At 36.3% G+C, this 72,089-nt stretch overlaps 1 protein-coding gene and 1 pseudogene across 1 annotated transcript; one reads left to right on the forward strand and one right to left on the reverse strand.

Moving 5' to 3' along the window:
* Positions 1-807: 807 nt before the first annotated feature.
* LOC149787633 (arylsulfatase I-like) lies at positions 808-57,994 on the reverse strand. The gene is made up of 14 exons (XM_089973810.1): positions 57,857-57,994; positions 45,490-45,601; positions 44,993-45,044; positions 44,171-44,274; positions 43,939-44,045; positions 43,394-43,458; positions 32,537-32,641; positions 31,472-31,535; positions 30,080-30,177; positions 19,821-19,960; positions 16,710-16,768; positions 15,956-16,067; positions 9,689-10,008; positions 808-3,116 (listed from the first exon to the last, which is right to left on the reverse strand). The coding sequence occupies exons 1-14, from the start codon at positions 57,864-57,866 to the stop codon at positions 2,944-2,946; spliced, it is 1,521 nt and encodes a 506-aa protein (XP_089829936.1). The 5' UTR covers positions 57,867-57,994; the 3' UTR covers positions 808-2,943.
* On the forward strand, positions 47,962-57,655 carry LOC149787634 (uncharacterized; annotated as a pseudogene).
* Positions 57,995-72,089: the final 14,095 nt, after the last annotated feature.

Here is a 72,089-nt window from a genome sequence, read left to right on the forward strand (position 1 = left end):
ACTTCTGGGTAGTAAATATGGCATTTATGATTAATGATATGTCTGGTTGTACAACTGGAGTACATTTATGGTTAATGATATGTCTGGGTCGTACAACTGGAGTACATGTATGGTTAATCATATATCTGGGTCTTACAACTGGAATACATGGGTGATTAATTATACATGTCGGTAGACTATTAAGACATGGATGATTAAATGATACGTCTGGGTCATAAATACGGCATGTATGATTAAATGATACGTCTGGGTAGTACATGTGGCATATATGATTAAATGATACGTCTGGGTCGTAAATATGGCATGTATGATTAAATGATACGTCTGGTCGTAAATATGGCATGTATGATTAAATGATACGTCTGGGTAGTACATGTGGCATGTATGATTAAATGATACGTCTGGGTCGTAAATATGGCATGTATGATTAAATGATACGTCTGGGTCGTAAATATGGCATGTATGATTAAATGATACGTCTGGGTTGTAAATATGGCATGTATGATTAATAATAGGCCTGGGTCGTAAATATGGCATGTATGATTAATGATATGTATAGGTCGTAAATATGGCATGTATGATTAAATGATAGGTCTGGGTCGTAAATATGGCATGTGTGATTAAATGATATGTCTTGGTCGTAAATACGGCATGCATGATTAAATGATACGTCTGGGTCGTAAATATGGCATGCATGATTAATGATAGGTCTGGGTCGTACAATAAGACAAATACAGAGATGTATTGCGATTTTAATCTAAAATGAAATGAACAAGTGATGCTATAAATCTTTCCCATTTTCACGTTTCGTTCGACAGTTTAAACATTCGATAACGCTTGTAAAGTTTCATGTTTCATTTTATGTTCAAGATGGACACCGAGACAACTAAATTCCAGGTTCAATCAGACTCAGTTTCACTGAGACAAGCTGTATATACTGGGAAGTCTTTTAGCGCAAATTATATACCGATGCTTCTATCTTTCAGGAGAAGTAGCAATAATAATATTTGTTGAGAAGGCAGCTATGTCAGCCACATTTGGAGGTATCAGTGGCATCATTTAAGTACAACAAGATATCAAAATAAGTTATATTGTGAAAATCCCATGTTGATATAACCATCTATTCAGGTAAAGTTGCGATCATAAGATGGTCGAGATAGCTACTTAGCGACCATGCTTGAGACCTTATTTTCAGCATTTTCAAGAATAAAAAACATGACAGTAAACGTCTTTAGGGGAACCCCATGTCGATAATACCACCAGTTCAAGAGAAGTAGCTATAGCACGATTTACGAAATGGCCACCAAGGCAACCATATTGGAGGTCACTTCGGCATTATTTTCATTCAGGACCAACTAGACACCGTACAAAGAGTACTTTATTGAAAACCCGTGTTGATACGACCATCCGTTCAAGAGAAATGGCAGTAACAAGTTTTTAAAATGGCAGCCACGAACAATATGTTGGAGATCGGATTTCACCATTTTCATTAAGACCAACTCGACATCAAAATAAGAGTTATTTCAGTGAATACCTCACTTCGATACAACCATCCATTCAGAGACAGTATTAACAGCAAAGAGCCACATTCATTTACAGCCAACTAGATCTTTGAATGAATGTGTATGTCAATAGCGATTCTCTTAGCAGCTTAGAAGGAGCAGCGTTTACAAACATCTGTGCTAACGGACAGTCATGAACGGCCGTAGGAACGTTAGTCAAAAAATCGCTTGAGCTCTTCTAGTTTTGGATCATTACAACTAAAAAGCGGTAGAGTTTCAGTAAAAGTCATGTATAAAATACAAACGAACTCAAAGCAAATCAGTGACTAGCAGTCTTCTACATCCTAAGAGGCATCGAATCAAAGTCAAAATTTGGTCGAAACCATGTATGAATTGTTGTTAATAAATGCTGTAATATGTTGGAAGCTCCCAGAAACGATGGTAAAGTATGCATACTTTCAGCCTCGAAATTATAGATAAATTGTCATTCCTTTTGTCTAAATTCATCCGGTCTTCCGAAGGCATCGCCCTTATAACCATTTCTATATACGCCATACGGTATAGCGGTACCAATTGTACAACCCCAGGAGGGCGGAGCTTAAGGTGTAGGTAAACATTGTATTCAGAATTAAACAACAATAGCTATATTTGGTGCGTTATGTAAGAGTTGTACTTTCTGTTATTTGAAGCCACTTGGGAACATATGGGATTATGTTAATTCATATCTAGATCATATTTTTAATGATTTTTTTAAAAAATGTGGCACACATGGCTGAAAATGCGTCTGTTGTGACTAGATAACTCTTACCATTGTCTAGTTCCAGCAGAGTTATCTCTCTTACATGCAAAGGTGTACCTGGTTTTGTCCTTGTCAAATTGACAATCAAACATTGTTCTCTATGAGAGTGTGACAAGCCTGCTGAGGTAGGATAGAAAGTATATTTATTTCACAAAACATTAGCATTGAGGTATATGGAAAAACAATTGGTACCGTGATATCATACAGTTGTCCCTGCGTGCATTTCCAATATTTTTATTGCTTACTGGGACAACTTAATTTCTTCTTCAAGACGTTCGAGTGAGTATATTGGCTGACTGTAATGACTATTTCGTCGTTAAAATAGCTATATGTATCCTTTGCATAATCATTTTTGCATAGAAAAACACGTAAGAATACAATGACCATTGCAAGCCATTGTGAACTGGCTGGAAGAAGTTATTTAATCCGTGTCATTTAAAGTCACTGACATAAGACAAAATGTGATTTGCAAATGCTCCCATGTGCAAGGATAAAATCTGCATGATGCATAACTTAGACTTCAGGATGCTTTGTAACAAATAAAATGCTCTATTTACATGCATTAAGATATACTCGACCACTTATTCTGCTTTTATTCCAACATTCCTTTCAAAATGAAGACAGCAAATAAACCTCCGCAGGTTAACACCATCCTGGGCTCCAAACGCCGTTATGATACACAGGCATTCCTTTGGGATTTGCAGGCGGTTCAAATGCCTTAACCAGCGTTTTCTCGTACTTATCCAGCCGTCGCTTCAGCTTCTGCACAATGTGGTAATTACTCTTGGCGATGTTGCACTGCTCTAACGGGTCCTCTGGAATTATTAGTAAAAAGGTATACAATTCGTGCTTATCAAATGAAAAGATCAATATTAAATCACCCATTCCCTTTTCCTGACTAGATCAGTCCCATCGTCTACTCTGAGGTTATCTAGTCCTGAGTCGTTCACTCCCAGCTCGTCTGAGCTTGTGTATCTGGGCAATTTGTATGCTCTCAACTCGTCAACTATATCAGCTTTCTCTGTTCCCAATTTGTCCACTGGTCTATAATTACTTTACAAAGAAAATGCATTTTATTCTCCTTTCTTTATAAATTTCTCATTTTTGCTATGAAACAGGATTTTGTTGCACATACATGTGACTGTCTTTTTCAACATGGTTATTATAAACATGTGTGGAATATCAACATCTTTTAAAGTTAGATAACGTATTAAATTAGCAAAATTGGCATGCCTTGGTGTCCAAATATGCATACGCCGTAGACTACGTAACATTATCGATTTTGCAGATGTCTGTATTGCTCAGGTGTCATTGTGGCACATAGCAATATTAAGCTAATTCATGTCATTTGGTACGGAATTAAATCCATGGTATTTGTATGAATACGGTACACTAATAGGTCTGGTGCGGGCATAATTGGTTTTTAATTAGGTTCCGATTGATTATTGTTAGCTAAATGGTCAAGAGGTTTTGAACTGAGTCCATGTATATAGAAATTCCAAGGGTTGAAATGTTGCAGAAACATCTTTTGTACTTGATGAAATATTTTTCATAATGTGAAACTTTGCAAGGATCGGTTATTAGGGAAAGCGAGAAGAATGAAATTTTCCAGAGTCTGAAGGGGCGGGTGCTTACAATGGCGGTTAGATAAACTTATATTCTGACTAGATAAGTAACCGTTTCGGGGATTGTTTCCAGGCGAAGTTTCGTGTTTTATAAAAGTCTTAAATTTGTCAGCCAAGCTTGAAGTATTCTCTCGTACAATCTTCCAACTGGACGTGTCTAGAACTCTTCGAGCGACATGGAACCAAAAGGTAAAGAGACGACTTTGTCAATTTTGAAGCGAGAGAATGTCGAATTCACAAAGCACGATGTCTTAATTTGATGCAATATTTCTTCCTTACGAGTCTAACGATAATTATTTTAATTAATGTCTCTTAATTTCCTATATTTGTTTCTTTGACATTACGCTTCAGATAATTGTTTGAATGTATTTGTTTTAATGTCATATGAATTGTGTATATTAGGAATTGATTACTGTTTGGTTAGTATGATGTTCATGCAACTGAATTGTTATTTGCACATAATGTAGCTAAGACAATATGTGAATTTTGTTTAAATGAATTTGTTTCATTATGATGTGAATTCTCGATTTATGAATCGGTATTTTAAATGGAAACACGTTCACATTAGAACGTCAGAACGTTGGATAGAAGGGTTCCATATCGATTAGTACTAATTCCTTACGGATTACAAATTCATCGCCTGAAAGAAGAGCGAAAGCCAGAGTGCACATAGTGTTGCTGTACCAGTCGACTTCAATCTACAAGCCACATTATTCTGGAAAGTGCCCAGCAACCAAATCGTTTTATGTAGACATGCTGAACAATTACGTTCGAAGCCATCATTCGATTCGTGATGAAAATGTGCCTTATCTAAGGTGGCGCTGTACAGTCTCGTATTTTGCATAGGTTTAGATTTTTAAAGAGAAATAAGTTCCCCCGTTTTCCTCACTGGCTATTTGTAAAAGACCTTGTATATTTTGACACTGTTAAAAGAACTTTTACTTTTCTTTCTTAGTAAATGATTGATTGGCGTAGTATTGGCTATAGAGTATACAGCTTGGCATCACTGCAGATCTGCACCTACCAAGCAACTACCAGCTCCGCTTGGTCATTTTCACTTCCCAGCTTTTACAGATAAATTGTATAATAAAAAAGAAGAGCTAATTACTTATATATATATATATTGTTATTCGTTCATTGCACTTTCAGAAGCTGTTATTGTTCAGTCTGGCAAAGTTCATTTTCTTAATTTTCGTAACTTCTGAAGATAGTGTACTTTAATCTAATTGAGGCTGATTTTCGAGCACATGGGGGCAGTCGTTTTGGTTTGGAATATCTTAGATCATGTACAATTTCCAAAGCACAATTTCAACTCTTAGCCACAATACATGAAAGTAACAGAAATGTATTCTAACATTCTCTCTTTTATGCATGTTGCAAATACAAACAACTTCACCTTAGACTTGTCACTCTCACAGAAGATCATTATACATGTAGAGAGCGCCATAAAGACTACATAGGTATTATTGTTTTATGATTTAATTTTCGTTGCATAGTTGAAACTATTAAGTCACAAGTATCAAAATAATCATTCTGAATAATTCGCATGCTTTTTACCCACATAACAGTAATCATTAGTAGAAAGTCCCACACAGCTCCTCACCATTATGATGAAAAGTGATTTCTTTTACAAATGCACATTATATTTGCTCAGCATAGCAACCAATGTTATTCTGAAAGACAAAAACACGAAACTTGCCACAATTATTTCCAAGATATAAATAATAAATGTATTGTCGTAAAAGGACAGAACGGAGGATGTTCATGTAGGTCAAAGGTCAAAGGTTAGATATTTGCTTATTCTTCTACCACTAGAATATTGGAGAAAGCAAATTTGTTCGACATCATTTCTATCTTAATTTCATTACAAATGAATGAAAAGAACAAGTTTCACTTAATGCAACAGTTTGAAATTTACATCGACTTCATTTCTGTGTTCTAAGACTTCCAATTTTCCCATAATTAAGGTCATTGCACACACAATACTGCCACGAGGTATATTGTGGAAGCAAGAGTACAATAAGCATAATTAGCTTACTTCATACATAACATCAATGTTAGTGGAGAGTTTTGTTGAGAACATCATTCATGATGAGATCTAAATAAGAAAAATAATCGCATAAATATTCATATTTGCTTTAAGGTAATGCTCTACAGTTTCGTATTTTGCATAGGGTTAGATTTTAAAGAAAAAATCATTTCCCCGGTTTTCCTCACAGGTTATATTGGCTATTTATAAAGGTTTGGTGTAGCGTAGGTATTGCAATAAGAACATTTAGCTACCTTCATTTTCTTGTAGGATTGATTGGTGTAGGATTGATTGGTGTAGTATTGATTGGTGTAGTATTGATTGGTGTAGGATTGATTGGTGTAGTATTGATTGGTGTAGTATTGATTGGTGTAGTATTGATTGGTGTAGGATTGATTGGTGTAGGATTGATTGGTGTAGTATTGATTGGTGTAGTATTGATTGGTGTAGGATTGATTGGTGTAGTATTGATTGGTGTAGGATTGATTGGTGTAGTATTGATTGGTGTAGGATTGATTGGTGTAGTATTGATTGGTGTAGGATTGATTGGTGTAGTATTGATTGGTGTAGTATTGATTGGTGTAGGATTGATTGGTGTAGGATTGATTGGTGTAGTATTGATTGGTGTAGGATTGATTGGTGTAGTATTGATTGGTGTAGGATTGATTGGTGTAGGATTGATTGGTGTAGGATTGATTGGTGTAGTATTGATTGGTGTAGTATTGATTGGTGTAGGATTGATTGGTGTAGGATTGATTGGTGTAGTATTGATTGGTGTAGTATTGATTGGTGTAGGATTGATTGGTGTAGTATTGATTGGTGTAGGATTGATTGGTGTAGTATTGATTGGTGTAGTATTGATTGGTGTAGGATTGATTGGTGTAGTATTGATTGGTGTAGTATTGATTGGTGTAGGATTGATTGGTGTAGTATTGATTGGTGTAGGATTGATTGGTGTAGGATTGATTGGTGTAGTATTGATTGGTGTAGTATTGATTGGTGTAGGATTGATTGGTGTAGGATTGATTGGTGTAGTATTGATTGGTGTAGGATTGATTGGTGTAGGATTGATTGGTGTAGGATTGATTGGTGTAGTATTGATTGGTGTAGTATTGATTGGTGTAGGATTGATTGGTGTAGTATTGATTGGTGTAGTATTGATTATGGAGTATGCATTTTGGTCTTATGTCAGATGTACACCAATCAAACACCTACCTGCTCCCCTTGGTCTTTTTCACATCCTGAACTTCAGAGGTACATTGTACGAATAGAACCGATAACTTTTTTAAATCATATATATTTGGTAATTAATTGATTGCACTTTCAAAATCTGGATTGTTTAGTCTGGCAAAATTTATTTTTCCTATTTTAATAACTGCTAAAGAGAGTTTTCTTTACACTAACTCAGGCTAATTTTTCGAGTACATGGGAGCAGTCATTTTGGTTAGATGTGCGCTTAGATCATGAAAAATCTCCACCATTACGATAACCAAAGAAGCTGAAGCCAATTTAATGAAAGTAACATAGAGGTATGCCAACATTCTCTCCACATGGCATGAAGCAAATACAAACAACTTTACGTTACTCGTGAAGTTAAAATCTGTAGAGCCCCCCCCCCCCAGTAAACGAAGCTCGAAGCTGCTGATTGCATTTAAAAACATGGAATTAATTTTGTTTCTAGTAAAGGTGTATTGTACAAAATTGGTCTTGTAAAATTTATTTTATTTTATATTTTTATTTGTTTATTGATTGAATTGTTTTATTCTATTAACGGGGGCTCGTGTTTTTCCATTCTGTATCTCTGCTCAGATCTATAATCATTCCATCCAAAAGTTACATATTTTTATTATTCAGTCGATCCTGTCTACAACAATGAGGTCGTTCATCCTCTATAGATCGATAACCACCACCATCACCCTCATAACAGCTTACACCATGACATGTTTTCTAAGTTCATTTTTCCAGCACAGAAAATGCTCTTCAGGTTCTCGAGTTTTGTCTTTATTTTGTTGATCGTGTTCTACTGAGTGGTGTTTTACTGACTGGTGTTCTTCAGCTCGTAATTTGAACCGTTAAATAACTTTCTTTTGAATTGCCATTTTTCACTTTACATTTTACTGTATACCTAACACTACGAAAGACACAAGCATACTCTCCCTCTCAATTCACATACTACGTATATTTTGGAATGTAAATGTCAACAACGTAAAAATTTCTTTTCGAAAACTAACAATGTAAAACGAAATACAGTTGTTTTAAAGAAATGATAACAAAGTAGACGAGTTGGGAGTAAATCATCTGAAACAGAAGAAGCGTTGGGAGCAAACGCAGTGGCACAGTATACAGGTTGATGCTAGTTAAATTGGGAGTAGACATGATGGGAGGAGCCCTGTTGGGAATATAAAAAGTGGGACGCATCCCACGCAGTCGATTATTGTTATTTTTGAAAGTGGGAAATATGGCTTGCTCTATAATATCTCGCCGGTACGTAGTCACAATTTAAATGTTAAACTTATAAAATATCCTTTTGGAATGAACTCCACCGTTTTCAGCCGATGAATAATGTACCGCTGTCATACACTATTGGTTAGTTGGCATTAAATACTAAGGCAGGCAATTCATGAAATCCAATATATGTCGCTAGTACCAAGTATTGAAATATTGGATCCATCCGCCAAAGAATAGATACGCAAACATATTGAGACCTTAGCTATCGACGATAAATAAAGGTTGTAGTTTTCGACTTGTTTGCAATAAATTTACGACGGATCTTTCTTGATGTTGAATATCATAATAATAGTTTCTTTGCATTTGTTTCTATTTTGTTGTTGTTTCTGAATAGAGATATACTGTATTGTCAACATAATGGTTTCATATCTTTTGAATTCTGTAGTTCAAGATCATATTATCTTTATATATATATATATATATATATATATATATATATATATATATATATATATATATATATATATATATATATATATATATATATATATATATATATATATACCTCGATTAATTATAAAACCCAACAATTATAAATATACACCAGACAGAAAGGAAAGTGTTATCCCTGGATTCCTATAGAAGAATGATTGATAATAGTAGGCAGAATTAATATTTTAATACAAAATAACACTAGCATACAGATTAAAGAATATTTAATTCGTACTCTACGGAGATTGGAACCCAGATCCGCTGGTAAACGGCACCCGTCGCCTTGCCAGCACATATTCCCTCACGACTAAGCACACATCACCAAAAATGATGTTACTCAATCGGTGTTATATGCATTCGTGTGTAGTAGTCACACTCGCATGACGACCCTGTAATTAATTCTCATCTAATTATCCTCTGCAAAGCTGGTATATATATATATATATATATATATATATATATATATATATATATATATATATATATATATATATATATATATATATATATATATATATATATATCCTAATTAATTATGAAAGACAACACGCTTGAACAGTCTTTTGATGCCTGATAACAAGGCTTGCCCTGAATTTATGATTTATCAATATGAGTCCAGGACTCGTTGAAATATGCCATCATTGCATGCCCCTCCCTTCTTGTATCATAAATGTAAGTTTTTACAAATTTCACTTAACCTGAAGTGACATATATCTTAATAATAGTAACTATAACTTTAGTAGCTGTGGCATACATTTGATTGTGCAACGATTCTTATTTTGACGTCACATACCTTTAATATTATACAGCTGTATGTTAGGTTGTCTAAGCTTCCGTTCCTCTCTCCGTTGTTCTTCTTTCATCCTGGCACACTGCACTTTCTCGTTCCACGAGGCTGAGTTCCAGACAGACTCCAATCCCAGCTCCTCTGCAGAGCTGGTCGCGTACTCGTTGAGACTTTTCACTGTGTAGGACTTCTGGTACTTGAAAGCACCATCCTCCGTTTCCATTCTACTACCATAGTAAAGGAGGTCGCAGTCTTTCTGCATACGGGGTCGGTACCAGTTGTTGTATCTACCAGATCCACCTCGAATCAACTTGTAGTCCCCCAGTCTGTAAAATACAATGCCTATCCTTGAAGGTGAGTCGAATAACGAGAATTCGGAACATCTCTTGTTTGGTGCACTTGAGCTCGGATTAACGCAGGTTTCAAAAGTAAAAGTCATACAGGTCATGTATGTGCATTTACTCATATTAAATTAAATATAAATGTTTTAAAATTTAATAATAATTTTGTTTAACAAAGTCTATTCAATCCTGATTACTGAATGATCTGCACCTTAACTGTCATGAAGAAACTTCCAGACGAAAATTATTGATCACCATGGAGTTTTACAATGGTGGCCAGGTAATAAACTGGTCAGAAAAATTAACACGTGGAGTCTAATCGTCACAATATTAGGGAGTACGAATTTGTTTATCAACATGCGTAGTTTTCATTGTGACATCACATCGCGCGATATTCATTCCGGATAGTACTGGATCACACCGATCACGTCCACGAAGTTTAGCATCTATTTTCCTTTATGTACTTTGGGCGTGTAAATATTGTGGCTGAAAGAACATCCGAATCAAGTGAATAACTGCCATTTAAAGGTATGTAGAATCAAATTCTAAAAATAAACACCTATTACTAAAATAGTCGGTCGCCTGCATGGCCTGTATGACATTTACTATAGCACCTGTCAGCACGAAATTAAACTAGATCAGTTCGTCGAGAAATATGTTTGAACACAAATCAGTGTCCTATATATAGTGTCCACCCTACATTCAAAGCATGAAATGAAAGTACGTATGATATATATTATAATATTTATATTTTCAAGAGACATTAAAGTATTTTGATATATTTTTTAAAACTGAATATAAAGAGAAGATGATGTCTTTAATGGGTTTTGTGTAATTTAAATCACTCAGTATTTGTCTCAAAAGAAAAATTTTAGACCTTGATGGTAGAAACCAGCATAAAGCTATAATTCTATATGAACTGATGAACGAATAGGGGGACGACAAAAATAGCGATAACTCCAACTGACATATATGATTTAGTATGTTGGGATACGGATGTGATGGTATAAGAGTATACGATTTTTCAATCGATTTCTGGTTCGATTCCAGGCGTTTTGGCACAAACATCGTATGCGGAAATCCTTTATCAATACTATATTATTCCCAGAGTTGTAACAGATGGCAGCTAAAATGGCAGGCTACAACTATACGGTACATGCGCAATCACATGAAAAACATGTACTCGTATCTCATGCATCCGCATGAGCGTGCGGTATGCACATCATATATATATGAATACATGCATTCATAGCTTTTGATCCTTATCTGGGATTTTGTTTTGCGTCTTAGTTTGTCATATAACTGACGTTTGTTTTTGTTTTTAAAACTCTGTCATTCATGCTTTCAGGACACACGGTACTAATTCAACTCCAATAGTAAACATATGGAAGAAACACAATCATATTCAAAATTCAATAACTTAAAATTTCTGGGTGCTGTTGATGAGACCTATAATTCTCCATGCACATCTAACCTTGGTGCAAGCTTCTGTGTGGAGAACACCATATGACCCGCGGCATTTTGTTTACATACATGTGCATGAAACACATGTTGTTGCTTCTGCACCAAATGAATCAGGTGCTACTCTCATTATTGAGTACTCCTGAGTCAAGCATGTAAGAATGGTAAAATTGTATCAGTAGAAATTTGTCTATATTTTTTTTAAATTACATATAGGATAAGCTCTCAAAAGATATTTTTACTAAAATTTTAATTTTCATAATTAACCAATTATGGACCACCAAACCCGTAAATACTCTATTATTTCTTCACCCATTTCTAGACTGGTCCACAGTTCTTCCGTATAATTAGTAATGTGTGTCCTTCAGATCTAGCAGAAGGAAACTGTATAATTTTGTGTTCAATAGTTCATATTTACTGAAATTTATTTCTTCAAATTCTTTAATTCAAGTGATTATTTGCTGGAAATACAGTGTGCCCATAAACAGATCTTGGACAAAGACATTTAATGGGATTTATAGTGAATTCAAACCTGGAATTATATTATTGTTATCCAACAAAAGACTGTTGGCAAATCAACACTTTAAAAGCCATCACAGGCATATGAACACTTTCAGCGTTGGACATATTTTGGATATTTACTAAAGTTTATACAGAACTTTTATTATTTGTACTTGTATCTGTAATTCTAGTATCATTTTCGGACTTAATTCGCAATACCGTAAGTTCTTTGTGTTTTCATGTGTACTTTGTATTCTATGGAATTATTTGTTGAATTTTACAAAGCTTGTAGTTATTCACTCTTTTCTGTTATTTTAAGAGCATAGACTCGTAACATTACACACACAGACACACAGACAGACAGACACACACACACACACACACACACACACACACACACACACACATATATATATATATATATATATATATATATATATATATATATATATATATATATATATATATATATATATATATATATATATATATAATAATGAGGACTTTGTATAGCGCCTAATCTTTAGAAGCTCTAAGCGCTTTACAACATTAAACAACACCTATAAGATAATTAAAAAAAACATATAATAATATTATTACAAAAACAAACACCATGAAATTAGAAAAAAAAAATTAAAAAAATAAAAAAAATGCTGAGAATATTTCAGGTAGAAAACTTTATTAGATCTTTAAGTTTGTTCTTGCAGTCGAAATAAGTGAGTTTTGAGAGCTTTCTTGAATGTGATCACTGTGTCTTTGTGTCTAAGTTCAGTGGGCAATTCATTCCACGTTGCTGGGCCTGGTATGCAAAAGAACGCTGTCCATGTGACTGTTTTCGTAGTGGGAATAATGAGTATACGATTATCAGAAGAGGAGCGTAAGTATCTTGCTGGTGTGTACACATGGGTGAGGTCGGATAGGTATGTTGGACTGGAGTCCGACAGTGAAATATGGCACAGAGAACAAATTTTGTGTTTGATTCTGGATCGAATGGATAGCCAGTGTTTTAGTGGCATCAACTGAAAGATATTTGCGAATTGAGCTGATGCGTCTCAGTCAAGATATGCAGCCCTGCATATGTTCATGACATGCTGGTGCAAGGTGAGAGTACTGTCCAGAATAACACCTAGGTTTCGTACTGACTGTGTGAATTTAATGTTGGTGTTGCTGATATTTATTGTTTGAGGTAAAGGATGTGAATGAGAAAGTCTTTGTGTTGTGATCAGAATGGCCTCAGTTTTATCATCATTCATCTGCAGCTTGTTACAAGTCATCCATGATTTCACATCAGAAATGCACCTCTCTACACCTTGGATGGTAGCATCAACTTCAGTTGGGTGGCTAGATTTGTATATTTGGGTGTCATCAGCGTACAACTGGTGAGACACTGGATGATGATCTATGACACTTGAGAGCGGCTGAGTGTACAGAATGAAGAGAACAGGTCCAAGAACAGACCCCTGTGGAACACCACAACATAGATCAACTGGGCTGGAGTGTATTCCATTTGCAGATACAATATGTGTCCTGTTGACCAAGTAGGACTTGAACCACACTAAGGATGTATCATGAATGCCAAATACATGCTGAAGACGGTGAAGTAATATATCATGGTATATTGTGTCAAATGCTGCAGACAAATCAAGGAGGGTGAGGATTGTAATCTTTCCGCTATCCAACGCAGAGAGAATGTCATTAACTACTTTTAGAAGAGTAGTTTCAGTACTGTGGTAGGGGCGATATGCAGATTGTACATTGCTAAAAAGACTGTTTGAATTTAGATGAGATACAAGCTGGGATAAAACAACCTTTTCTAAGATTTTTTATATGAATGGGAGATTAGAAACTGGGCGGTAGTTCTTCAAATCGTTATGGTCTAGTGTTGGTTTCTTCAGCAGAGGCTTTACAATGGCAGTTTTGAAAAAGGATGGGAATTCCCCGGATGAGAGAGAGGTATTAATACCATCAGTTAGTGAAGGCAATACTGGATCTAAGCACTCAAGCAGCAGTGATGTTGGAACTGGATCAAGTTCACATGACTTTGGTGCACTCTTCATCATGATTGTACGTACAAAATCCATAGAGACAGGTTCAAATGCTGCTAATGGTTGCCGCTCATATTCTGTATCCCAACTGTATGGTGACGACGAGTCAATTGAAATTGTCGTGTCAAGCTTATCTCTAATGGTTTGTACTTTGTCACGGAAGAAATTTGCAAACATGTCCGGAAGGTCGACTGGAGAGAAGGTAGTTGGAAGTGGTGTTGATTTGTTCCTTGACATTAGCTTGTTAGTAATCTCGAACAGCTCTTTGCAGCTGGAACTTTCCATGATCTTAGTAGTGTAGTGGGCTGATTTCGCTGCGTGGACTATATTTGTGACATTCTTCTTAGCGACTTCATAGATTTGCTTATGAATAGTGAGTCTGGTGGAAAGCCAGAGCCTCTCAGCTTTACGGCGGTCTCTTTTAGCAGTGCGAAGCTGGTCCCTAACACTGCTATACCATGGATAACACTTTTGAATTGATACTCTGCACTTGGTAGCTGGGGCATGTTTATCAAGCAATGAACACAGACAGTTATCGAGTTGTTCTGCGGTAGGAGGTAAGCAAGTTGTTAGGTTAGCTTGGATGTCGTGCATTAGCTGGTCCCTAACACTGCTATACCATGGATAACACTTTTGAATTGATACTCTGCACTTGGTAGCTGGGGCATGTTTATCAAGCAATGAACACAGACAGTTATCGAGTTGTTCTGCGGTAGGAGGTAAGCAAGTTGTTAGGTTAGCTTGGATGTCGTGCATTAGTTTGGTTCTATTTATCATACCGAGGTTTGTCTTAGTAGCAGATAAAAGTGGAGGGTTAGGGACTGATACGTCAAGATGGCATATAATGCAGAGGTGATCTGATGCAAGGTCATGGGATACCAGGGAGGACCGTAGAATGTTATCATCAGGTCTATGAAGAATCCAGTCTAAAATGTGACCATGTTTATGGGTGGGTTGGTTAACTGACTGTTTGAGGTTGAAAACATTAATGGAATCTATGAGTTTTGATGTATTTGAGTTTCCGGGACAGTCAAAGTGAAAGTTGAAATCTCCAAGAGTAGTATATAGCTTCATATGGTCATCCACTGACATTGTCGGTTATCTTCACACGGATGTCATTCTTAACGAATGTATGTAATTCTCTTTTGTAATTGACCTTAATCCAATATCAAGTTCATGATGTACTTAACTAGGGACATTAATTTTGTAGACAACATAATACAGAGTTAATATTTCCCTATAAATTAGATTAAATCTTACTATCATTATCAACTGAGGTAAACATGTTTGTCTTAATCTGAGTCTAGGACATTGGTAATCCCACATGGAAAAACCTGGCTAATCTGATCTTTGCCATGTTCTTTATTATAATTTAGTAATAGACCTTATCTTGTAGACTACTTAGAATGTGACAGAAATGAACTTTAGACCCTCATCCAAATTCTATTATTGTGTCTTAGTTTTCTACAAAATGTTGTTTACTTGATACAATTACTCATTATTACCCTAACATCTTGAAGAAGAACCAGTCGTATTATTGTGTTCTGAATTTGATTTGGGCGGAACTATTATTTTTAATTCACATTATTATTCATTAGAAATACAAATAGCTCGTCGATAATATTCTTGAACAGAAACATTTATTTGGAATTATAGTGAATTCAGACTAGAACATTTTTTAATTATATTGTTGTGATACATCAACATAATTTTTGCACATCGCCAGGCCATTGGCACGTTGTTCGTGACTACAGGCGCATCTACACATCCAATATTGGAACCTATATGGGATTACCACCGGAATTAAATTGAAACTGTATACATTTGGACGTGCGATAACCCTTTTTTGAATATTGAGATTTAATTCACAATAATGTAAATTCTTTTTAACCTGTGGGTTAGCTCCAAACATACGTCATACATACCGAATAGCCGCGTTTCCTTTTACATCGTCAATGTTGTAGATAAATTCGTTCCTGGCCGACTTCTGGCCACTTCGTAAAACCCTCCATTGATTGATTCCATCAATACCTTGAGCTTAAAATAGAAAAAAAATTTATTAAAAAAGGATTTAAATAAAATGTAATTATTTAGAACTCAAAGTGATAAAACTCTATTCAATACAAAGTACTAATATTGTATCACTTTTCTACAGTAAGAGCTGCGCATAAGCGGTCATTATTATTTTCTAACAAGTTTATCTTCCCAAAGAAGTGATATGTTGTAGTTTTCTTAGTTACTTAAAACCTCCAACGGTCGTTCAGAAGAATTCGCAAACTCTTTGGAAAACTTCCCGACGAACCTTTACAGCTAAAACTAGACGAAAAAACGTATTAAAATTTACTCAATAAGTACCAAATTTCGAGGCAGGTCATTGAATAAAAGCTTGAATTGGTCATTTGAAATCCAGGTTCTTCTATCTGTTTTTTCTTTACAAACAAATACATATCAGCCAGACCCTCTTACATTTTTAATTCGCATCGAGTGTCTAACAATAAAGAAAGAGATTGCTTTTCTGCGTAATCACTATCGTCGCTACGTTTGACTGCACACATATTAATTATTACTGTTACTGTACGTGTCTGGATAATTTTAAAAGATGAAAACAAGGCATTAAATATGAATCACACTTGCTGAGTACTTATACAGTACAAAATATGAAGAAAAATAAAGTATTACGTTGGTTTCCACCTGCTGCAGCTAAAAGTGTTGGAAACCAGTCCACTGCATGCACCAGACTGAAATTGTGTAAACAGGAGTCAAATATGTAAATCAGTCCACATAAACAAATGTTAGCAATGAAGTGAGTATTGTTTATACAAGAAAATACAACAAATAAACTCCTACTGCAAATACAGTAACACATAAATCGGTAAATTCATTGTCTACACCTAATGTCGCAGATCAGATGTGTTGCTCTTTTTAAATTATCTGATACACCCTTCTCACTAAGGTCTCTTGGCGACTATACTCACACAGATTTACCTGAATTAGGACAAGCTAATAGATCGTTCCGTACATGTTTGAATGATTGAGTCATTTTTAAGTAAAGAAACTCAGCACACAAATAAGTAAGTTAAAAACAGAATGAATACATATGTATTGGACCTCTCTCTCTCTCTCTCTCTCTCTCTCTCTCTCTGTAGCTACTTTTTGTGCAGAGACAGCTTTCTGCTGATGAAAGTTGTATAATCTTTATATTTGTATTTCACCTGCCATACACCACATATGGTCCAGCTACCCATACACCACATATGGTCCAACTACCCATACATCCACCACACATGATCCAACCACCCATACATCACATATGGTCCAACTAACCATACACCCACCACACACGATCCAACCAGCCATACATCACATATAATCCAAATACCGATACACCACACATGGCCCAACTACCCATACACCCACTTCACACGATCCAACTACCCACACACCACATATGATCGAACTACCCATACATCCACCATACATGATCCAACTACCGATACACCACATATGATCCAACTACCGATACACCACATATGATCCAAATACCCATATACTCACCAAACATGATCCAACAAACCATTCACCACACATAATCCAACTACCGTTACATCACAAATGATCCAATGACCCATACACCACACATGATCCAGCTACCCAAACACCCACCACACACGATCCAACTACCCATACACCCACCACACATGATCCGACGACCCATACATCATACACAATCCAACTATCCATACTCCATACATGAACCAACTATCCATACGCCACACATGATTAAACTACCCATACACCCACCACACATGAGCCAGCTACCATACACTGACCAAACATGATCTAACTACCATACACCACATATTATCTAACTACTCATACGCCGCACCTGGTCCAACTACCGATACCCCCACTTCACATGATCCAACCACCGATACACCACATATTATCCAAATACCCATATACTCACCAAACATGATCCAATAAACCATTCACCACACACGATCCAACTACCATACACCACTTATTATCCAACTACCCATACACTACACACGATCAAACTACCCACTCCCCAAACATGATACAATAAACCATTCACCAAACTCAATCCAACTACCAATACACCACATATGATCCAACTAAACATTCACTGCACATGATCTAGCTACCCACAAACCGCTCACGATCCAACTACCTGTACATCACACATAATCCAACTCCCCACACACCACACGTGATCTAACTACCCATACGCCACATATGATGAAACTACCCATACGCCACATATGATGAAACTACCCATACAACACATATGATCCAACTACTCATACGCCACATATGATCCAATTACGTCTACGCCACACGTGATCAAACTACCCCTACACCACATATGATCCACTCACCCATACGAAACACATGATCAGACTACCCATACACCAGACATGATCCAACTACTCATTCTCCACACATGATCCAACTACCCATACGCCATACATAATCCAACTATCCATACGCCACACATGATCAAACTACCCACACACCGTGCATGATCCAACTACCCATGCGCCACACATGATGAATCTACCCATAAGCCATACATGATACAACTACCCATACGCCATACATGATCAAACTACCCATACGTCACACATGATCCAACTACCCATACACCACACACGATCAAACTACCCATACATCACACATGATCCTCCTGCCCATAATCCACACATGATCATCCTATCAATACGCCACACATAATCAGACTACCCATACGCCAGACATGATCCAACTACGCCATACATGATCAAACTACCCATACGTCACACATGATCAAACTACTCAAAAGCGACACATGATCCAACTTCCCGTACATCACACATGATCAAATGTTTAAGTCTAGATGATTGACAGTGTAATTTCCGCTTCTCGGCTTTTACAACAGTCGTCGTTGGCGAGACGAAAAAGATTTACACCTTGATATATTGCCGAAATCTACATCATCAACGTCAATTTTACTGTGGAAGTAGACTAAATTAAGATTTAATTGTTTCAATAATAAGGAGAAAATTGAATAACTATACGCCATTGCTTAGGAAATTAGGAAATGCATCGGAAAAAGGTACTGTTATTTCATGGGTCTTACTATTGACTGGTATTGAACATAATGCTTACACCCAACGTGCTGAGTCAAAGCACTTGCGTTGAGCTTTGGATTCGATGGTGTACAATATTCTGTTTTATATCGTAGCTTAAATAGAATGTCGCCTGCTCGACTGCAGTTCCCTTTAGTGTCAGAACTACTGGTCAGATCGAGTAAAAAAACAAAACATTGAGGGGGGTCGAAATAAAAATGCTTTTTTCCCCAGGTTGTCGGCACGATCGTTAAAAGCGGGGTAGATTAAATGTGGGCACAGGCACGTTCCCCGGACCTCCTAGTCATGGCGGTCCCCGTGGTTGCGGTGGATCAAATTAAATGTGTTTGAAAAAAAAGGCCGTCTGTAGGTCTAAACCTCGAATACGCAGCCTAATATAACTATACTAATTTTACACGTATAAAGGACAGATTAAGGACTGATTCAGGGTGTATTTGTAGATCTATTAAAGGCCCTCTATTTTAAGTGCCCCGGGCATTCCAAAGCCTTAAGCTGTCCCTTCTCAAAAGATGTACATTCCAAAGTTCCACGATCAATCCCAAATCAATAAAAAGTATTACAATTGTGATTACTTTTTTATGGTGTCATTGCGGTACTTATCTGCAGTTATGTTCAATAGTTTGAATGCAGTTGGACTTACTCATTACTGACATATTGTGATTTTTTTAGCAGAGTTTTACTGAAGACGAATCCAGGAACTCTCGTGCCACCCTCCCAGAGAGTGGTCTTGGCTCCACGCAGTGGCCAGTTACTGCCTGAAATGTAAGAGGCTGCACCATTCTGCAGGGAAACATATTGGATCAGTAAATATATCACCCATTTAAGGTACATTGTGAATTTGAATAAAGTTGCACTTATATAGATTGCTGGGCAATTCAACAAACGTTAAGGGTTAAGTGATGCCTTCTTATGCCTTTTGTTTATATCCTCTTCCACACATACTCAACATTAATCATTTGAAGAACCCTTTTTTCCAAAGAGGAGATATTCCATTTCAGACTGTGGGACTTTATATCATAATAATTGTCTTATATCTAACAATTAAAATAAAGAACATAGAAATGAAACTAAAATGAATAGATATGTAACTTTTAAATGACATTAACATAATTAACCAAGAGATTTAACTTTATTTGACAAGTTCTTCAACCATTCCATCACTAATAGTGTTCGTGCTAGGCATTCAAATTGTCATGTAAGTACTGTCTTATTGCGAATAATAATAATTCAATTTACTTAAACGTTGTCATAAAACCATATAATAAAATCTTAATATCGGATGTACCCCAGTACCTAAGTCTTTTACGCACTACAAGGTTGTGTCTATTGTCACGACTCTAGGTCTTCAACTATGTAACAGAAAGAAGCGAAACCAACAAGTTTTAATAAAATTCAACCAAAATTTATTTCCCCTAACTTCAAAGTGAAAAATAAAAATACGCTTACTCTAATGTGAGTTAAATCCCAAATAATCCTAAATGTCTTACCACAAGTCCAAAAGTATAGAATGTTATGAATGTCCCGATCCACTAATAATCATGAATGTCCTGATATACAAATGATGCAATTGAGAATGTCTTGGATGAATTTACAAACAATGCAAACCCAAGCATTAATTCAAAGTCTACGAGCACTTGAGTAAGTCCAATCAATGATTGAAATAAATAATTGTTCTAGAATTATATCTGAACACAATTGAAAACCATGATAACAAAGACATTTTAAAGATTGATCTTAAGATAGGAATGGATTATTTGCTTACGAAGTACCCTATATATACCAGTCCCCACTTTACCTATGATGCAATAGAAATGTTCTCGAAAAATACTCACTATTACGGACAATTCCACCAACTCGTGAACAACGTTAGGCCTTGAACTACATTTTTGTAAATATCTTGTTTACAATTTACAAGCATGACAAAAGTCAAGTATGCAAAACCTCCATCCACACACCCTTAATCACTGACAAAAATTAAGCTCAATATATACATATAAAAAACAGTATCATAAAAAAATTATTTTTCAAAATCTTCAGAGTGACCGTACACGATTTTTGAAAATAATGACGCATGTCCTCAGGAACGGAATTCGTGAAATTCAAGACGAAAACAAGTAAAAGCAGCAAACACTTTACTTTATTATCATCATCATTGTATATTTCTGTAATGTATACCTCTGCTTGCAATATTTTCAATAAATGTATGTGAGTAGTATTAGGGGACGATATAGCGACAATGGAAAATGTATTACAGAACACCATGGGACGATATAGCGACAAAATTTATAGCGACAATAGGAATTATCATTAAGAGTCCCCTGGGACGATATAGCGGCCAGATTTATAGCGACAATGGGAAATTACATTACAGTTAAGGTGACGTCACGGTACTGAAGATGGGTAACGATGTATCTACCATATCAAGCAAGTATCCATATTCGTGTATTTGGCTTCTTTTCCGTACGTCAAGAGATTATCTAGGTACGCTCGATAAGGGTAAGTATCCAATGCTGCTGCTGACCAATTTGTTATTCAAGTTAAGTTTCGCTAAGCATTTTTTTCTGATGTTTAGACAAATGTATCGTGTCTTTCAAGACGTTCAAACAACATTCGCATACGGTATTCGATGAAATCATTGGAGGCAGTGTGAATGAGTTTTTTTCTCTCGCATGGGTGGAGAATATTTGGACAGGACGAACAACACGTCCCCATGTTTGACTAGACGAGGAGGCATCCTTTCCTTTCTTTTCTTTGGGTTTAGAAGAGGGATGGTTTCTGGTGCGTGACATCTTTTAGTGTTGCGGAGCATAAAATACTGATTCCTATTCTTTTCCTCAGGTCTTTTTTTATACTGGAACGCGTCGCCACTGATTATCTTTACGTCGTATCAGCTGGATGACAGGCATCACGGGTCGTGGAGGGATTTGCAACGGTAGAAATCGGAACAGTTCTTGCTTGGACAAATCCAGTCAACTCTGTAACATGCCCGATCTCTCTTGGACTTTCGTTTTGGGAACAGGTACTTTGTGAGCAGCGGCCACTACAGGTAAAGAGGAGGAGGCTGTCACCGCTGAAGAGGTTATTGGAGAAGCGGATTTCCATTGTTTCATCAAATGAGAAAGAACGGGTGTCAAATTGGGTTTCGCTGGCATCACCAGCAAAGGTGAAGTGGAATAACCAGAGGTTACTGGAGACGCGGTCACCGTCGCTGCAGGTCGTGGTTTGCGAATATAAGGTTGCGTCCTGCCTGAAGTGTCTCTACTACGGGTAGAAGCTGTTTTCTGTGTGCTTTTTTTCTTTTCCTGGAGACTTTTCTTTTTATTTTCCTGTTGGCGTTTCTTTTTCTGGGGCTGTGATCTGGTCTTGACACCGTTACTCTTTTTTCTTCTTTGAGCTTCGTTTGGCTTTTTTGGGAGTTGCTTTTTTCTTGTGGAGAACTTTGGGGGCATTATGATCCCATTTTAAGAGACAGCGAATGATGACACCGCCAAGAGAACCGCTAATCCAGGTTTCAAAATGATTTGCTTTTTGGTTTGAGTGTCGATGAGGCGATCGGCCAGTTGTGTCAAGGCTACTTTATTTCTGTCAATGTGAATGATGCCTTGCAGTAATTGACGTTCTGTCACCGTAAACCATCGTAAAACTTCTTTGAGACTGGCGTCTAAGACATCAGCACGCATTTCTGGACTTTTGTTGCGACTGATGTAAATAGGCGTGTGGGGTTTGAGCGGCATCGTCGTACGCATGAGTCAGCCAAGGCATTCCTAACTGTTCGGCTGAGACTTGAACTTACGATTTATCTCTAGGGCTTTTCAACAAGACCTAGTAATGAGCAATGAGACTGATGGTGCGATGGGGTTTACTTTGTTGAAACAAATTTTGAGCAATATAAATGACACATTTTAATGTCTTCTTCGTCTTCTCCTAACATGTTGTTGAAAATGACCAGATGGGTTTGACTGGGGCAGACACGATTCCGTCGTCTTCGCTAGGAATGCTTTCCACAAACACGATGGAATCGCCTTGACTTTCTCGCAAAGACTGTACGCCGATTACCACTCTTTGTAACACCACATGCTCCGTTGAGGTGGACGATCGATCAAATGATGTTTATGTTCGATCAAACGTTTGATAAATTCGGTTTTGCCTGAACTGATAGGTCCGGGAATCAACATGTTAAAGATATGGCGAAGAGACAAGGCCTCCCAACTGGCACGATATAAGTGTCCGTCGATGATTTTGAAAGCGGATGAAGAGGGAGCTGAGGTAACCATAGTGCAAAAAATGTCACTTTTGACACGAAGACAGACAATACAAGAGTTTTTATACTTTTTCAGGACACGTTTATTGCAAGTTAAAATGGAAAAACACTAAAGACAAAAATACAATAAAGCCAAATGGTTAAGTACAACGATAAAATACACATCAAAACGATCAAAGTGGATATAAACAAGCCACTGTACAACATGTTTTTGGTAATAAAGGTGTCCTAGGGACAGTGTGCAATGTTCTTACAGTCTCTACAGTGAGTAATGTCACACATGTGGCCTCCCGAAATGGTCTTTCGGGAATGTCCATGACAGTCCTGTCCTGAAGGGAGTGGTTGTCCTCGGTGACGGATTCTTCTAGCACTGTCACTAACACAGGTTTAAAAGTTACTTTTTCCCTTGGACGTTTGAATTTGAGGATCACAACTCCTGATCATAAGCTGCCACTTCTTTGGTCCAAGCCTCAAAACCCAAATTTTTCCAGTCACGTACATCTGTCCAATGAGGGTGTAAGTCAAAAGCTATACACACATCGTCATACACATCTTCGGTAAGTAAAAGTTGACGAATATTTATTTCCCGTAGAGACCGAGAAGTATCCAGATGAAAGCGCAAGCTTTGAACAAAATGAGTCTCTCGTGGACATTTAAAGGGACCACTTTCATGTTTTATATGGTGGAAAGTACTGTTCGTAAAGGGTTCACAAGGAATCGGTTGGTAAACGAAATTCCAGAAAGCAAGTCACTAAGACACACACCACACGACGACCCCAAATTCAATGGACACAGCTCAAGTAATAAGTGTTGGTAACCTTCCAACGTCTGAATAGTGTCATTGATTTCCTTCCATGGAATTAGTTGTATCACGAGTGATAAAGAGTGTGGCATGGTAGCCCGTTTTTATACCCTTTATTGGGGAGTAATAAGTGTACTTCCTGCACAGAGATGATCGTATGATCAGAGATGATCCAGTGACGAAAATAAATGATCTAGTCACTAACTTGCACGTCACAATTCGTTCAGAAGTTTCCTCTTCAACTAGAGTTACGTTGTGTGAAAGATTTTGGTAACTCTCTTACTCTTCTTCTGGAATTCGTTGCAGTAAGTCTACCTTGTAGCAGATAGAATCAGCAGTAGCAAATCAATCCTTTGTGCAAATGGGTAGTTAGCTGATCAAGGTCTGACCGCTGAAACACTTTCACCTGAATCAGTCCTCTTATAGCATTCATGTACCAGTGGTTCAAACTCCGGTGACGTAACGGATGCAATTGTATTTTGCGTTTCACTTGTATTTTAACCAGTTCTCGGTAAATGCGTTCTCTCAGCTCCACTGGAAAACCACGAATGTGCTCTTGTAAAGTATTCATGATCACGTCAGTCAGTATTATTTTATTACAAATCTTCTTCTAGAGCGAAAATAATGACCATAGTACTTTCTGACCCTGCCATTCAGGGTAACAGTCAAGAATGTCAATACAAGCTTTTGATGAAAACGGTCCAAAGCGGAATAATAGGATTAACGCACACTTGATCAAGAGAAATCTGACCCGTTTGTTGACTTTTTCACTTTCCTCTTGTGAATTTCTCGACACAAATGTTCTACAGTCACCCATTGAGATTTTGCTCTGGCAATTCCCTGCCAAACCTCCTTATAGATCTTCTTTTGTAAATCATTTGGTAATCTTGAATATTATTTTTAAATGGGGTTTAAATACTGGTCTCAGTGTTGTCCAACGTTTGACTCTTAGCCAATCCACCGAATAGGTTCCCATAGTCTTTTCGCCTCCTCCGTTGCGGACATGTTGGATCCATTTGTCTCCCTTGTCGTACAAGTAATGTAGCCAGCGTATGGCTTTGACCGAGTATTGACGTTTGACAAAGTTGGTCGTTTGAGGGTTGATGACAGCCATGGTGTTTTCGGGCATGAATTAGTTGGCGGTGTACTAAGGAACACGTTTTGGCGATGGTGCAGGCTTCTTTCAAAGGATCGATCCCTCCGTGTTCCATGAACAGTTCTCAAAATATTCCACAGCAAAGCCGTATAATGTCCACGTCGGAACGAAAATGCTTTAACATTTCTTCCTGAAAGTCGAAAGGGGTCCGAGGCCTGAGCCTGGTACCAAACTCAGAAAGCTTCTCGTTGTTCGTACGCATGTTGTCGGGGTCGTAGTCGTGAGTTTCAGGCAAATGGGGTAGAATGGCGTGTTGATTTGTTTCGGTACAGAAAAAGTGCGGAAAAAAACCTTTGACCATTTCTGTAATTCCAAACGTTTGTAGGCATCCGACTCAAAGGCATGGCCAAGTAACTCATCGTATCTTTAAACTGTACTTGACCCACTTGCATGGAAATGATTTTGGCTCCGTTCAAAGTTACTTTAGGACGTTCGGTGTCTTGTTCGGCATAGAATCTCAAAAGAAACTGTCCATCGTATCCCTAGAAATTGTGAGCCATCACCGTGGCATGGCGATGACAATCTCCGTAACGTTCGATGTCCTCTTGGTTCCACGTCTCGTCGATGGGGTCTAAGATCCATTAGGCGAAATCGGCTAGCGTGTACGGTCCCCGAAATAATTTTCACGTCCTCCAGGAATCTTGCTGCAGTGAGGGTAATGACTAAAGATATGCTCTTGTATGCATTTCTCGCACGCTCGACGAGCAACGCATAAATTAGGAACCTAAAAAGATGAAATCGTCTTTCTTCTGATCATCTTCGTCCTCTTGTTTAGAATGGTATTTTTGAATGTAGCATTCGTTTTCCAAGTCCACGATTTGGTGACAAATGTGACATCGTTTCTTTCCTCAACTTACGTGTAATTTGGCACTATTGGTACGTATGCCTTGTCCACAAGTATGGCACAATCTCGGGAACTGACAAGCCCTTTTCTGCTGTGAACCTTGCGTCTTCAGATGTTGTTGGTAACAGGCAGGGCTGATAAAAGTGCGCTGACAAGCAGGGCAATGCACTCGTGGTTGTCTTTCGTCCAGACAGGGATGAGAGGCCAAACATCCCTAACATTTAGATCCATAAAGCTTATGTTGCTCTGGATTGTTATAGCCATAGCCACATTTCTCACAGTAATAACCGTATCCGAAGAATGTGGTGATACTGGTGATGGCATTGAAATGTTCATCGTGATGACAGACGTGAATGTATTTTCCGTCTTGGAAATCTTTGCCTCGAAACAACAGAGGACCGCGCACTTGTTTAGGGTGTACTTTCAAGGTGTAGCGTGGAGCCAATACGTCTTGCGTTTTTTTGCATTTTAGGAATGTCACAAAGTGTTTCTTTGGATAGACCCGCTTCTGCTTCTCTTCGCTATTTGGCTCGGTCCGATCGCTGAATAGTTTTCCAGGCTCTTTTCCATTCTACCGTGTCGTTCGTGTCTGCACACGTTCGTCCTACAACGATGGCCCTGGCTAAACACATCTGGTCTTGAGGGCTGTAAATTTGGACGAGGCTATGCTTGATGCTACGATAATCGTCCACCAATAACATGTTTCTGCGTTGTCAGGTCCCTTTGGGGAAGAGACATGTAGGTCATGAACAGTGTGGCTTTTCCATCGGTGATGTGAAATTTGTCGTTGGATTGTTGCACGTGTTGAATCTTGTCGATGACTTGAAAGGTGTCAGTTCTGCTCGGCAGCTAAACTCGATCCAAACGGGGGACTTCAGACTGTCGTGATGAATGGAAAATTTCAAGCGATCGTCTTCTTTGGCTTTACATTTTCGTTGGAGAGTGGTTAACAAAGAATACCACACCTCGGTGATGAAGCCCTCTGCTTTCTCCAGTGGTACGTCGGTCTTGAAATCTTTGAACTTTACCATGTACGTGTAAGCCGTAGTTCTAAATTTTCTAGAGGAGCGCTTTTCCGTTTCTCGAATGTGATAATAAGTGATTGTACTTTTCAGGGTTTACTAATGGTGGTGAACTTTGGCTGGGTGTAGACTCTCTGGGTCTGGATTCTGGCTCATTCTCGTCTTCTTCAAAATCACTCCCATGAATTTGGGCCAAGACTTCAGCTACTGTACGAGGCGATATATCACGTTTCTGTCTCTTATTTTCTTTTCCTTTCTCCACGACATGATGCGATCGTTTCATCTTGACTGCGAAATGTCAAATGACTACATTTTTAACGCCATGGGTCACTTTATATCCATGTCAGACCTGCATGTATATAAAGGGTGTGTGACTTCTCTTCCAATATTCATTTCACTCTCAAACCGAGCAGAACGATGGAAGAGCTCACACAGATCGAACTTCTGATCAGAGCTTAGCGAGATGTCATAAGAAAATTTTCTTCAGACAAGCCGACGGACTACTCACCCTCCTTTCGAGATAAAAGTCAAGATAATTGCTGTATCTGTAAGAAGACATGGCATTGGACTACAGAGTGTACAGACCGTCAAAAACCAAGACAGGTGCCAGAAGAGACAAAAGTCAAGATACATGTTATCATTGTCATGATAAAGGACATTGGTCTTTAGACTGCCCTAACAAACAACAGGAGCGAGAAGGATAGGGGTTCCAAGCAGGAAGAAGATGTTCCTTACCCAAAGGAAGAACCCAGACACGTGTAGAAAGAGAAACATGAGAAGAAAAGAAGACGAAGAGAAAGTGAGGAAGAAGAGGAGGAAAAACTTGTGAAAGTAAAGAAATTCAAAAAACAGAGAGAGTGAACAAAGAAACAGACGAAGTCTATGAACTTTTTAAAGTGTTGTGTTGTGCTGTGAATTGGATTGTAAAATTTGTACCAGAATAGACCAGACAGAAAACGTAAGGGTCTCTTGGTTTTGATTTTTTAGAATATGAACCTACACTCAACGCACTCACTCACACATGTACATCATTGATAAAAAGGGGCTTTTGAGTTTTAATTGATTTTGGCAATTGAAATACTATCTCTTTTCGAGATAAGTGGGTGGCCCTGAAAAGGACCATTGGATATTTGTTCGTTTAAAAACAAAATCTCAGGAACGGGACGTAATCATCTTTAACTGCCTTAAGCCTTTTCCGCGGCTAAGGCCTACTTCTGGACTGGCTCCTGTCAATGATTTGGTAGAAATCACAATGGGTGGTATCGCAGGCGTAGTAATAGGTTTGGGTTGTTTGGCTCTTTTTCTCTTGGGTCGTAATAAAGACGTCTGATACATTTGTTTCAGACACCTTAACTCTGCAAAAATGTCTAAGAGTACCGTTACCGTTTGACTCTCACTCTCCTCCTTCTCTCGTAGACCTTGTTTCTTCTCTGCTAATTTTTCCTGTCGTTTCGTTTTTGCCTCTTCTTCTTCTCGCTGTTGCTGTTGAAGGAGAAAAGCTTGTTCTGCTTCTTTCTGCTGCTGTAAAAAAAATTCCAATTCTTCTTTCTGTCTCTGTTTAAAATCCTCCACGTGTGGTAAAGAAGGAGAAGATGGCGAAGGTACTGGTACCGGAACAAATTCTTGAGAAGAAAGAATATCGACTAAATTCCAATTAAAATCGACCCCTTCTGGAAGTAGGTCTGTGTTGACTTTGGTAGCCACTGCTATACCATCGCTTGTCGTCTCCACGGCCGGTTAACCACAATTCATCGTCTTCTTAGGTTATGCATGTTTGAAAACTGTGTCGCATGGATTGCTAGCGGATCTATATAAGGAATGTGACGTCACAGACTGCTCTCTGTGGATTGGAAGACCGACTCCGTATTGTGGCAATTTTGTAACGCGTTTTTGGATTGGTGAATAAACTCAATCCGTTTCGAATCGCCCTTCCACTATAAATAACCCCGTTCAGTTCATTCTCTTCACCTGCTCTCGTCACAAGATGTGGACAAATGTAGAATCATCTACTCTCGTATCGTCGATGTTGTTCCGTACGGACTTTCCCATGTATATGAAATCATCATGAACAATTATCCGGATCACCGATACATGTGTTTGGAAAAGAAGTATTTATGTGGAGAGACAATGCTGTTTGAAGAGAGTCCTTATCTACAGTCCAGCAGTCAGAAGAAGTTTGAGGAAGAGAAGAAGACATATGCGATGCCCACTGTTTTAATGGAATGATGTTAACATAAATCCAACGACCTTTTTCATGACCATTCATATGCTTCGAAAAGATTTACTTTCCTGCCTAAATTTTATTTAGTCTGTTGTATAGTTGTTTATGTTTGTATGTTGTATGTTGTATGTGTTATCTCTGTCTCTGTCCCGCCAAACGCTCTAGGGATTTTTCCCGCTTTTTGGTCCCGATTGAGGTCAGCCTCATCCTACATTGTTACCCATCTTCAGCACCGTGACGTCACTTTATCTGTAATGTAATATCCCATTGTCGCTATAAATCTTGTCGCTATATCGTCTCAGGGGGTCTCATAATGATAATTCCCATTGTCACTATAAATCTTGTCGCTATATCGTCTCAGTGGGTCTCCTAATGATAGGACATTGTCAATATAAATCTTATCGCTATATCATCCCATTGGGTTTTGTAATGCATTGTCCCATTGTCGCTATATCGTCCCCCATTCCTACTTATGTGCAGGAATTCGCAAGAAATGTTAAGTTGAACAATGCAATTTTGATCACGATTTCCGCAACTATGACCAAAAATATCCAATAAAGGCGGCAAAATCCTCAAATTCTTGTTATACATACATCTGATGTAAACACCAGGAGTAGATTCTCCATATATCCATTCTCAGTCAATGCTGTCACAATCTTTCCTATGGCCTCATCCATCGCGGTTATCATAGCTACAAAGAAAATGATGATTGAATTATTCACTAAGAAGATTTGGGCGGTTCCAGAAATGTATTTTTGTTTCGATTATTTATTTTTGGAAAGATGGGGAGGGAGCGCAAACAGGTTGTGAATGAAAGGGTAAGTGCGATTAAACCCCTGGCCTGGACCCACCGGGTGGACCCTCACTCATCTACCCAAACCCAACCCCCGCCCAAGATCCGCTACTGAAGATTGTCAACAGATAGGAAAGAATTAAATAAAATAAGAGTTTCAGAAATTCGAAGTTAACTGGGAATCTAACAGATATATAAATCGGAAGGCAATGCAAGCACAAGTACATACGGACACTTGTTTGATACTGTAGAAAGAATACAAACGTCTTGTGACAAACGTAGCGTATATGCAATCCATATTTACGCTCCTATTAGTAACTTCGTTAAATTTTAATCACTGAGTATGGAAATTCGCTGTTGGGTGTGTGTTTTGGATTTTTAACGTACCTTGATCAATTTTCAGTCATTTCGCTAAGATGTCTGCAGTGTGGCAGTTTATAGTGATGTCAAGCAATGGGGCACAAACACTAACTTCGTAAGGTTGAGCGCCTAACGAGGCAGCTGTTAGTACAATTTTATGTCTTTGGTATGACTCGGCCAGGGTTGGAAACCACGACCTCACGCATCCCAGGCGGACGCTCTAACCACTAGGCCACGGAAACGGCCTCCATCTGGTCATAGACCAGTGTTTTTGGGTTGTCTTGTTCTTCATTCAATGTCCGTCTATTAACACACGTTTGTTATTGTTTGAACTACTTAGGTGATTGTCATGAAAGTTTAACCACACACACACACACACACACATTCATCACAAAATCTAGTTGATCGGTATTCTCCAGGCTTTGTGGTAGCATAGGTACGTTTTGTAAAATGGAACGTTCCTAATTCCTTAGCATAATAAATCTTCAGAACATTTTCAACTATACGCCTTTAGTAAATTAATATATAAATAAGTATTTGCATTATGTGTTTGAGGTGTATTTTGTAGTGTGTGGCGTGAACTACCGTTCTACGACTCGGAAAGCTTTATGCTGGGTAATACACGTCAAACAAGATAAACCAAGCAAGTGTGAAATTACGATCTCCTGAAGGTGTGGTTGTTAGTTGTTTCGAAGAAAATTATTTGTTGTATTTAATCGTTCAAGAACCCTTCCGACAACAGCAACTGTTGTTTTGTTGTGTTATACTTTAACACATACATACATACATACATACATACATACATACATACATACATACATACATAACTTACCACTGTATATCCGACGATTTTTATTTGCAATGTGTTCATATCTTGTGAGGTATTTCTTCGGTACCTGCAGAAAATATACATAACTATATTTCATCTTCCAGGAACAGTTTTGTCTTGATATGATTGGCTGTACTGTTTATTATTTTGATATATTATGGATAGAAAAATGGTCTAAACTTATAATTTATCATGTTCAATATATATTTGTTATTAGAGTTTGCCTTTCACAGCATGATGTAGGTTTGCATTATTCCATTTATAATCTTTACGTGAAGAACTAAGCCATTGTGTTTATATATATATATATATATATATATATATATATATATATATATATATATATATATATGTACACACACACACACACACACACACACACACACACACACACACACACATATATATATATATATATATATATATATATATGTATAATAGTCATAACATAACATTCTCTTTCTCTCTCTCTCTCTTAATGCAGATACATGCGCATATATATATATATATATATATATATATATATATATATATATATATATATATATATATATATATATATATATATATATATATATATATATATATATATGCACACACGTATATAAACACAATGGCTTAGTTCTTCACGTAAAGATTATGAATGGAATAATGCAAGCCTACATCATGCTGTGAAAGGCAAACTCTAATAACAAATATATATTGAACATGATAAATTATAAGTTTAGACCATTTTTCTATCCATAATATATCTAAATAATAAACAGTACAGCCAATTATATCATGACAAAACTGTTTCTGGAAGATATATATATATATATATATATATATATATATATATATATATATATATATATATATATATGCGCATGTATGTGCATTTAGAGATAGAAATAGAGAGATTGTTATGACTATTAGTGATGCATGCTATGAATTGAACATGCTTTCTTTCTTTCTTTTTTGTTCTTTTTCTTTTACAAATTTTGTACAATTTGTTTCTTTAATTATATATCCACTGTCGTTAGTTTTTTTTCTCTCTGTGTCATTCCACACAGCACCAACACTTACCTGGAGAGGTGTGTGGACAGCTTTGAAGGCTAGATACATAAATAACGGTTTTTTGTCGGGATCATTGGCCTCTATCACGTCTATAGCATACTTGGCGAAGAGATTCTAAAAGTAAATTTAAAGGATTTTTTCAATGTGACATACTGTAATAGTTTGGTTAATGGTAATTATTTGGATCGAAATGGATGTAAAGACACCGAAAATTTATTGATTTTATGACATCCTTTTTTTTCAAAATATAATATTTTTTATCATCAACGTTCAATCTCGACTCTATAACTATTTAGAAATGAAATTCGATGGGTTTCTTAAGTAAAACATGGGAAAACGTATCGAGAACAGTTTAATTTGGAATTGAAATAGTAATATACTTGTGCATTTCGGCAAATGGTTATGTGCATAAGCACAGAGTTGCAAGAATGTTTATATTATTGCACCATGAGTGGATCTCACTAAGATATACCAATGGTATTGTTACATCAAATTGCTTTACACCAGCATTTTAAAAGCCATGTTTATTTTAATATATATATATATATATATATATATATATATATATATATATATATATATATATATATATATATATATATATATATGAATCACTGCGATATTAAATGCAATTTATCAATCAAAAACGGATTACTGTGATAATAATATATTTGTTTTGTAACTATCAATTCTGAGATAATTATAATATTTATAATTGTAAATTCATTAGGCGGTAAACTCGTCAACGTTACCAATTATCAACTTCCATAAATGTGTTGTAATGTATTATACAAGAATGTTTTGGTGTGCGATTTCCGAAGGTGATCTTGTTTGAGACGAAATTCTTGGCTATGTTATCTACCCACGGGCAGCCTGCAAACTGGGCGGTTACCTAGGGCGGGAAGTATAATGGGGCGCCAGACTTGACAAATTATGGGGATCTGGAACCGATTGCATAGTTCGCCTAGTGCGTCAGTAGCTACGATGTCGTAGCCTCAACTTGATTTGTTGTGGTTGAGGACTTTGAACTGATCCCATATCATGTAATGGGGCCAAAACAAATCATCACTAAAGTCAGAAAAACAAATAGTGTAGAAATCTACTAAATAAGTATACTCTTGTTGTGAAAGAAGTTTGGCTTATTTTAAATTTATTAAGCCCATACACGATAAAATAATTTGGCATGGCTACACTAACCTCTCCGTGTCCGTCATGACAATTAACGCGAGACTCTCGCCGTGACCCCTTTTCTATGTAAGGCTTGCCAGACCATATTTGGATATTCTACGCTATGTTATTATCAATCTCTGACTCAAACCGCACAATATTTTTACTACGATTTGTTTACGTTTCCAAATAAGGCCTCAATGTTTTATATGGCACACAAACAAACGAGGCTGAGAACGGAATTAATCATTATTTGAACTAATATAGCGGACGATTTAAACGAAAATATCGAATAGAAAAGGTAAACGATATTTACACCTATTTCGACAATGATTTGCGATACTTCCGGTATTAAATATGAGGACTACTCAGTTTATTGCATTATATGCAAGGAATATATTCATATTGTTGATATTAAGCTAAAAGAGCACCGGGTGTGAATCACACCCGGCCTGCTCCATTGACACGTATATGCTCATGTTAGTACCCGTCCACGAGGTAGGAGTAGAGTACAAATATTAGTACTAGTGCGTCAGATAATAATAATAATAACAATGAGGACTTTGTATAGCGCCTAATCTTTAGAAGCTCTAAGCGCTTTACAATATTAGACAACACCTATAAGATAATAAAAAAAACATAATAATATTATTACAAAAACAAACACCATGAAATTAGTAAACATAAAAAACATGCTGAGAATATTTCAGGTAGGAAACATTATTAGGTCTTCAAGTTTGTTCTTGCAGTCGAAATAAGTGAGTTTTGAGAGCACTCTTGAATGGGATCACTGTGTCTTTGTGTTTAAGTTCAGTGGGCAATTCATTCCACGTTGGTGGGCCCTGGTATGCAAAAGAATGCTGTCCATATGACTTTGTTTTCATGGTGGGAATAATGAGTATACGATTGTCAGAAGAAGAGCGCAAATATCTTGCTGGTGTGTACACATGGGTGAGGTCAGATAGGTATGTTGGACTAGAGTCAGCCAGTGAAACGTAAGCACAGAGAACAAATTTTGTGTTTGATTCTAGATAGAATGGATAGCCAGTGTAGGGTACAGAACAGCGGGGAGGTGTGCTCTGATCGTGGTACTCTAACCATGATCCGAGCAGCTGTGTTTTGAACGTTTTGAAGTTTCTGGAGCAGATATTGAGATGAATCAGACAGAACTGAGTTACAATAGTCCAGTCTTGAAAGTACTAATAAACACACAAGTGTTTTAGTGGCATCACCTGAAAGATAATTGCGAATTCAGTTGATGCGTCTCAGGTCAAAATTTGCAGCCTTGCATATGTTAATGACATGTTGGTGTAATGTGAGAGTACTGTCCAGAGTAACACCTAGGTTTCGTACTAATTGTGTGAATTTAATGTTGGTGCTGCTGATATTTATTGTTTGAGGTAAAGGATGTGAATGAGAAAGTCTCTGTGTTGTGATCAGAATGGCCTCAGTTTTATCATCATTCATCTGCAGCTTGTTACAAGTCATCCATGATTTCACATCAGAAATGCACCTCTCTACACCTTGGATGGTAGCATCAAATTCAGTTGGGTGGCTAGATTTGTATATTTGGGTGTCATCAGCGTACAATTTGTGAGACACTGGATGATGATCTGTGACACTTGAGAGTGACTGAGTGTATAGAATGAAGAGAACAGGTCCAAGAACAGACCCCTGTGGAACACCACAACATAGATCAACTGGGCTGGAGTGTATTCCATTTGCAGATAAAATATGTGTCCTGTTGACCAAGTAGGACTTGAACCACACTAAGGATGTATCATGAATGCCAAATACATGCTGGAGACGGTGAAGTAATATATCATGGTCTATTGTGTCAAATGCTGCAGACAAATCAAGGAGGGTGAGGACTGTAATCTTTCCACTATCCAACGCAGAGAGAATGTCATTAACTACATTTAGAAGAGTAGATTCAGTATGGTGGTAAGGGCGATATGCAGGTTGTACATTGCTATAAAGACTTTGAATTCAGATGAGATACAAGCTGTGATAGAACAACATTTTCTAAGATTTTTTATATGAATGAGAGATTAGAAACTGGGCGGTACTTTTTTAAACCGTTATGGTCTAGTGTTGGTTTCTTCAGCAGAGGCTTTACAATGGCAGTTTTGAAAAATGATGAGAATTCCCCAGATGAGAGAGGTATTAATTACATCAGTTAGTGAAGGCAATACTGGATCTAAGCACTCAAGCAGCAGTGATGTTGGAATTGGATCAAGTTCACATGACTTTGGTGCACTCGTCATCACGATTGTACGTACGAAATCCATAGAGACAGGTTCAAATGCTGCTAATGGTTGCCTCTCAAACTCTGTATCCCAACTGTATGGTGACGACGAGTGAATTGAAATTGTCGTGTCAAGCTTATCTCTAATGGTTTATACTTTGTCACGGAAGAAATTTGCAAACATGTCCGGAACGTCAACTGGAGAGAAGGTAGTTGGAAGTGGTGTAGATTTGTTCCTTGACATTAGCCTGTTAGTAATCTCGAAGAGCTCTTTTCAGCTGGAACTTTCCATGATCTTAGTAGTGTAGTGGGCTGATTTCGCTGCGTGGACTATATTTGTGACATTCTTCTTAGCGGCTTCATAGATTTGTTTATTAATAGTGAGTATGGTGGAAAGCCAAAGCCTCTCAGCTTTACGGCGGTCTTTTTCAGCAGTGCGAAGCTGGTCCCTAACACTGCTATACCATGGAGAACACTTTTGAATTGATACTCTGCACTTGGTAGGTGGGGCATGTTTGTCGAGCAATGAACGCATGCAGTTATCGAATTGTTCTGCTGCAGGAGGTAATCATGTTGTTAGGGTTGCTTGGATGTCGTGCATTAGTTTGGTTATATTTATCATACGGAGGTTTGTCTTAGTAGCAGATAAAAGTGGACGGTTACGGACTGATACGTCAATATGGCATATAATGCAGAGGTGATCTGATGCAAGGTCATGGGATACCAGGGAGGACCGTAGAATGTTATCATCAGGTCTATGAAGAATCCAGTCTAAAATGTGACCATGTTTATGGGTGGATTGGTTAACTGATTGTTTGAGGTTGAAAACATTAATGGAATCTATGAGTTTTGTTGTGTTTGGGTTTCCGGGACAGTCAAAGTGAAAGTTGAAATCACCAAGAATAATCAGGTTGCCACCTATCGAATTTCCATACTCTAGGAGATTCGGAAACTGTTCCAAAAAGAGAGATTCAGCCAACTTGTTTTTTCTACTATGAGGAGGGCGGTATAGGCAGTAAAAATGGACTTATCTTTCTCCAGCGTGAGTGTGGTTTGGACTAGTTCAAACGATCTGTGGTCGAAATTGAATGTTGTCGTGTGGTTAAGACGTTTGATCATGGAGTTCTTTGTGATGACAACAATTCCACCTCAGCGAGAGTTACGGGGGGAACGACTTGATGGAGTAACCAGTGGGTGTTAGATCCGCACACGTGGGCTCATCGCCTGATGTTTCTAGCCATGTTTCTGTCAGGAAAAAGACTATTTCTGTGCGCTTTTCCGGTGGTCCTACTGACTGGGCATTGCATAATGCAATACGCAGAGGTATCTCTTTGATAGTTGACACAAAGGCTGACGAATTAATAGGGATTTGAATTAGGTTATCTAAATTAACGGTCGAATCTTTTTTAAATTGTCCAGCAGAATTAAGGGAGATAACTGGAATTATTATTCCTGTTCTACGCCGGCCAGCATTGAAACCACATTTCCTTTTTCGTTTCTGTTTACATTTAGGTAATGATGAATGTAGTCCCAGTTCGTTTAGTCAAGAGCACAATGTAGTGTGGAGAACCAAGGAGTGATCATTCAAAGCAATTAATGAGGGTCCATCATAGCATAAACGGGTTGACTGGTGAGTATCACGTGATAGCGGTTTGTTCAAAAACAGTGGGGCAAGACAGCTGAGAAAAAGTCTAATTGTTCTCATTTCCAAAACAAGGAGATGAAGAAACACGTACGAATTGAACAGCCAATACATAATGAACACAATAACATAGATGAAGACAGGTAACAAGCACAAATATCATGAAAACGGCACTAATAAACGGAACAGCTGCTTCAAGCCGGTTAAGCGATTGCATCGGCAAACTGTCAATGGCAATCTTCCCATTAAACAATATATCGATGCAAATATTCCCTTGGAACAATCTGTCATTGGCAATATTCCCATTAAACAATCAGTCAATGGCAATCTTGCAATTAAATAGTATTAAATGACAATATTCCCATGAAACAATCTGTCAATGGCAATATTTTCATGAAACAACCTGTCAGGATCATTATTCCCACTAAACAATCTATCAATGGAAATTTTCCGGTGAAAGAACATATGAACATCTTTTCATGAAAGAATCTATCAGTGACTATCTTCCCATGAAGCAATCCATCAATGGCAATATAGTCGCTAAATAATCCATCAATGGTAATATAGTCGCTAAATAATCCGTCAATGGCAATATAGTCACTAAAAATTCCATCAATGGCAACATTGTTACTAAATAATTCACCAAAGGCAATATTCCAGTGAAACAACATATCAAATGCAATATTCCCATAAAACTATTAATCGAAATTGTTTTGTGTATATGTATGTATTTTTGTACCGGTAATTTAGCTAATGACATTTGTAATGTTATTGTTCTAACAGCGTAGTTTGCACTATTGGAATGGAGTCATGTATAGCAGGTAGAATGATTTCTTTCATAAAATTCCAAGATCCTGAATAGTTCACGAAAACATCACCATACCCAACAAGGATATTGGTACTGGTATACAGGTCAGACTGACCCAGTTCCTGATTGGATATAACTGGAACAGCTGTTTTGAAGTAAATAGGTATTTCGAAATACTACATGATTTATGTAAAATCTCGCATTTAATTTTTTAGCTACTGTGTTGTTAGTTTGAGACATAAAGGGATCATTCATCCTTAAATGTATAACTGGTCTTGAAAGAGTGTGGAGCGGCTTGATTCATTTACTTAATATAATGATTCGATGGAATTACAGTGTTGTAAAAACATTTATTCAAAGACATTTGGATATATTAATTGCTGTATTGATTTACTGCGACACATTTAAAGACTATTTGGATTAATAGTTGTGTGGAATTATTGTGAAACATTCAAATACATTTTAGATGTAAATGTTTTATTGGTTTTTACCGTGAATTTGTTTAAAGGACATTTGGATATAAAACATTGATTATGCAGCGTTGATACATCAATTCATTAGTTATCATTCGGAATACATTGGAACATATTCTGAGTAATTGGAACTATTAGAATTTATAGAACTCTTGTGATTTTAGAAACTCTCAACATACAGCAAATTATTTATAGTTCTTTCATTTTGTATTTTAGGGAAATAAGTTATATTTTCAATTATATGAGTGGGTATGTGAGAAAGCTGGCCAGTAGCTTCTCGTGGGTCGGTGGTTCTTTCCGGGGTTTTCCCGGGTTCTTCCTCCACCATTAATGCTGGCCGCCATGTATAGCCTATCGTGTGCTGAAAAATGGCGTTAAACCCTACAACAACAACAACAACAACAATTATATGAACCTTGTTGGTTATCGCATTCATGTTAGGTAGTTTAAACGCTTAGAGATTGTAACACAATATTCTCATGAAACTATCAATGGCAATACCCCCCCCCCAAAAAAAAAAAGAAGATAAATGTCAATATTCTAATGAAATAATCTATCAAATGCAATATTCCCATGAATGACAATGTTCCCATGATTCAAAATCAATATTCTTATCAACAATCCATCGATGACAATATTCCCACGAATCAAAATCAATAAAAATACAATATCGCATGAATCAAATGCAATATCTCATGAATCAAATGCAATATCTCATGAATCAATATCTCATGAATCAAATGCAATATCTCATGAATCAAATGCAATATTTCCATGAATAAAAATACAGTATCTCATGAATCAAATGCAATATCTCATGAATCAAATGCAACATTTCCATGAATAAAAATACAATATCTCATGAAATGCAATATCTCATGAATCAAATGCAATATTTCCATGATTCAAATGCAATATCTCATCAATCAAATGGAATATTCTCATGGAAGAATATATTAATGGCAATCATCCCGTGAAAAAATATATCAATGACTATCACCTCGTAAATCAATCTGTCAGTGACCATCGTCTAATGGAAAAATATATCAGCAACTATCATCTCGTGATAAAATTTATCAGTGGCTAGCATCTCGTAAAAAATCTATCAGTGACTTTCACCTCGTAAACAAATATATTAGTGATTATCATCTAGTGAAAAAATCTATCAATGGTTATCATCTCGTGGACAAATCTATCAGTGGCTATCATCTCGTGGAAAAAATCGATCAATGACTATCATCTAGTGGAAAAATCTATCAGTGACTATCATCTTGTGAGCAAATCTATCAATAACTATAACTTCATGAAAAGAACTATCAGTGACTATCATCACGTGAGCAAATCTATCAATAACTATCATCTCGTGGAAACAAATCTATCAGTGACTATCATCTAGTTAAAATTATTTATCAGTGCTATAACTTCGTGAAAAAAATTGATAAATGAATATCATCTAGTGGAAAATATCTATCAGTTATATCATCTCGTGAAAAATATATCAATGAATATCATCTCGTGAGCAAATCTATCAATAACTATCATCTCGTGGAAAAAATCTGTCAGTGGAAAAAATCTATCAGCGGCTATAATCTCGTAGAAACCATTTATCAATGACTAACATATAGTGGAACAATCTATCAGTGACCATGATCTGGTGAAAATATCTCTCAATGACTAACATCTTAGTGGAAAAATCTCTCAATGACTAACATCTAGTGGAAAAATCTATCAATGACTAACATCTAGCGGAAAAAAATATATCAATGAATATCATCTCGTGAAAAAATCTATCAATGACAATCCTCTAATGGAAAAAATATATCAGTGGCTATAATCTCGTAGAAATAATGTATCAATGACTAACATCTAGTAGAAAATTATATCAATAACTAACATCTAGTGGAAAAATCTATCAATGACTAACATCTAGTAGAAAATTATATCAATGACTAACATCTAGCCGAAAAAATATATCAATGAATATCATCTCGTGAAAAAATCTATCAATGACAATCCTCTAATGGAAAAAATATATCAGTGGCTATAATCTCGTAGAAATAATGTATCAATGACTAACATCTAGTGGAACAATCTATCAGTGACGATCTTCTGGTGAAAAAATTTCTCAATGACTAACATCTAGTAGAAAATTATATCAATGACTAACATCTAGTGGAAAAATCTATCAATGAATATCATCTCGTGAAAAATATATCAATGACCATCATCTCGTTAAAAATATACCATTAACTATGATCTCATGAAAAAAATATCAATGACTGTCATCTCGGGGACAAATATAATAATTACTATCATGTCGTGAAAATATATCAGTGACTATCATCTAGTGAAAAAGTCTATCAATGACTATAACTTCGTGAAAAAATCTATCAATGACTATCATCTAGTGGAAAAATCTATCAATGACAATCAACTCGTGGAAAAAATCTATCAATGAATATCATCTAGCGGTAAAATCTATGAATGACTATCATCTAGTGGAAAAATATATCAGTGACTATCACCTCGTGGGAAAAAAATCCATCAATGAATATCATCTCGTGAAAAAGATCTATCAGCGACTATAATCTAGTGAAAAAATGGATACATGACTCTCATATCGTGGAAAAATCTATCAATGACTACCATCTCGTGGAAAAGTCTATAAATGACTATCAACAGTAATGTATTGGGCTATACTACTATCAACTCGTGAAGAAATCTCTCAGCGACTATCATCTCATGCAAAAATATATCAATGACTATCATGGAAAAATCTATCAGTGACCATCATCTGGTGGAAACGTCTATCAATGACTATCACTTCGCGAAAAGATCTATCAGTGACTATCATCTAGTGGAAAAAAACCTATCAAAGTTTTCACCGTTGCGGCCATGTCGGACGTATGATCGGCACTATTTTCATTTAGGACAACCAAATATCATAAGAAGTCTTTTAGTAAATTCATATGCTGATAGGACCATCAGTTCAGGAAAAGCAGCTATACATGATATTCAAGAGGACGTCAGATTAAATCAGTATAAATAGACAGAATAAGACGTATTTTAGTGAAAAGCCAAGGTCGATATTTTTCAGGAGGAGTAGAGTGAACAATATTGGTATGATGGCTACCGTGGCGGCCACATTCGACGGGCACCATTTTCACACAGGCAGACGTAGACATAGGGATGAAACTACCGAAGATTCGTCATTTTCCTTTAAGTAGTTTAGGAGAAGTAGTGGTTAGTATGTTGTACTAACGGACTGATGGCCATAGACTAGACGGCCACTGGACTGACGACGGATGACCGATCTTTGACCATTAGAGCTATAAATGCAGATAAATGTTGCCGTACTATTTGGATGACATGATGATTAACTTGGATGCCAGATTATACTTGATCAATCGATTTCTCAGTATTTTTTTAAAACCATTTCTTATAACAGTATATTCTTCTGGTTATATATACTTGTAGGTTTTATCTATGTTCTTTGCAGTTCGCATTATGTGGGGAATCCGTTATCCTTTTATTTGGGCCGCTAGAGTCTATTTTAAAAAAAATCTAAATATATATTGTTACACGTATAAGATTGCCATACCAAGCAAATCAAACACGTACGTGAGCTTGATTTGACAGTCCATGTTTTCCTGTTCATTTTTACTCTCCATCTTGCTTTTCTGTTTTTCCAAGGATTTAAAGATAACAATCTTTGTCAATTGAAAATTCTTGTAAGCGCAAATATACAGTACTTGCTCTAATCACATAATTATCACACATCACGAAATTCAAATTTAACATGTGCATAGTTTATCTTGTTTCACATTTGATTCCTCAGTAAGTCTTTCTGAGCAGTTATTAGTACTTCACGTCATGCAATACAAAACCTGAACTAAACCCCTAATATAAAGAATTATTCCTATCTTAAATTACTAATCACCTATACCTAATGGTTCCCCACCTCGTTATCATATATTTAGTCTGTGCGAAATTAGTGATGATTGATTTTGGTCTTTTTGAGAATTTATTTAAATCGCTCGTTTGATGCGTCTTGTTAGTTGAAGATTAATTTTTATAAATGACATTAAAACACAATTTCCATGCTCATCTGTCATATAAAATTATCTCTGGCATTTTGAAGTCCGATTGTAGTATTTATATATTGCCATAGTCGAACATTAAAAAAAAACAACACTTTTTATTTTATTTTTTTGCTTGACACGTGCGAATAATTGTTGAAAATCATTAAGATACTTTAGCATGACACTATTTTTCATACCCTAAAATAGCATTTGAATGAGTTATCCGCCATGTTCGAGAGCATTGTCCATTTTCGACGCTGTGTTTCTCCGCCTAAATATTCCTGAGGCGAATTTTCTGTAGAAAAGCAGGTGTTTCAATTAAAATGACGAGTCATGCCCTCACTTGGCGAGACTAAATATGTTATTTTTACTGATCCAGTTGAAACGATTCTGCATTGAAGAATTTATTTGCTTTTAGAAATGTAGAAAAAAAAATCTCTCCTTACCGTAGAATAGTTTCCTTGAGCTTCTTTGTAAACTGAGTCATTCCATCGAAAATCGTAACCTTTGTCTACAAAAGTAAATATAAATATAATAAAATATTGGAATATAAATAACAACTTGTGAAATGTAATTTGTATCGGTTACCTTATAAATGGAATTATCACAGGGAAAAAGATTTTTTTGGATTCTTGTGCAAATTACTTAGAACAGTGTCTCCCAATGAAGCAATGTCTGGAGAAGTCTTTCTTTTATATGTACAAAAAACTGTATAATGGATATTTACCTACCTGTCTCATTGTGATTTATCCTCCATTTGCTCCCGATTTGTCATATTTTAGCAAGAGGAAAATATTCGATACCATATACTGGGCCACAGAGTATAGTTACCCTGTCAGTGGTGGGATGAACTGCATGGTCCTAATATATATATATATATATATATATATATATATATATATATATATATATATATATATATATATATATATATATATATATATATATATATATATACCTTGCCGGGTGGCAAAACTATGATGTCACATACCTTTCATGTGAGTATAATGGTCTCCGGCTCCGCCGTAAGATCCGAAAAAGCTGTCAAAGCCACGGTATGTCGGAGTATAGAGCTTGTTACAGAACCCCAGGTGCCATCTGAAAATTAATTAATCGACTATAAAAGTCTTATTGATGTAGAATGTGAATGGTCAATTCTGCCATGGAGAGAGTAAAGGAAAAGGACAGAGAGAGAGATGTGAGTGGGATGGGGGCATACTCACTTTCCAACCATATGTGTGGCATATCCTAATCTCTTCAGTTCCTGGGGCAAGAAAGTGAAGTTGCTGGGCACATACATCGGCTGATCTTCAATTATTGCCCCATGCTTTAATATAAAAGGTATTTTTTTTCTAAAATTTTATTTAAAATTTACATTGGTATTCCGCGTGCACAGTGCATACTTTAAATACCTAATCATTAGGTGGAATTAGATCGAAAAAAAGAACCAAAACAAAAACAAAACAAAAACAAACAAAAGATGACAAATATCCGCTCCCTGACAGTCATTTTGTTGCACAATCATTACTCCTCTATGTCTGTGAGTCTTCATATATTAATTTGGAAATGTATTCTCATATATCTTCCACTGACTCTTCTGCTGGGTGTGCCATCATCTGTCAATCATCTCAACTATCGCATAATGCCGAATCCGAGCAGCTGTTAACCAGATTAATCACCATAACCGTATGACCCGTTACATGTTCAAGTGGTCGGAAACGAGCTTGCCCAACCAAGTACAGCAAAGAAGAACATTAGTATGTAGCATATGCAAATTTAACTCTTTTAAACTTCGACATTTGTTCATGAAATGTTTGTAATATTTATTATATAATATTTTTCGATAGCTATACATTTTCTGGTTGTAGATAAATATGTATTTAAATGTATATGTTGAACATTATCGAGTCTTTAGAAAGTCCAATAAAGAGTCTAAAACAAGATTATCAAACATGTTATGTTTAATTTAAATAACAAAAATAAAACAGAATAATGTAGTAGAAGGTCATTTTTCATTTATATTTACAATTAGGAATGATATTTACCTGAAGGCCTGTATGGAAAGGGTAATAACCTGTCATAAATGCCGTTCGGGATCTATTTAAAAAAAATTAACAAATTTCATCAAAGCAACAAATCACAAAATATAATCGGATAAAAGCAATCATATATTTAGGGAAGTCATAAAAATAATTAGTCAGAACTATGAAATCGGTTCAATTAATGCTTATTTTTACTTATATGGAGGTAAGTAAAGGTACAGAACTAAATATTAAATTTCAAGCCTTGGGGACGTGGACAAAGTGTTTATCTACTGGTTTAATTGACAGCTTAAGCATAAAAGATATGATTTCTGTTGTCATTCGGTCAAAGGTGTATTAAATTAAAGTGGAAGCATTTAGCAGCCGTCATCATGACGAGATATTTCTATAACATACGTGATCAAAACGACGTCCTTAAGTCATCAAAACGTGTTACCGATTGCAGTGTGTTGACATACTTGTGTATGTACGTACATGACAATATTAGAAGTCTTACTCACGGGGTGCATGTTGGTTGGGCGTATGATGAATTAAGGATAACTCCCTTGCCGGCAAGCTGATCCAGGTTTGGTGTATAAATGTCCGGATTGCTCCAGCCAACATCATTCCATCCTAAAATAGACACACATACACGTCTCTAAAAATCCCTATAATCCGTGCCACCTCTGCAACATAATATTGTATTCGGTGGGTAAAGTACACAAAAGATCAAGTACACGGACATGGTCTTAAGTCATGACTTACCGATGTCCAGAATTATAATGATTTATGTTTTCCGGGAAAGGGTTTTAACGTGGGTTGTATTTGTTCTAAAATAATATTTGACATGCCTTTTCTAAGGAAAGAAAAATTAAAATGTTTTTTTCTCTTCACGTCTATATCCCGCCACACATGAGATACCATGTTGCATCAATGACCATCCGCATATTTGGCATAGAGTGGAAAAGGTAAGGAGAATCCTGCATATTTTTGCACCAGATTTTTTGAACTGTGATTGTGTTGTTCTTACGTCTCAACATATGCTGATAAAGTTATACTGATTTGTATAAATCCTGTTTCAAAAATGTTAATACCATTATCTGACAGACCAATGCGTACACCGTGTAACAATTTTTTTTGTTCCTTGGTAGTAAGTGTTTTTTCCTAATTGTTTAAGCCTCAAAAGTATAGCAATTATCTATTATTCCCCACAAATACTGCGTTTGTGACCAGGACAGTGATATTTTGAAATGTACCTATTTTACAGAACATTCCCGATAGATTTAGTGCTGACTAAACTTGGAGTAACTTCTAGAACTTTCCAGTAATATAAATAGTAATATAAATACAGGGGACTTAAGCCCACCAGTTCAGTTTATTTCCAGCTGCCTAAGTGGATACATATCTGCATTTTTCTGAGATGACATCAAGATGCTGCCAGCATACATTTCGTTATGTCTGCGGCCAATTTATCAAGACAAGAGCGAAAAAGTACTCCGTGGAAGCCTATGGTTAGATGTGTGAGGCTTACGAGGCATATTTCGGCATGCCTGTCGGGGATCAAGACAAACCCTGTGCACCTCATTTCACCTACAGCACTACAACAACAAAAAAACTCTGGAAGGTAAGATAGACAATTGTTGCTTGGAAGTTTATCTTATAAAAATTGTGAAATTATAAAGTTTTTAATTTTAAAATGTTTTACAATTTTCAATGGTACTGAAACAAAATATATCTTATATGAACAATGTTGCGTGAATCTCTTACACGTTAGTCCTGGGTGAAATGAATATGTTTTTGTAGGATGGTACTGAGGGGGAAAGAGAGCCATGAAGTTCGCTATTCCAAAAATATGGCGGGAAACCACTGACCACTCACGCAAATGCTACTTCTGCATGGTGGATCCTTCCAAACGTCGGACTGGCAAGAATGCACCTGCTATCACGTATCTGGCCCTTCCTTCATCCATCGCCCCGGTGTAGCACTGTCATGAGCTCCTCCAGAGAGAGAGAGAGCAGCCGTCTTTAGAAGAAAGCAGTAAGTCAGATAGCAAGGAAGACGTTGTAGATCCGGATGGAAGTTTCAGAGGTGGAGCTGAGGAGAGAAACCCATACTACCCCAACCAAAATAAACTTGATCAGAGATCTTGGTCTCACCAAGTCCTATGCTGAGCTTTTGACGTCTAGGCTCAAGCAGTGGAACTTGTTGGATGAAAGTGTGCATGTCGCAGATCTAAGGAAGCAGCATCAAGATTTGTTCAGCTTCTTCACCCGTCAAGATGGGCTCTGCTTCTGCTACAATGTGGCCAGTCTTTTCGAGGCAATCGGAATCGCCTATAACCAGAATAAGTGGCGCCTCTTCATTGACAGATCATCCAGGAGCCTCAAAGACGTGCTGCTCCATAATGTGAACAAGTACCCGTCTCTTTCCCTGACTCACTCGGTGCACCTCAAAGAGGATTACAACAGCATCAAGACCTTGCTGGATGCCTTGAAGTATGTTGGATTCGGCTGGGAGGTCATCGGAGGCTTCAAAATGGTGGCATTCCTGTCCGGTCTCCAAGACGGTCTTACCAGGTTTCCCTGCTACCTTTGCCTTAGGGACACCAGGGACACCAAGGCGCACTACCAAGGCGGGACTGGCCACAGCGGACCGAGTTGTCTATGGGGAGGAACAACGTCAAGTGGGAGCCACTGGTGGACCCTAGGAAAGTGTTGATGCCACCACTGCAAATAACATTGGTCCTTATGAAAGAAATTGTAAGAGCTCTATATAAGGAGTCGGCAACCTTCAAGTACCTTCAAGACTTCTTCCCTAAGCTGTCTGAGGCAAAGTTCAAAGCCGGTGGCTTCGTCTAAGCTCACTAGTAAGGAGAAAGCGGCTTGGAACAGCTTTGTCGCAGTGGTTCGCGGTACCTAAGCAATCACAAGGCCAAAAACTAGGCGGAACTGGTTGAGACTCTGGTGAAGAACTGCGGAACATTGGGCTGCAGGATGTCCCTCAAAGTCCATATTCTTGATGCTCATCTTTACAAATTAAAGGAGAACATGGGAGCGTACTCGGAGGAGCAAGGCGAGCGTTTCCACCAGGATATACTGGACTTGGAACGCCGCTATCAAGGTCAGTATAACGAGAATTTGATGGGAGACTACATTTGGGGGCTAAATATGTGGTGGTCATTTTTGTATTACTTTAGTATAAATACATGTTAATCTTGATTCATATGTTGTTTTTCTCCGACTTTATGTAAACTAAAAGAAACATTTTCTCATTGGAAATAGGTAAATTACAAAATATAGCTGTCCTGGTCACAAAAGCAAAGTTTGTGGGGGAATAATAGCCATTTTCTATACTTTTATGGGATAAGCAATTACGAAATAACACTTACTAACCAGGAACAATAATTGTTACATATTTGTATTTCATGCGCGCCGTGGTTGGGACTAATTCTAAGTCCGTATCCGAATATAAACCGCTTGAACGTTTGCGTTTAAAATAATGGAGTCTGGCATACACTTTCTGTCACAAGTTTATTAATCAGCCATGTAATTTCATTTCTTTATTAATATTAAAGTTAAAAATGTTCTTTTTATAAATGGATCAGAGTCTAGAACTGAATATTTTTTTCGGAGCTTTAAATGATTTTGTCCTTAAAATATATTAGACCTTCTCCCGGCTTGTATGTGACCCAATTGCAAATAGGCTTAAAACTCGCAGATATTTCAATTATAAGAAAATATAATAAATTTCAACGATTTTTTAAAGATTTATATGTATTTATAAACAATAGCATACATCCCTGGCCAACTTCCCTCAGTATAATCTTCATTTATTTTACAGGATTTGAGATTTTGTTGGTGGCTTGTGACTAGAAGGTCGAGGGTTCAATTCGAACAATTGGATCATCTCAGATCGGCTTCTATGTTACGCGCTTGAGCAATTTCTTGCTTGAAGCAAATCTTTAATGCTGATTATGAATATAAATTGAATGGAATACGTAAACGAGCCGATCTTTGTATATTGGTCTGAAGCACCAGTTTTTGAGTATCTACACTTTGTTCGCATTACCTCTGATTAAAATCTGGCAGATTAACGTGTAGCTTCCTCCGTAATAGGTCGTTTACTTACTACTCTATGTACACTTTGCAAATATGCATGTATCGTGAAGATCTATTTGTAGGATAATTTATGGGAATAATTTTCACACATGCGCACAATGCTCTTGATTCTTTCATAATATTAATGCTTCCCTACTTCAGTAGTTACTGAACGCGAAAGGTTGTTTCTTTGTTTGGTATTGTTTTAAAAATGCTTAATTGAAACACACATGGAATGCTAATTTATCTGGAAATCGAAATGTTACTTTAGTAAAAACTATGTCTTACATATGCAGTTGTCTTGATTGAATTAAAAATAAAGCTATAGTATTTGATTATACTAAAATACACGCGTCAACGCATAAGTTAAACATGAAATATGTAGATTAAGATGAAATAGAAAGAAGTGATACCCTGTGTGCAAGATGAAAATTAAGTGCCACAAAGTCTACGTATATGGTACGTCTCCTAACTCGTATCTAGTTGGTCGTGTTGACAGCAGTTATTTAGGGTGTTAGTTACCGTAACTTATGCCATTTGTACACGATGTAACAAGTTCATTCCTACTCAAACAATACGGAGATACTGCTTGCTGTTTCCCTTTTCATTTTCAGAATAGCTCCACAGAGAAAAGCCTCCAAGGGGGTACAGATGGCGGTAGACTATGAATAATGCACGCAAAAGAGCGCCTCCGCGACGAAAGGCTTCAAAGGGGGTACAACCGGTGGTGGACACCGGGAATGTCAATCATAGAAGAACTTCCTCAGCTCCAGCTCCAGGCACTTCTTCATCCCTTGATGCTAAGGCGATAAAAGACATAACAATATAGGTAACTGACAACATTTTTAGCAAACTAAAACCGATATATCAACCAGCTGCAATCCATCACCTGCGGAATCTATGTCACTGCAGCGGAATCATGAGGTGATGGACCAGGCCGTAGAGATGGCAACGGTGGGAGATACACTGATATGTGCACAGATTTCTGCAGCTCTCACCTTGTGCAGAGGAAATCCCTGAACAGGTCCCGGAACTACCGACATTAACAGACTGGGAGTGATACTATGTTAGTACAAAGTGCTCTTTCTCCATCTTTGGTAGAATCTTACAGGCGCAGTTGGAAACATTACATCGATTTTTCAACCGCTTTAAACCTCCACAGTAAAATTTCCCGGTTTCAAGTACCAATTTTTCTTCTTTTTTTATTTCGTATCATTTTGACACACACTATGTACCATTTTCCATATATACATATGTCTCGGCTATTGGCTACGTGCACAAACTAAGAAATATCCCTGATACAACCAATTCCTTTCTTATTCAGAAACTGCTGCAAGCGCTTCATAATCATTTACCGCACACAGATGCCAGACTACCAGTTGATAAATGCATGCTACATAAACTCGTTCTGTTCCTGCCGACATTTACCCACAATGTTTTTCGTGCGGCTTTATTTAAGTCTATGTTTCTTCTTGCATTTCATTATTTTCTGTGGGGAAATGACCGTTAGACAGCCTGGTTGCAGCATTCCAAACTTGCTTCATTTCTGTCAGGTTCGGATCAATGACGATGTTTTAGTTGTCCAGTTTACACATTACAAACACTCCAATGGTACCCTTTTCCGCTTAAGTGTCGTGCCCCAAAATGTACAAGACCAGTGCCATGTCCACGCGCTGCGCCATTATTTACAACTGCGGAGTTGTCAGGCGGGACCACTCTTCCTTACCTCTAGGGGGTTGCCCATAACTAGGCAATAGTTCAACCAAGCTCTACGCACAGCGCTCCTGAAATGCGGTTATAACCCTCAATTATTCAAAACTGTAAGTTTTAGGATAGGGGCAGCCACAGAAGGTGCTAAACATGGCCTCTCAGACAGTCTTATTCGGGTCTTGGTTCGGTGGAGGTCAGATGCCTGTAAGAAATATATACGCCTGAGCGATATAATTTCCAGTCTGTAATTTAGTGCTGACTTCCGTTCGGGTACACGTCATCCTATCACTTCCTACTGCCGTGTTCTGCTTTCCAATTCTTCTTCCAGGTTTCGTGGATGCGCAGACCACTACAGTCGTCCACATCATGCGGGCACTCTTCATATGGGTTCATTGAAGAGCATTTCACTTCACAAGGGTTCATTAAAGGTGACCATCTTGCATAAACATTCTTCCAGTGGCGTTCTGCGACATGTAATACACCCTTTTCGCGATGTGGGGTGCACAATTCGGCGTTATCGGTATACTTGTACGTATGAAATATATTTTCTTTTATGTTTTTACTTTTATATGTTAATTTAGATGCATGGACTTATGTTGTTGTACATGTCATCATATCACTTTCTACTGCCGTGTTCTGCTTTCCAATTCTTCTTCTTCCAGTTCTCGTGGGTGCACAGACAGGTACAGCCGTCAACATCATAAGGAACTGCTCTTCGTATGGGTTCATTGAAGAGCATTTTACTTCACGTGGGTTCATTGATGGTGACCATTTTCGAAACACATTCTTCGAGTGACGTTATGCGACATGTAATACACCCTTTTTGCGATATAGGGTGCACACTTCGGCATTATCTGTAAAACTGTCTTGTGGGTGTACAGACCGATACAGCCGTCCACATCATACTGGCACTGCTCTTCATATGAGTTCATTGAAGAGCATTTCACTTCACTTCAATGAAGGTGTGATCATCTTGAAAAACATTCTTCCAGTGGCGTTATGCGACATGCAATACACCCTTTTCGCGATATGGGGTGCACAATTCGGCATTATATGTATACTTGTACATATGATATATGTTCTTTTATGTTTTTGCTTTATATTTTATTTTAGATGTATGGACTTCCGTTGTTGTACACGTTATCATATCACTTCCTCCTGCCTTGATCTGCTTTCCAATTCTCCTTCTTGGTCTCGTGGTAGCTACGATGTCGTAGGCTCAGCTTGATTGGTTGTGGTCGAGGCTACGAACTAATTCCATATCATGTAATGGAGCAACAACAAAACAAAGTCATCACTAAAGTCAGAAAAACAAATAGTGTAGAAATCTACTATATAAGTAAAATCATGTTGTGAAAGACGTTTGGCTTATTTTGAATTTATTAAGCCCTTGCACGATAAAATAAATTGGCATGGTTACACATGGTTACCGAGTCCGCCATGACAGATATCGCGAGACTCTCACCGTGACCCCTTTCCTATATAAGGCTTACCAGACCATATTTGGATATTCTACGCCTTGATATTATCAATCAAGTGGCGAATAAATGGCTTCTTAATTGGATTTCAAAGTTGCCGATAAACCGTATTTACCCTTCATGCGCAGAATTTCTGACTCAAACCGTGCCATATTTTTACAGTGATTTGTTTATGTTTCCAAATAAGGCCTCAATGTTCTTATATGGCACACAAACAAACGAGGTTGAGAACGGAAGTAATCATTATTTGAACTAATATTGCGGACGATCTAGACGAAAATATCGGATAAGAAAGGTGAACGAGTTTTTACAACTATTTCTGCAATGATTTGCGATACTTCCGGTATTAAATAAGAGGACTGCTCAATTTATTGGATTATATGCATTTAATTGTTGATATTAGGCTAAAAGAGGCTCTATTGACTCAAATATGCTCATGTTAGTACCCCGTCCACGAGGTAGGTGATGGGGTACAAATATTAGTACTATGTCTCGCGGGTGCCCAGACCGATACAGCCGTCCACATCATACGGGCACTGTTCTTCATATGGGTTCATTGAAGAGCATTTCACTTCACACGGGATCATTGAAAGTTTGACCATCTTGTACAATATTCTTCCAGTGGCGTCATGCGACATGTAATACACCCTTTTCGTGATATGGGGTGCACAATTCGGCATTATCTGTATACTTGTACATATGATATATGTTCTTGTATGTTTACAATGTTTTTATATCTTAATTTAAATGTACGGACTATGTAGTCTGAATGTTAGAATTCTTATCTTAACTTATAATGCTTTATTTTTCCTTCCAGGGTTGATTGCTGTAGGTATTACCCTTGGCCCTCTTTTTTTCCATTTTAGGCCACACAGAGATGTGGCGGGCCCTCTCTGTGTGGTGGCGATCGGAGCCCAAAATGTAAGCATTATTATGTATGTAAAGTAAGGCTAAAGAATGTATGAAGTGTGCATAGAGAATCTATGCCATTATAACTGTAACTTTGATATGCAGTTGCATATATTTTACTTGCATTATGTATTATTTCCATATATAATCTATAGTGAAGTCACTAAAAGTGGCCTGCAGCAACAATCATTGAGTATTTTATTATTTCTTCCCTGATGCCTAAGTCTAAAAACGCACACCTTGCATTATCATTCCTGATTCAATTATCTGTCTTCTCAGTCTTGATGTCCCTCGGGCTATAAACAAACGCCTAACCATACATACATACATACATACATACACGTTAAGCACAAACAATTTTTACGTACTCACATTTTTGAAGTGAGCGCTTTAGACCACTCGGCCACTCGGGGCCCCTGTATTTTTTTTTTTTTTTTTTTTTTTTTTTTTTTTTTTTTGTGTATTTTTTGTCACTTTTCTGTTATATTTCTTGATCTTATCTTATCCTGAATTTAATTAATTTGATGTAATCTCCGTTGAAGAGAAAATTAAGTCAGTCAGTCAGTCAATTAGACAGTCATAGAATGGCACGCCTGTAAACAGTACAAAGCCCAAGTCTGAGAGAGAGAGAGAGAGAGAGAGAGAGAGAGAGAGAAAGAAAAGAGAGAGAGATAAGAACCTACCCAGATCGTCCGCGACAATAAAGATTATATGTGGTCTTTTGTGTGGAGTCACTGTTCTAGTTAAAATTCCAATTATGAGGAATAAGGAGCGTTGCATCGTCTTCTCCATTTAACTAGTCATCCGCTATGCACGCTGTACAACACGAGAGTACTTCCGAATATATCTCAAGTAAATCGAATCGTCTTTTAAAACTGCTAGGGTTATTCCAGTGAAAGACTGTCTTATTACTTAATTTCACCCAAATAAGAACATGCTGTCCTGGGTAGTGGTTTAACGTCGTGCATTACCTTATAGGTTGCAAAGCTGCGTTCGTGTTCGCTTGACCTTGTGACCGTTTCAACTCGTGTGGATTTGTCTATGGTCACTAGACGGTTATTGCGTCAATAAACATTCGTACTGTTGATATTTGGAGCAATGAAGCTTAAAAGGGATGTACAAAGTGGAAAGCTGTAAAGGAGATTAACGCATTTATCACGTTGATTACCATACATTAGAAAGTATATGTGGAAAGATTTTTCAATAAAAAAATTATATAAATTATAATAAAATCTTAAATACTTGTTTTAATAGCTGTCACAGTGCTAACTACGAGCTACGAGGAAGGCTACTCTGAAATATTGTTGTTGTTATAGGGTTTAACGCCATTTTTCAGCACAAGATAGGCTATACATGGCGGCCAGTATTAATGGTGGAGGAAGAACCGGGAAAACCCCGGAAAGAACCAACGACCCACGAGAAGCTACCGGCAAGCTTTCTCACATATCCACATTTGCCGAGCCCGAGACTCGAACCCACGCTGGGCAGCGACATGTTGGCTCTTTCACGGTATTACGGACAGGATTAGGGTCACAATTATTTTCCTATATAGTCTCTACATTCGTTTCTCAGTACTGAATTTTTTTACTGTGTCCAAATTATAATAAATCAGACTTTATTATAAGATACATTCAAAGATGAATTCACGGTGAAATTTTCACAATGGGTCACATTTTTCAATTCCAGATCAGCATCAATGCACCATTACTCATTCGCTGATCTCTCTCATGAAGGCATAAGCCATGTCTTTCATGTGCTATATATATATCAGTGTGGTAATATGAACAAATCATGGCCACTTAATGCAGGTACATTCTGTATGTCTTGACAAAACCTTGGTATCAACACCTGATTACTAGACATTTTGCCGACTAATACAATTTTTCCACCTTGTTCTAGATACCAGGCTAGACCAAAAAAGGTAAAACATGTTTCACTTGATCTTATAAACCAGTGATATGTAGTTACACAACCATTTACATGCTACATAATTACTAAGATACGCTAGCTATCATAAAGTTTAAGACAAGGTTGGATGGTATGGTTTGATCCTTGGTGCGACAATTAGTAAATACCATTATACAGGGAAGTTATGTGACATTGTACAAACCTTTAAAGATGTTACCAAATTAAGCTTATACGTGATGGATATTACAAGTGAATACCAACAATTATGTACCTCACCGAGCAACTATAGGCAGCAATAGATCCTATTTTATCAAATAAATGTATAATTCTGATACTCAAAGCTTGTACGCAAATATGGGCATTTGCATATGTGGACAATGTACAGTGTACATATTAAGATAATATGTGCAAACATAATTCAAATGATCTGTTTGGACACATCTAGTGTATTTTTACGAGCGTGTATTTTTACACACTGTGTCAAGGTACTAAATTAAAGCATATTACCATACATAAGCATATTCAGATAGAAATAATATTTTGGGATATTTTAAATGTATACAGCCAGATATGTGCCTTACAGATCAGCTATTGGTGCAATGGAATCCTCTATGATATACTAATCATTCTGATTTCCTGGAAAGAGGAGTGGTGCTACCATTTTCTTTTGAGGTGAAATATTATTTTTCTTTAATCTCAATATAATTATTTTTTCTTTAAATTAATAAAAACAGTGGGAACAATGTCCACAGTCGCGATGGAAGCCAAGTAATTGAACTGATTTATGATTTTTTAACTGAAAATAATATTTGCTTTACTTCTACGCCAAAATCCTATTAGTTCAATATATTTATCTAATTACTGGATATTTATTATAAGGACATAATTTCTTTATTTCATTAAACGAGTACCTCAAAACTTTATAAATTTACTAATCAGGTATAATAAAACAAAATCAAAAATATAATGCCATAAAATTTAGAGGTGAAAATCTTTTATTCAAACTAGAACTTGCTTGAATAAAAGTAATATCACTAATACTACTACTATTAATAATAAATAATAACAGCAGTATTAAAATAATACCAAAATGTAGCCCATATACCTTTTATCTGTACGGGAAATAAACAATGGGGGGGGGGGATTACAAACCAAAACGCAAAATTAAAATATATTCAGACCAAAGTGATTTAGAAGTACAAACTGTTGGTCTGTGTTATACGTAATAACTGATTACACAATAAAATTATTATATAAAACATGAATTATGACAATTAATACATAATAAGCTGAGTTGTTTATTTTTATATACTCTACATACAATCTGTTTCAAGCTACATCACTACAAGAACTGTGTGGGTGGAAGTTAATTATGATTGCCTAAGTGAAAATAGTTGCAAAAGAATGAAAAGTGATCATAAATGAGTATTATATGATAGTTTGTGTCATATGTGACAGTTTGTTCAATGGTCTAAAATCAAAATGTTCAATTAATTTCAAAAAATCGTAAATGCCTAAAGCATATCAATGTTTCTGATGCTACAAAAGGGTAGAAACCATCAGCTAGAACAAAAATACTTACGAGGCACTCTAGAAAAGCATACAGAGGAATTATTGCAAAAAACCTGTAACCCAAGATGATGTTGTTTGCTCTAGTTGCCGTAGTAAATATTACAGAAATCTGTCAGTCGCAAGTTCACCCAGTCCACACCATGATCTAGGTTTTCAGCTACCAACCACTTCAAATGCTGCCTTAAAAAGCCCACAATCAATTCAACTTCAAATTCCTCAACACCAAGATCACACAGACGTTGTGTTGTATGTAAAACAAAACCACTTGGGCATCGAAATCATCTCGTTAAAGTCCCAATCTGTGCCATTACCCAGTCTTTTGTAGAGTGTGGTATATTTATAAATTCATATAGTAGATGTTGCAAATTTCATTTGGAAAGCTCATGCTTTAGTAATGAAGGCTTACAATCTATCAGTGCAACAAAAGAGTTTGAAGACTTTCCAAGAACAGATATTACCTCACTTTTACAAAATGTGCGCGAGGTAATTAAAAAAAAGTCATATTTTAACTTTGATGTTCCATCTTCCCTGTCTGATGATGACTATTTCCATCTTACTGGCTTGAAAAGGGATCAATTCCTAGAAGTGGCTTCCTTCTTCAATAAACTGCGTAATACACATGGTAGATCTCCCCTGACATGCCTGGGCGTTTTTCTAACAAAGCTGCTGGTACGCCATCCAAACACCATTTTATCCACATTTTTCCATCTACCAACATCACAAGTGTGAAGAATAATTAAGCCTATGTGTGAGTCCCATATGGTTTACTTTGTTGGGCAACATTTTCAACACCTCACACATGATGTATTCTCATCTGTCCACACTACTCCAACTGCAAGGGATATATATATATATATATATATATATATATATATATATATATATATATATATATATATATATATATATATACACAAAAGATCGCTGACTATAACTTCCAACGACGTTCCTACAGTTTACATACAAATCGACCATTAGTTAAGCCAGTGATAGTTGTGGAAACTGAATGTTAGTATCTTTACTTAATGGTATATATGAACATATTTCATATAACGCTATATGTTCGTTCAAATGTGTCTATAAATATGTGAATTTCTTCACTGCCCCCATCGAGAGCCCCAATTTTGCTTCATAAAAAGACTTGAATATACATGAGAGAGAGAGAGAGTCACACATAGTTATTTGAATCAATGAAAAGGTACAAAAATACTTACCATGAGTCATTTTTCATTAAACTTTAGTTTACGTACACGATGGTTGCAAACGGGTTTTCCTCCGAAGTTGGAATGGAAGTTGCATTCATCCTACAACGTCCGAATTTTGTACACTGTAAATCAACGTCGTAGCAGGCTTGGTGCTGCTTAACACATTAACCCCTGGTGACGAGTTTACGTGGCAGGAGGTAGTAGCCTACTACCAAGGTCTGTAGCGTCAAGGTCATGTTTGATACATTAAAGTGGGTGGTATTATAGAAAGGAAGACAGATGTAGCTCTACAGTGATACCAAATAATCTGGAAGTTCTAGTTGTACTACAAAATACAGAGGAAAAAACCTCATTTTTGGACCCGATATTTTTCCTCACAAAATTCGCCTGTGGTTGGAATCCAATTTTGTGTCCGGATTTTAGACTTTTGGGTTTCAGATCTAAGGCAAACCGGTATGAACTACAAACAGACAGATGAGCCTTTGCAAAAAGTAGGATAAGATGGGCATTTGGAATAAAGAATGGTCTCCATACAAATATAATGGGTCCGTTAAGCAAAAAAAAAAAAAAAAGAAGAAAAAAGAACTCTAACTTTTACCCCTCTACTCATGCGCGAGCCAAATAGCCAATGAAATATTATGTTTCTAATACAACTAGGCATTATGTTATTGGAAAATCACCTGGAAGTTGATTTATTAGGATTTATTCAGAAATAGCTTTCAAAATGTGTGTCCTACTCGAATTTCAGGCGAAAACGACAAAAACCTCCAAGGGTTAATGTGCTAATGGCATTATCAACATGAATACTAAAATGAGCGTTGCCATTTGGTCATTGTAGGTAAAAGTTCTTCATTATAAACGTGTACATCCTTTAGTATCACAGACAACTTATGCTGCGACTTTAATAATGTATTCCAACGCTGGTTTAAAAATAGATGCACAAGGTTTTGAGTGCAATGCCTATAGTTTGTTTCTTTCCAGTAATCTTTGTTATATTTTGATACCATATCAGCCTCCATAATTTATTTGTTTAAAATATGTTGTATTGAACATTTTAATTGTAAGGGGGGGGGGGAGAGAGAGAGAGAGTAGACTGGGGAAACTTAATGATGCGATTGTATTTGTATTACGCTTTGCGGTCATATGCGCAAAACCTTCCAATGTTATTATTTTTTAAATATTTTTAACATTTTTCATAAGTTCATTAGAACTTTTGAATAAATAGTGTTTTCTTTTTTATTAATATCCAAATTCTATCTTTAAAGAAGACTGAAGTTGGGAATAATACATTTGCCAATTTTTTCAAGGGTAGATTTATATTTATAATTATGTTTAAAACTCTTAGAAAGTCATTGTTGCATTAAGTATCGTAGACTATTTCTGCACTTATTTTAACACAACTTAGATATGGACCAAGTGGAGTAGTTAAGATAACATATGATCAAGCGTTTAGAATTTGAAATCGACTATTGTGCTTCCTTTGCGTGTTAATAAAGTGTGTTCGCGCCATTATAGATTTCGCTGCTAAAACATAACAATAGATGAATTACAAAAGTGTTGGTGTAAGGGATATTAAATATTGCTTGGCATTCGCATTAATATGCGGACAAATATATAGTTCATAAACGGATCATAGACTGAATAGAGGCTACATCAAGGGGTATGGAAGTTAAGGTATTTATATTTATTTCTGCAATAGATTGAAACGCGTGTGTGTGTGTGTGTGTGTGTGTGTGTGTGTGTTATATTGCCAAGAAAGTATAAGAATAAAATACATAAAGAACACTTGTCATTTCCAGTAAAGGTAACAATCCAATATATGTGTTGACGAAGCGAACATACACGATAGATCCACATGGAACGGTTTTAGAAATACAATTTTATTTATAGAGCTTTATAACCCAAAAATAATAAAAATGCATAGTGAAAAATGTAAAACTGAGTGAATAGTTCTTGATAAAGCAGTATCTGTGAGAATTAATGGAAAAGATGACTACTCTTCATGTCATTTTTTTTTAGTGTTTTGACACCCTGTAACCTTGGTAACGGACACGTGATCACAAAACTGATGTCCGAAATAAATGTTAACCACTTCATATATACACTATACATAATATAAGGATATTTGGAGAAGGGGCAGAAAATGGCCCTTATTTAATATAGTCCTTTCTTTAAAAAAGAAGAGTATTAAATACGTTGTCAGTGGATATATGAATGCTTTTTTCTGGCAACTTCTAAAGTCAGTCTCGAGGAATAGTAGATTTTTTAAAGAATAATTTCGAATTCAAATGAAAGCAAATGTGAAAAGACACAGAGGGAAATAAGATTATTATAGATATGCGAGTAGAAATTAAGAACCTAACGTAATTAAATAGTAATGGTCGAAATAAAGATTCTCCTAAGTTTATCAACAGTTGAAAATTGCTTTAATTGACTATCGTGATAACTTGATAATCACAGGAGGAGAAATGGATTTAGTTATGAATCAACAACATAATAGATATGAATATGTGAGACTCTATGAAAACATAGAGAAAACAAGAATAATATAAATAAGAAGCATGAAAACAGCAACAGACGTTTCTGTATACGGCATAAGTTATGCTAGTTAGATGATAGTTTCACCATATTAGGTGTGATCTTCACTACAGATTCAAGTCACATGATGAATCTTAATTATGATAGTAAATTAAATGTCACTACTGACTCATTGGTCGAAAAGAATTTTTACCCCCTCTGAGAAATTGTTGTGATAAAAACGCTTCCTTTTTCAAAAAATTTCAGATATTAGTAAGTTAAACAAATCGTCCAGAATGGTTCATTAAAAAATGAATTAGTTTGATCTACAAGTACTTACGGAAAGGGTCGGTTGACAAAATAGAAAGAAAAGCAATAAATAAAAGTCATGACGAAAGGGGGCATGCAATGATTGACTTAAACAATTTCATTTGCTCTCTCAAAATAATACTTACCAAAAGTACAAAATGGAGTAAACTCATGTTTCACTATTTTAATTTCTTGAAGGATTTTAACCAATTTGATATCAACGATATAGAAGGAACATATAAGATGTTGATAATATATTTTGGAAGGTTGTCTTTACTTATAACATATACTCTACAATGTTTATTCCAAATACTTTTTCAGATTTTCTTACTAAAGCCCTAATATATATTGAGACTATTAAGGTCGATGAATCTTTGTGTTTTGCAAAACAAATGGCTTAAATAAGGTTTGATATTTATAAACGATATTGTCCAGAGTAATTGACAATTCCTTTCATGGCAAAAAGTGAATAAAATATCTAATGTCGGAACTAACTTTCTTCAGTGGTACTGAATTCCGTGAAATCTATAGTATTTTGGCAAAAGAGACAAAAGTATTTAAAAACTAAAGCACTAATTAAATAACATACGGAACTTAATCTACCAGACTATATTTGGATTGGACAAGGCATTTGCCTTTGCATACCATATTACCAAAGATTGTAATCTAATTTGGCTTCAATGTAAATTTACTGTATATACTTCTTGAAACAAATACTTTTCTACAAGTAATTGGAATATCAAATAATAATAAATATTCTTTATTATGGATTTACCTGAAACATTAATACACATATCTTGGACTGTGCAACTGCAAAGCAATTTTGGAATGATTTAATCAAGCGGATTAGAAACAACACTAATTTCCTACATACCTTTTCACTTACAGGAATAATTGTCGGTATATTAGACGCAGACAATGTAATAACTTTTATATAGCTGATATCTAAAAGGATACATATATAATATGCGCTATGAAAGAAAACCTCCATCCTTCCATTGTGTAATTATTTTTAAAACGATACTACACTTGTAAGATGGAATTGGCCAAAAGAAACAATAGACTGGAATGTTTTGAAACTGAATGGCACACATTTATTAATTTAAAGAAAACACTATAAGGTGTAAGAATGAAAATATAAAGAATTGTGGAGATGAAGAGAATAATAAACAGGAGTGTTATACGAGTATAAGTATATAATATGTTTAAGGTTATATATACATCAACTGATTTTCCTAACTATATCTAAAACATTTCAAATAATATACAGAAAATGACTACTATACGTAGCTCATTTTATAGTTCAATTGGCTATACATGTATGTTTTAGCTACCTGTATGCGGTCCATGAGGTTTATTTTCGTATGCAGCCAAGTTTCTATTTGTTTTTCAATCTTGATTAATAACTCACTGTAGTTTTTGTGAGTAGAGTTCATTCCATATGTAACTCCTAGTGCTTTTACTTGTTTCTTAATCCGGTTGGGATGGGAAACCTGGGTAGTTGCCCCTCCAGTTGCCTTTTAGTAAAATCTCTGTCTTGTCATGATTAATAGCTGAACCAGAGGCTTTCCCAAATTTTGTGAATTCGTGTTGTAAATGTTTGAAGGACGATCCATCTCTGGTGAAGTTAGTGCAGTCATCTGCATGTAATATAGTTTTGAAATCTCTTTTCATATTTGGTATTTTTATTCCCTGAATGTTGTTATTTTGGTTGATATTTATGTTCAGGGATTCTATAGCTATTACATATAGCAGCATAGATAGGGGACAGCCCTGTCTAACTGACCTTTGTATACTTATATCTTTTGAGAGGTCTCCATTTACTATTATTTTAGAACTTATATTATTGTACATGGCTTTTACCCAGTTTATCATGTTAGGTCCAAAGCCGCCACTTTTCTAATGTTTTAAAAATGAAGTCATGTTCTATTCAGTCAAAAGCTTTTTCTTGATCGAATATATACATGACTCCCTTTTCTCCTTTAATGTTTAATAATTCAATTATAGCACTTATAGATAGAGCATTATTCATAATATTTTCCCTTCCCCTCACAGCTTTGATTTATGTCAATAATTTTATTTATACAATTCTTTATTCTACTAGTTCTTATTTTGCTTAGAATTTTGTAATCATTGTTTAGCAAAGTTATTGGTCTCCAGTTTTTAAAAAAATCTTTTTGTCTCCCTTCCCTTTATATATTAGCGTAATAATTCCTTCCCTTAGTGTTTTGGGCATCTCCCCTTTAAAATGTATATTATTATATAATAGTTCTAAAAAAATCTATTAATTCATACTTAAATTTCTTATAAAATTCCGCGGTTATGCCATCTGAGCCTTCCCTTTTTGCAGACTATTAATTGCCTCTAATATTTCTTTATTAGTAATAAAATTTTCACATAACTTCTTGTCATCTAGTGATATCTGCTTATATATTGTTTCCCCTACATAGTTGTTAATTATCTCTTCATCTATATCTTGAGATTTATATATTTCAGCAAAGTACTGTCTTATACATTCTAATATGTCAGTTTTAGTTTTATAAATTTTATCATTAATTACTATTGAATCTATCTTTTTGTTTTCTCCCCTTTTAATTTCTAATCTTCTATATATTCCTCTCCCTTTTTGTATAGGTTTTCAGATTTCCCCGCCCTTAGTTTAATCCCGTGTGTGATTTCTTTTTCCATCTCCTCCCATTGTTTGGTTATTGTTTTTTTCTGACTCTGTTAGAGGTCTTTTTAGGGTCATAATTTCTGAATGCTTTTCTTTTATCCACTGTTTTCGGATCTTTTTTGTCTTGCTATAATATTTGGTTATCCGTTTTATTTCATTTTTAATTTTTTTCCCAATCTGTCATTATATCCTCAGTATATTCTTTCATCCTGTTGAGGTGCGTGCGAACAGTGCTCACGTACTCATCATCGAGCACTAGACCACTGTTCATCTTCCACACGCCTTGTCCCCATTTCAATGTGTTTGGAATTTTTGTCTCTAAAAGTACTGAGTTATAGTCTGAGATCTTTTCTTTTAAAATTTCACAATTTATTGATGCATTGGTTTCACTTTCCGAGATATAGAATATATCAATCCTACTTTCCTTATTGTTATCATATTTATACGTATAGTCTCTCTTGTTTTAATTAAGAAATCTAAAAATGTCTACAATGTTATTTGTTTTTATAAAGGTTCTAATCCACTTTAAAATTGTCCTGTCGTTTTTAGTTAGTCCTTCAGTTTTGTTTTATTTTGTACTTACCCAATTAAAATCCCCGCCTAAAATGCAGTGATCCATGGCAAATTTTTGAGTATATCGGTTCAGGTTTTGTATATAGGTCGTCTTTTTTCTTGTAATTCCAGGTGGTATGTATATATTAAATATGTTCCAGTTGTTTAATTTTAAGTGGACTAAGCTTCCGTCATATTTGAAAACTGTGTCGCATGGATTGACTGCGCACAGACGCTAGCGCATCTATATAGGGAATGTGACGCCACAGTCCACTCTCTTCGGATTGGAAGACCGACTCCGTGTTGTGACTGAATTTTGTAACGCGTGTTCGGATTGGTGAATAAACTCAATCCGTTTCGATCCGCACTTCCACTATAAATAATCACAATTCGCTGTATTCCTTTCACCTATTCTCGTCACAAGAGGTGGACAAACGTAGAATCGTCTGCTCTTGTACGGTCAATGCTGCTCCGTACGGATTTACCCATGTATGTCAGATCATCATGGACAATTATCAGGATAACGGATACGAGCGTTTGGAAAAGAAGAATTTATGTGGAGAGACAACGCTGCTGGAAGAGAGTCCTTATCTACGGACCAGCAGTCAGAATAAGTTTGAGGAAGAGAAGAAGACCTATGCAATGCCCTCTATATTAACGGAATGATGTTAACAAATAACCAAAGGACTTTCAGGGCCACTCATATGCCACGAAAAGATTTGCTTTCTTGCCTAAATTGTTTTTTAGTTAGTTATATGGTATCACGGTACCAATTGTTTTTCCATATACCTCAATGCTAATGTTTTGTGAAATAAATATACTTTCTGTCCTACTTTGGCATGCATGTCACACGCTGTCATATAGAACAATGCTAGATTGTCAATTTGACAATGACATAACCAGGTACTCCATTGCATTTAAGAGAGATAACTCTACTGGAACTAGACAGGGGTAAGAGTTATCTAGTCACAACAAGCACATTTTCAGTCATGTGTACCATATTTTAAAAAAATCATAAAAAATACAAAATATGATCTAGATAGAAATTAACACAAACTCACATGTTGCCAAGAGGCTCAACTTTTTTTTAAGCCAAACAGAAAGTACAAGTCTTACATAATGCACCAATCACAGCTAGTTTTGTTCTTTAATTCTGAATACAATGTTCCATACACCTTAAGCTCCGCCCACCTGGACTTGCGCAATTGGTACCGTTATACCTATAGTAAACCTTAATTTTTCCAATAATCTGTGAAATAGTTTGGGACTGTATAAGTAACAAATATACTTAGTCTCACTTGGGAAAAACAATTTGATGAGGTACTAACCTATGTCTTATATGAATGTGTATAGAAATGTCATTGAGCTGTTTGAACTATTGTTTTCATACTTTTGCTTCACCATCAAAATCATCTTTTGAAATAAAATGAATTCTTTCAACTATGAGTTGTATCTTATTCATATCAGCAATTATTGAACTTCACATAGGTGATATGGGATAAATCACATTATATCATATTATGTAATAACTAGGTCAAAGGTCAATGTACCAAATAGTATGCACCTGTCCTACTTCAAAATGTACAATTCACCTAAAAGAAAGGAATTTATATTTGTTTGGTAGGTGCAGAACTTAACATCAGAGACAGGTGGACATGACCCAATCTTATTATAAAGTATAAGCTTTGACCACTTTACACTATCTACAGATACAAGAGGTCACTAACCACCAGTCCTCACACAAAGGTCCACCTACCCATCCTCTTTGTAACACAAATAGTAAGCTTTCCTCCTTTGTAATGTGAATAAAATTGTTTCAATAAGCCAGTCAGTCACCAAATATAGTAAATCGCAGCTTCTAAGTGGTTATGTTTGGATTGGGAGGTGAAATTAGGGGAATAAAGTACAGAAAAATGCCAAATATAAACACTAAGTATAGCACATCAAATGGAGTTAAAAACAGGAGGAAAGTGTTTATCTAAAAGGGAGAGGTAGCTTATGATAAAGGAATTAAAGGTGGCAAAATCAGCAATGCGAAAAATGAGAAGTGAAAGTTTGATGACCTTACCTTGGACAAATATATGGGGCAGGGCCCAACAGGTCCAAGGACAGCCCAAAGGCAACTGTGCTATAACATCCCTTACAGGACCCAAATTTCAAGTGAAGTTGTGTTCATTTCCATCTAATATAAAAGGGTGAATAATTTAGATAATATAGATACATAGAAAGTATATTTCTTCTACATAAGAATTTAATAATAATTGGCATAAGATAGAGAGAAACTTATCTCAGAGCCAAGCAGAACATACCTTATCAGTTTTTAAACTTGTAAACTTTACTGTGAGAAACTACCAAATTGCTTCTACTTACATTTGCATCAAGATTGAGGGCTAATATAATACTTCACAAATCTTCTCTTTATTTTCATAATCAGTCACTGAAAATGTGAGATTTTATTTCCTTGAAATGTTATGACTGGTGTAAGGGAGATAACTGAATGATATACATAAGGTGTGGTAACCTTGAATACATTATCCATGTAATATAGATGAGTTCATCAACAACCTGTATTAACTTCATTGCAATTAAATTATCTCAAAATACATTACTGACAAAGTGAGAACCTAACATTTAGACTCCTATGTTTAGTGGAGACCTCAAGAGTCATGTAATTTTAATTTCTAAGATGACGCAGCTCTTTCATATCACATAGTTCATATTTTCTACAATGCCGGCATGTAGAGTGCAGCCTTCCATAACCATGCAGATATCATCTCATACCAATTTGGATTCTTGCGATGGGATGCAAAGTTTCAAGAACAGTGTGGATTTGAACGGAATGAATACGCACTGTGTGACTAAAATGGTTATCATTCTGTAATGTTGGACCAAACATGGAAATTCCACAGGAGCAGCTTGACAGAAAGAAATAGGATTAACTGAAAGTCAATAGTAGATTATAATTGGGCTTATACAAGTGCCAATGGGAAATGCTGACTTAAGGAAACTGTTCTTGTTTGTTGGTATTCACTGCTACTTCAACAAAAGGGAATGCAAGAGAACTGAACTAACTACATGAACAATTTCAAAGCAGGAGAGTGTAAAAAAAAAGGGACAATTAGAGCAGGACAATTCAAATCAAAATGGGAAGGAATACCAAATCCTTAATAAATTACCTAAAAATTACTCATGCCAGAACATCCCACATGGTACAAGTGATCTATCTACAAGTGTACTTAGAATGTTCTCTATCCTGGTTTATGGCATGCCTTACAAGAACAAGATAGTTGTTTTTGTACACATGATTTTTCATCTTTTGCAGGTACAATAGCCAATATTTGGCCAAAATCAACTATATTATGTTTACATAACTTATTTTGTTGCATGCATTCCAATCTAGGAGGTAACAGCACATACATAAAGGCATCAGGTAACACAAGTCTATATCTATCATAGCTATAGTTATCAAAAGTCCCCATCCAAAGCCATCTTGTGCTATTTTCTAAAGATTTCATACATTTTATTCTTAAAGAACTTTCAATATTTGACCAAAAGTGTTCAGCATACATTTGTTTTCCTACATCAAACTAGTATAGTTCATAAATGCCGCCCACATGTATGCGTTTCTATGGAAACACTGTGAGGCTATTCTTTCCTTTAGGTATCACGGTACCAATTGTTTTTCCATATACCTCAATGCTAATGTTTTGTGAAATAAATATACTTTCTGTCCTACTTTGGCATGCATGTCACACGCTGTCATATAGAACAATGCTAGATTGTCAATTTGACAATGACATAACCAGGTACTCCATTGCATTTAAGAGAGATAACTCTACTGGAACTAGACAGGGGTAAGAGTTATCTAGTCACAACAAGCACATTTTCAGTCATGTGTACCATATTTTAAAAAAATCATAAAAAATACAAAATATGATCTAGATAGAAATTAACACAAACTCACATGTTGCCAAGAGGCTCAACTTTTTTTTAAGCCAAACAGAAAGTACAAGTCTTACATAATGCACCAATCACAGCTAGTTTTGTTCTTTAATTCTGAATACAATGTTCCATACACCTTAAGCTCCGCCCACCTGGACTTGCGCAATTGGTACCGTTATACCATATAGCTGTTTGTGTTATATATGTTGTCTGTTGTATGTGTTATCTCTGTCTCTGTCCCATCAGTCCCGTTCCCGCCAAGCGTTCTAGGTTTTTCTCCCCGCTCTTTGGTCCGATTGAGGTCAGCCCCTTGCTACATAGTTGTTAATATTCAGTACCATGACGTCACCTCCTTGTTCCATTCCTATTGCCCCTATATTAATGATAGGTCCCATTGTCCTTATACAGGCCCGATACCTTTTTGACTGGATTTTCCCTTCTCCCTATAAATCTTTTCCCTATGCATTTTCCCATTGTCCCTATATCGCCCCTATTACTACTAGCGTGAGTTCAAATAATATGGATAAACATGTTGTAATATAACCTCAATCACTTATGACAAAATTATAATTGTACGAAAATAGCTCACAGTTTAGATACTGTCAAAAAGTGGAGCAGAAATGTATCGCAGAATAAATTAATGGCATATTTTGAAACTACAGCGTAGATCGTATTATACATGTATAAGCTGACAGCGAATGCAAGTGCGTCCTTATTTACCTGGGAAAAGTAGTTGTTAAGTTCGTGGAAAATTAACGCACCTGAAAAGAAAGTGCCCCCTAAAGGTGCAACAAAGAATTCACATGGAAGAAAGGATAAACATACGTCAGGTCCAGAAAGTAGAGTATCACCAAAATCAACGTCTGATAGAGCAATATCGGTGTGTATCCCAACCCCAACCCCACCAATACCCATCTGAACTCAGATTAGTAAATTCTTAATTAAGGAGCAAGATACTACAAGAATGGAAATGATAGATAAAAATTGAACGCCGTATCCTAGGCCTTAGTTAAAGTGGTATCAAGGGAATATACAGACCAAAATCTAAAATAAATTGTTATTCAAGCTGGAATGAACGATTCTCTGGAAAAGATGAATGTTATGTATATTTAATTTAATTGTTTGTCTGTTAGTTTTATTAAAACAAAATTAGTCCATTACATGTTATTGTAATTAACATTGTTTGCTGGAATGAACTTGTCCAATATTGATTTTATTTCTGCTTGACCGGATTTACTTTTTTATTTTTTTATATCATGTATGTAAACAACTAAAAATAGCTTCATTATACTCTATGTGTGTGAGCTTATTAACCAAATTATTATTCAGGTAAACAAGAAGTGGTAAAGATATCGATCAGGGTTTGGGTTTGTGAGATTCCCGCGTGAATTGTATAGGTTATTGTGTTGAAAGTTAACACGGCTCATTAGATCTTTCTAAAAGTTATTTTGCATTAGGTAATGTTTGTTTTTAGAAAATGATAATGTGACCTGAGGTCAAGCAGAGAACTATATTATCTTGTGACTGTGAAGATTCTACCAGTTGTGAAGTTGCATTATAGTGTGACCAGTTTGAGCTGAATTTTATTTTCTTAAAATTATTGAATTCAATTTTATCTGGAAATACAAAAGTGCTCTGACAAAGTTCTTGGATAAAGACATTCATTGGAATTTATACTGAATTCAAACCTGGAATAATATTACTGTGATTCAACAAGAGAATGTTGACACATCAGCACTTCGATGACCGTAACAGACAGTAATCGCCTTCAATTTTGGATCTCTTCGGGACTTGAACTGAGTTTTATTCAGACTTTTTATTACTAGGATTTGTGTCTTTAATTCCTGGATTATAATTTGGATTTAATTCACAATACCGGTTCTTTCTTTCTTTTTTTTTTTTTTGTCTTTTCTTTTTTCACTTTTTCTTCTAGGGAAATAAATTATTTGTTAAATTTTGCAAAGCTTGTTGTCTTGACTCTTTTCTGTTACTTATTTTAAGAGCATAGACTCGTAACATGAAAGAAGAATTAAAACGGAACATTTCGAAAGAGACTGGGATCTGCGGAACGAGTAGGATAATTTACGCTGAGAAATTTTCGAAGCAAGGCAGGAGAATAAGTCGTTAATAAGCTTGAGACAGAAAATAAAACAATCAGGGGGGATATAATGGAATACGGGTTGTGAATGCTTCACTGAAGAAAAAGATTTGATGACCTTACCAGTATAGCTGGAATGAAAATATTAAACTGTACGGGATAGATGGCTCGAACTATGATGAAACCCCTCAACAGAGTATGGAGAAGGTCATATCCTTTCGTAAAAATAAACTCAACATCAATATTGGACCTCAAGACATTATCGTAGCACAAAGACTGGATCGATTTAATGAAAATGCAAATCGACCGATAATTAGCCGATTCATGAGGCGTATGCCCAAATTAGAGGTACTACAGAAAAGGAAAACACTGAAACGATCCGGAATCTTTCTAAGGGGAAAAAATTACCAAGGCAACGCTGGAATTAATGTTGAAAGTCGGAAAAATAAACTCCGTAGAAAGTACATAGGTATATTATTGCAAAGTGTTCGTAAAACTGCAGAACGGTAGAAAACTGAGATTATCCACTGAACCTGATTTAACAACTCTGGGGCAAAATAATGACTGAAATTATAATATGTGTGAACACGTTCGAGCAACAGATGAAACAGTTTTTAGGACAGGTCAGAATCGTCATTTTTTTTACTACATGAAAGTAACAACAGCAGATGTTAGTTCACACATCAAGTGAAAGATATAAGGTACATAACTGTAAATTATATAACTATAGAATATGTATGTACGTACGTACGTATGTATGTATGTATGTATACATGTACGTATGTATGTATGTATGTATGTATACATGTATGTATGTATGTATGTATGTATGTATGTATGTATGTATGTATGTATGTATGTATATATGTATGTATGTATACATGTATGTATATATGTATGTATATATGTATGTTGTTGTTGTTGTTTTTGTAGGGTTTAATGCCATTTTTCAGCACACGATAGGCTATACATGGCGGCCAGTATTAATGGTGGAGGAAGAACCCGGGAAATCCCTGGAAAGAACCACCGACCCTCGAGAAGCTACTGACAAGCTTTCTCACATACCAACATTGGCCGATTCCGAGACTCGAACCCACGCAGACAGATGTGAGATGGCAGTGATCCGTAACGGAGAACGTTTTAGACCACTGGGCCACTATGTATGTATGTATGTATGTATGTATGTATGTATGTATGTATGTATGTGTGTGTGTGTATGTGTGTGTGTGTGTGTGTGTGTGTGTGTGTGTTGGTATGTATGTATGCATGCATGCATGTATGTATGTATGTATGTATGTATGTATGTATGTGTGTGTGTGTGTGTGTGTGTGTGTTGGTATGTATGTATGCATGCATGCATGCATGCATGTATGTATGTATGTATGTATGTATGTATGTATGTATGCGTTTGTGTATGTATGTATGTATGTATGTATGTATGTATGTCGTTACTGATATCAAAGCAGTTGAATTGTTCATTTTGCTACTGAGCATGACATCGGTTTTATTTTAAATTTACTAACACACTAGTCAATAACACGACGCAATAGAAATATACTTTAAATATTATTATTATTAAGATTAATTTTGAAAGGCCCCATACAAATCCTTGATACAGTACAGTATCAGTGTTATCGACAATACAATGACCGTATGTATAGAGTTCAGTGACACATAAGCACAATCCTGGTCATATAGTGACGATACGATTATAGGAATCCTGAATGATAAAGACCAGAAAGGGTAAACTAGTCAAATGAATGTGAGATTATTGACATTCGTTGTTCAGTCTATTTATAGAGTCAAATCAAAAAACATTTATTGTGCAGGATCATTCGCGAAGCACGTGATATTTTGAACCAACGAATTATAAACATGGCATAGGTTATTGATGTAATGATTCAGGGATGACAGCTAATGTCGTTCTAACGATTACTGTGCAATTCAAGCTGTTGGTTTATATTTATTTAATAATCTGTTTTAACCGACATTAAATAACTTTCAGGGTAATTTATTAAAAAAACTTAACAACTAGTTGTGCTTTCATTACTTCAGTTCTCTATGCATGTATGTTTGTATGTTGTATGGATGGATGGATGGATGGATGTATGTATGTATGTATGTATGTATGGATGGATGGATGGATGGAT

Source organism: Sinohyriopsis cumingii, chromosome 11 (assembly GCF_028554795.1).
Source record: "Sinohyriopsis cumingii isolate HCF-2022 chromosome 11, ASM2855479v2, whole genome shotgun sequence".
Classification (NCBI taxonomy): Eukaryota; Metazoa; Mollusca; class Bivalvia; order Unionida; family Unionidae; genus Sinohyriopsis; species Sinohyriopsis cumingii.

Bases quoted from the DNA above. Each gene is read 5' to 3' on its own strand.
- LOC149787633 (XM_089973810.1), bottom strand. The intron at 44,275-44,992 runs GTAAATATCATT...TTTATATTAAAG, and splicing joins CTTTCCATACAGGCCTTCAG to CATGGGGCAATAATTGAAGA. The intron at 30,178-31,471 runs GTAAGTTATGTA...TTTTCTTTGTAG, and splicing joins AAATCGTCGGATATACAGTG to CTATGATAACCGCGATGGAT.